This window comes from Cyprinus carpio, chromosome B15 (genome assembly GCF_018340385.1).
Source record: "Cyprinus carpio isolate SPL01 chromosome B15, ASM1834038v1, whole genome shotgun sequence".
NCBI classification, from domain to species: Eukaryota; Metazoa; Chordata; class Actinopteri; order Cypriniformes; family Cyprinidae; genus Cyprinus; species Cyprinus carpio.
The window spans coordinates 11,522,091-11,594,179 of record NC_056611.1 but is presented as its reverse complement, the minus strand read 5'-3'; the positions used below and the strand labels follow the sequence as shown (position 1 = coordinate 11,594,179).

Sequence of the window (72,089 nt, the reverse complement as noted above, 5' to 3'; positions counted from 1 at the left end):
GCCTGAAACCCGACTGAAATTCTTCATAGAGATCATTTTTTTGCAGGTAGGAGCACAATTGAGCAGACACAACTTTTTCTAAAATTTTAGACATAAATGGAAGATTTGAAATGGGTCTGTAATTTGCCAGTTCACTAGGATCTAGTTGTGGTTTCTTAATAAGAGGCTTAATAACCGCCAGCTTGAATGGTTTTGGGACGTGACCTAAAGATAACGGCGAGTTAATAATATTGAGAAGCGGTTTTTCTGCTACAGGTAACAACTCTTTCAGTAATTTAGTGGGTACAGGATCTAATAAACATGTTGTTGGTTTAGATGCAGTGATAAGTTTATTTAGCTCTTCCTGTCCTATAGTTTGTAAAGCACTGCAGTTTATCTTTGGGTGCGATAGATAAACCTAAAGTATTAGATGCTGTAGAATCTACATTTGTTATTGTATTTCTGATGTTATCTATTTTATCAGTGAAGAAATTCATAAAGTCATTACTATTTAACTGTGAGGGAATATTTAGATCGGGTGGCGTCTGGTTATTTGTTAATCTAGCCACTGTGCTAAATAAAAACCTTGGATTGTTTTGGTTGTTTTCTATGAGTTTGTGGATATGCTCGGCCCTGGCAGTTTTTTAGAGCCTGTCTATAGATGGACATACTGTTTTTTTCCACGCAATTCTAAAAACTTCCAAGTTAGTTTTTTCTCCATTTGCGCTCAAGACTACGAGTTTCTTTCTTGAGAGCCGTGGGTATTACTGTTGTACCATGGCACAGTACGTTTTTCTCTAACCTTTTTCAATTTGATGGGGGCAACAGCTTCTAATGTATTAGAGAAGATAGTGCCCATGTTGCCAGTCATTTTGTCTAGTTCATGTGTATTTATGGGTACACAGAGCAGTTGAGATAAATCAGGCAGGTTATTTGTGAATCTGTCTTTGGTGGCTGGAACAATAGTTCTGCCCGGACGATAACGCGAAGCTATATAGTTATTATTATTAATACGCAGAATGCACGATACAAGGAAATGGTCAGTAACATCATCACTTTGAGGTACGATATCTATGTCAGTAATATCGATTCCATGCGATATAATTAAGTCTAGCGTATGATTAAAACGATGAGTGGGCCCGGTGACGTTTTGCTTTACTCCAAAACAGTTTAATAAGTTAGTAAACGCAAGTCCTAATGCATCATTTGTATTATCAATATGAATGTTAAAATCTCCGAAAATTAGCGCTTTATCAGCGGTAACCAACAGGTCTGAGAGGAAATCTCCAAATTCTTTTAGGAATTCTGTATATGGCTCTGGTGGTCTATACACAGTAGCCAGAGAAAGAGATACGATAGATTTCTTTTGCATATCTGACAGTGTAACATTAAGCATAAGTATTTCAAATGATTTAAACCTGTATCCTGTTTTCTGGGTAACACTAAGAATATCACTATATATTGTTGCAACACCTCCCCCACGACCAGTCTGACGGGGCTCATGTTTATAACAGTAGTTTGATGGAGTAGACTCATTTAGACCAATATAATCATTTGGTTTTAGCCAGGTTTCAGTCAAGCAGAGTACATCAAAACTATTATCTGTGATCATTTCATTTACAATAACAGCTTTGGGAGTGAGTGATCTAATGTTTATGAGCCCAAACTTTAAAAATTGTTTTTGTTCATTTATTTTACGTTTTTCTGGTTTAATCACGATAAGATTTTTTCTAGATCCTACATTTAATTTATATTTTGACCTCACTATTCGGGGAACAGACACAGTCTTAATAGATTGGACAGCGCAAGTACTTCTGTTTAAGTTGGTAGAACAAAAGCCATCATAGCAGTTATTTGAGAATTGGCTTACTAGTCAAATGGAGCGTAGAGTCCTGGAGATGTTGTCCGAGAGCAGCTCCGCTCCGACTCTGCTGGGGTGCAGGCCATCAGCGCGAAAAAGCCTAGGTCGCTCCCAGAAAAGATTCCAATTATTAACAAAGAGCAGTTTCTGTTCTTTACACCATGACAATAACCATTCATTTAAAGCAAAAAGTCTACTGAACCTTTCGTGTCCTCGTCGATACGTGGGCAGCGGTCCTGACACGATGATCGTCGCCGCGGGCGTCGTGCTGCGAACCGTCTCGATCAGGCTCCTGAAGTCCCTCTTCAGCGTCTCCGTCTGCCGCTGCGTGGTGTCGTTAACCCCGGCGTGAAGCACGACCGCTCTGGGGCTCTCGTCGGCCTTCAGGATCGCGGGTATCTGCGCAGAAACATCGAGAACACGAGCACCAGGGAAATGAAACAGTGAGTGTGCACTTTACCTTCGGCTAACGTAGCACGGACGTGTCGGACGATGGAGTCTCCGACGATCACAGCGTCGTGTTCCGTCTCGCGGAGGGGAGAGAAGCGGTTCCGTGTGGAGATCTCGAAGACCGGAGGGGGAGAAGTCGTCGCCCGGGGCCTGGCTCGCGTCCTCCGCTGCGGATGCACCCAGGGTCCGTGGTGTCCCGGCGCCGGCGTGAAGGACATCTGGGCAGATCGCGTCCTGGGTGCACCGGGCCTGTGCAGAGAAACACACGGGGTGGAGGTGGTGGGACTGTTAGCAGCGCGCTGTATACTTACCCTGGACTTGTGAGCGTCAGCCCGGGAGGTTTCCAGCGCGGCTCTCCGCTCTCTCAGCTGGGACTGCCTCTGCTCCAGGACCCGAATCTGCTCCGAATGCAGCTCGAACGTGTCGTCACCTGCACTCAAAGGTAGACAAACATCCGCCATTAAAGCAAGTAACAGTGAGTAAAGCAATTGTAATGTGTGTGAATAGAGTATTAGCGATGCACGCGGGTTTAGCGACAACCACGCTGGTGATGCTAATGGGCTATAAGCTACTAGCGGACTCGGGAAATCAAAATAAAACTAGTGATAACAAGGCGCTCTGATTGTTTTTGTTGTAGAATACGATAGAGGATATATTCACACGTTATAGAAACGAAAATGATGGGGTATAAAATAGATTTCAACAATAAAAAAATAGAAGATAGAGAATAACGTGACGGAGCTCAAACTAGAGGCATACGACAGCAACAAACTGGGGATACAGCAGTGGAAAACTTACAGGCTTGTGGGATGTGCTGGCCGGTATTATTGCTTAAACTTGGAATATTCGCAGTAAGATAAGAAAATTATTATGTTTTGACGTCACTACAGGGAAATAACCTGATTTATTAATAAAGTCATGTAAGCACGGTTTACTTGCGTTGTCAGGTTACTGATGTGGATTTTAACGGGGAAAACTGGTTATTTTAATAAGCTGATATCTTTGAGTTATCAGCTTGCTGATGTGCATGCAAATGTGCTGAACTAGAGCACTGGTTGCCCCTGTCCTGTCACTCACTGATTTGGTCATTTAAAATTCAACACATAAACGTTTCTTTTCTTAATTTTTGGCACCCCTGGAATGTAGAGATGCACCGATCGACCGGCCAGGGATCAGAATTAGCCGATGGCCTGAACTGGTGACCGGCTGGTCAATCTGCCGATTCCGACTGGTCCGCACAGTTCTTCAATGTGAGTGAAGAAGACACAAAGTTCGCAATTTGTAATATGTGTAAGGCCAAAGTGAACCATGTGGAAACCAGTCCTCGACACTTGTCTTCCCCACGACTTCCCCACAACATAGACACAACATTTACTGTTTTCGCTCGGTTTCGCTGACGAAAATAGTTCAAATCAAAGTCAAAGCAAAATTGTGTCTCCCAGCAACGCAGCATTGTTTCATTACTGAAAGAAACATAGTTTCTTCTGTTTGAACGAAACGGTTGAACGAATGACTAAATGACTCACTCATTAAAATAGTCCTTTGCTGCCAACTATTGGTGGTTTGGTTTCATATTTTAAAAATATTGTCACATTTTCTCCAACAATTCTTAATAGTATGTTAAAAAATATTTAAAATATTAAACTTTTAAAATTAGTTGTGCATTTGAAAATGCATTTATGCCACCTCAGCTCCATCAGACAGTCTGTGTAAATGCATCTAATGCAACTTCAGATGCAGCTTCTGTGTTTTCTGCAGTGGAAAAAAAGGAGTTGGTTGATACTGATTTAATTTAAATGGTAACTCTCTGTTTCTTATTAATCTGAATTAACTGAAACCATGTAAGATTTTGATGTGAAAGATGACACATTTAATAACGTTAGGGGAAAAATGATTTATAAACATAGTGGAAAATGACATCTGGTTTATATATATATATATATATATATATATATATATATATATATATATATACACAAACCGTATCGGCAGGTCACACTTACAAAAAATAAAATAAATTCAGAAATCGGAATCAACTGAGAAAACTGCAGTCTTTACTGAAACGGTTCACATCATTGGAATTACCATACACTAGAAAACACCAGTCATTCAAGGAAGTGTATTTATTGCATAGCCAGCTCAAGAACATAACATAGGCCTAAGTGTCAAAAACAAATGTACACAGCTCAGTTGAATGCTACAATCTAACTTAATTCTGTTGAACCAACAAGGCAAACTGTCTGATAAAATAAGAGCGTGCAGTTACTCTTTCAATCGGATGCACGTCATATGCTGCATTCTTTACTATCCACCTTATTCTTAATGTAAAAATTGGCACAGCCATTTGTAAATTTTATGGGTCTTGCTTCCGGTCCCATTCACTTCTAGCTAGTTTTAGCTGTACAAAACTGCTCGTTTTGCTGCTTGATGCTGCAAATTGGTGTCTTACCATATTATTTAAGTTTATTATTTATTTAATTATGAACACACTAGTTTGTAATGCAAACAGTTTTACCATTTACTTCACACTGTTATTCTTCTCGCTATTTCCATATAGAGGATAATGAACCGAAGTCTCACCCATATGATTATTTCTGCATTTAGGAATAAGGTGGATAGCAACATTAGTTTCCAGGTGTGTTTTCATTCAGAAGCAGGAGCAAATCCCCGACTCCGGCAACATACCGGCGGGAATAGTAGCTGCCTGGCTAATTTTCTAATACAGTACACGCATGGCGATGAATGCTGATTTTTGAGATAGACTAAGGGTGACTTCTCAGACAGTCAAGAACCATAACCATACCTATTTTAACCAGAGTTTTACAGAAGACGAGCTGCGTGCTTTGGAATAGAACGCATGAGTAGAGTTTGCGATCGCTCAACAGCCGAGGACGTGAGATGGAGATCCAAATGACTGGTGGGTGCATGTGGTGGAATGCCAATTATGCGCGACGGAATAAGTGTCTGTGATGTAAGAGTGGTACATGTTTGTTGCCATTGATGACCAGGCTCAACACGTCCGATCAGATTATGTGCCCGAAGTTGTTGTCACATCTACTAGGATTTTTCCCAGCGCTGTCCATTATGCAGTACTCGATTTTTTTTTTCCGGTGTGACCATGTGACTGGAAAAAACCCCACGCAGATGGACCAAATGGACAGCTGTCACAGAGTGAGTGTTATTTTAATCATGACGCAATGTAGATCTCCCCGTTATACCTGTATTCACATAGTTGATGTTTTCAAAATAGGCAATATAGGTGGTGCTTATCGTGTTTGCTGGAGTGGGCCTTGAAGGGAAGACATTGGGGCAGAGGAAATCGAACACAAATTGAAGACGACACTATCAGTGTTTTCATTTATGAAGAAGGGCTTCGCAGCCTACATTCTCTACAGATAACTAACAGTGCTGATTACTACTCAGTCAACGGATCATCTTCTCTGACAGTACGAGATCTTAATAAATAAAAAATATACTAAAAAATAATATATATATTATATATCTTATAATATATATAATAAATATATAATATATATATATATATATATATATATTATATGTATATTTAATAGTGTGTGTGTTTGTGTGTGTGTTGTGTGTACTAAAACAAGAAGACCGTTCTGCTACCTCCTTTGGTCAAAATGGCGAGTAGCCTTCTCCTCTCTAGTAGTTTTATACTAAACTCCCGAGTCTAACCGTGAGAGAAATATACTCGCTACTACCCCTCATTCATTTCATTTTACAGGTTCGTAGTCTAGATAGTAGTCTAGTCTATCCGTGTCTAGTGCAGCCCTCTATTTTACATCCGAATAAAAAACAAAGATTGAACATAAGGAAAGAAAAGAAAAGACAACTTACTGTGGTCCTTTGTTCTTCCTGTGCTTTGAAATAAGACTGGGACTGCCGTTCTTTCAGACGAGTACGTCCTTCTGACCCTTGTCCATTTTTCAAAGTGTCCTCTGGTGCAAATGTTCTTCGCAAACACTATACTGCTTTATTTTGGTGAGAGGCGTTGAACTACAGATCTCCCAGAGCTGCTAGCCAGTTATTTCTCATTCCACATTAGATGGATTCTGTGAACATTCATTCGTGTATGTCCTTTGCTTGTTCTCACAACCTTTTTGCTATGCAGGTATAATCCATGTTTGCTGTAACTTCTCAAATAAATCAATCCAAAAGCGAAGACACTCGTTCGTCGCGCCGGTATTCTCTCTCTTCTGTTTTTTTGCGCGTTGCACGCCGGTATGTTACGGAAGTCGTGGGATTTCATGTTTTGCTGATATCTCGCGCCGAAAGTAGCAGTGCTTCGCCTAAGCATCAGTGCTTCGCCTGTGCTTACCCCTATATTAGTCCCAAGTCAATATCTGCCTAGGAATGCCTATGTTATCTGGATCGCTATTTGTACGCGTTGTGATATCGCCAGGCCAAACAAGTAATTAGGGGTTTTTAAGTTTTTGTCCCTTTTACTCAGGCCGATGCTTAGCTGGCACAAAAGGATTCATTCATTGTTCTAAGCTAAGCTACGCCGACCCAGTCCAACTAAAACAATGCATGCACTGACACAAAAATGCCATTTGCCCACCTATCTCACTGTAGGCCAATGTGTGAATAAGCCCTAGTTCAAAACGGGGAGGGTTCCTTTACTGAAAACAGGCACATCAAAAGTTAGTATATCACGTGGTATTGAGACAAGGCTGCCGAGGTGTCTCCATTTTTGTTTTCTCTTAGTTGCTCAAACTGGCTACACATAAAAATGTCTCCCTTTTCAGGAATTAATGCTGTTGGTAAAAGTTTAAAATTTGCCAACTTGCGAGGACACAGCTCTTTTTAAGTGCCCGAACCCAATTGGGACTGGCAGTAAATAGTATCAAAACTTTAGTGATGTAGCCGGTTGGTAATGAACATTAATAATCATTTTTGTTCCCCCTGAAATTGCAATCTGGCCATTTGATAATACCCAATTAGTGAAAACGTGACATCTCTTGGGAATTTGTAAATTTGTAAAAATAAGAAAACGTCATCAAGTTAAATTTTTCCATTTTAAAAAATAACATCTAAACTAATTCAAATGGTTATGAGAGACTTGTCCTCTATTTGGCAGGGTCTTAATATCAAGGCAGAAGTATAAATTCACAGCTCTGTATTGTTGCCTTATCGCTGGATCTCCCCAAAATACAATTAAGAATTGGATAAAATCTGTATGATTATAGCTGGAGGAAAAAACCCCATTATCTCAAAAGATGTTATCACAGGATGTAGAGACCAAGGTGGTCTGGAAGTGCTGGTTTTCATACTAAAATAAGCTTTAAAATAAATAGGATTATAAATTCTTGAAAAGTCCTGACAGCATCTGGAATGCTTTGTTTTTTCCCCCTCATATTTGTTCACTACTCTGTTGGCATACAGTTTCTACTGAAATGTACTTTTTCTATTGCTAAATTCCCTTGAAAGGAGCTGACTTCCATAAACACCCGTCTATCTGGGATTATTGATCTATAACATACTTTGTTCCCACATAGATACTATTATCTGGAATAACAAGAAATCCTTTATAAAAGAGTCTCTGTTTTGTCGGCCAGTTTGATAGAGTGAATTCCTGTTGGTAACAGTTACTGAACAGAGAGGGTTTTTCTCAGTCTATTCCGATTTCTTCGGAACTTGACTTCCCAGGACACCAAAAATACACATTGTATTGATGCATACCTACAGGGTCACTTCAAATTCTAAAACACATATCATTCACAGATATTAGTGCTGTTTAATAAATTTTTACATTGAAGAGAAGACAATGACAAGAAAGAGACACCAATAAATATAGTAGAATCAAATTTCGTCTCGGTTCCCCTTCTGCAAGTTTTTTTGGTATCCAACCTGGGTGATTTAAATTGGTAAAAGGCCAATACTACTATTTATAAAATACTTGTATTAGATAAAAATAAAAGACGGATCTTCAATTTAAATTTTACATCAAATTTTATCCTGTTAAAGATACGCTAAGAAGATTAAAATAAACATAAAGATCCTGTGTTTTTGTCCAATCAAATAGGGAACTATTTTTTCTTTTTTTATCAAGTATGTACCAAAAAATTTTTTGTCTGTTTGGAAGATTTATCATCACAAAAATTGAATGTAAACTCGAAGCAATATTTTTGTGTCATGTTTATCTTTGATTTATTGTTTTGTCCCACAAATGTAATTTTTGTTATCATACTGTTTTTATCTTCGGAAAGTACCTTTCCAAATGTCAATGTCTAATTCACATACCGTGCTTATGTATTTTATCTGACGTTAAATCATATACAAACAAGACAACCATGCAAAATATGAAGGCTAAAGAACATTTCATCTCCTGAAGAACTGACTAAATGTTACTTTCCCCGTCATATAGTACCTAATATATTATTCTCCTCTGGTCTGTAACGGTCATTTCTTGTTGTGCATTGCACAGTATTTTAGGGTTCTCTGTACCTATTGTCCTGTGCATTGTTGATAATCAAGTTCGCTAAAAAAAAAAAGAAAAAAAAAAGTCCCTACAGCGTTTGCTGTATCCTTAGAATGGATTATTTTTTAAAAGCAAATAGCTCCCTTTTGCTTTACCTTTGAACGTTGTTACGTTGCAGTTGTTTTTATGTCTCACAACAGAACATTACCACTACTAAAGTATAGAAGTGAAATCGTGTTTTACCCCCCGTTAAAATCTCACCCTGTTATATTAAATGGTATCACTCCTTTGTTTAACCACCATAGGCACAGTAGTGTCAGGGACCTCTTGAATTAGAACTCGAGGTAACTGGAGCCCCTCGAGGTGTGTGTTATTAGTTCACCGGTGTTGTTCACTCTGTATACGGAGTGAGTGCAGAAGGTGCTACCCCTATTATATTATTAATTCTCAATCTACTGCCAGTTTTAGGATTATTAAAAAAGGATGGAGACCTGTCCAATATTTTTCAGAGATTAGAAGATTTGATACTGGTGTGATAAACCACCTAGCTCTAAAGTAGGTAAGACAAAGGAATGTGTTTGAATCCTAGAGGAGTGGTAATCACAGGCCACTGAGCATCCACAATCAAATGTGCACAGGTCTCATCAACTAAAAAATTAAAAAATCTTGGTGTCTTTTTTAATGATTCCCTACCATGGCATATACATGTGGCTTCTCTGTAAAAGAAACAACAAAGATCATTTTTTTACGTCGTCTGAGAGGTTATGGGGTTGATCAAAAATTTTAGGTAATCTTTTACCAGGCAGGACTTGAGAGTTTAATCAGATACGTATCACGTATGGTTTGGGATCTATCTGGTCATTCGGATCAAAGCTTAACGATGATACTCTGCTGGAAAATTTATAGGAGTGAATTAATGGACACCATGCAACTATTTACGAACATGCCCTGAAGAACACTGAGAGGATTGTCTTTGATTTTTCCCATGATTTTAAGAATACAGAGTATGAGTTGGTTGCCTTCTGGCTAGGAGGTTCAGAGTTCCTCCGCTGCAGGTTAAATAGATTTAAACTCTTTTATCCCAGTGTCTGTGAGTTTTTAAATAGAGGAAGTATGAGCTGTATTTGAATGTATCCAAGTTCTGTGTATTTTGTGAATTGTATTTTGTCTATGTGTGTACTGTAGGGTGCAGCTGGTTGATGGCCTAAGACAATTTCCCTACTGGGACATAAAAGTGTACCTTACCTTACCTTACCTCTCACCACTTGATCCCTGAAGGGAGTAAGTGGGATCTTGGCACATAGCCAGCCGGGGCCTCAGGATTAGCTGGAGTTTTAGCTGGCCCAACTCTAGCATGAATCGTTATCCGCAAATGTGTGCAGTCCCCTGTCCGCTTGATGGGGCCAATGCAACAGTAGCGAGTGTTTCATTGACAGAAAGTAGCTCGACGTCTCATAGGCTCAAATTGGCCTGCGTGTGGGCTCTGAGCAAGAAGACGCCGGTAAAAGTAATATATGGGGTCGTGGTTGGCAGCCAATTGCAGCCACGTAGATTTTTAGGGTGGAGGGGCCCATCCCCTCTAACCCTGCTGCGGAAAGACGCAGAACTCTGATCGGACACTTTCCGGGCCTCTTGGTTAGAAGAACACCAATCTCGATGACAGGGTTTCCACTTCAGGCGTAGCGGTCTCGATAGATGGTGCTCTCGCCGAAGTGTGGTGTCAACTACTCTTGGGGTAGTCCACCCGACCTCCGGTCTCCATCCACATTCTGGATCGGGTGCCACATTGTGCCCTGTCTCTGGTCCAGTAGTACCTTCCGCAGAGGAATCTGCCAAGGCGGGGCTGTTCCCAGAAGCATCAGTTTCAAAACCAAGTCCGAGGGGCCATAAAGGCCCCATACAGGACTGCCCTTGTTTCTCCCTGAATCTGCACCGACACTGGCTCACTGGTGAAATGCATATTTGCAAGGCCCCTTGCCCGGCTGTGTGGCCATTGCGTCCATGCGGAGTGTTCCCTCGTCAGGGATTAGAACCTAGGCCGTGGAGGTTTTCTGTGATGCAAACAGGTCTACCAAATTACATGGACCCTCTTGGGTTAGATTCTTCATTCTCCCGGGAGTGCCGCTCAGTTGGCGCCTGTTGTCAGACCAGAATGTAATGGCACAAAGCACTCCAAGGAGGGGTGGCGGGCGAGTTGCAACATGCCGACAGGAGCATATACCACCTTGTCGTTTGATGTACGCACGTCGCAGTTGTTGTCCACGCGGACTAGTACGTACTTGCCTTGTAGCGCACTTTTGCTATGGATCAGACCTGTCCTAGGGGCACTCCTGCCCTGAGAAACCAAGGTTCTCACCACTGGTTGAAGGTTTCACGTCAGCACCGGGGTGACCTGGACCTGGTGAGTGCTGTGTTGCCGCGCCGCATCCTTCGGACTCGGCAATGGAGCCCGGGTTGCTAGAATCTGCCGCTGCAGCTGCACATAGGCCCCAGGAGCCTCTGAAAACTGTTTTCAGTGTGACCGCCATCCGCTCTTGAATGTATTGATGTGTAATATGCCATATTCGTAACTTGTTGATTTCCACATTTTCATTCTCTTAAACTCATTATTTCCTTACTTCTCTCTTCCTGCAACTTGTGTGAATGTGTAAGTGTGGTTCTTATGTTTTAGATTGTTTATTGTCTTAGATTTATCTAATAGCCTATTAATATTGAAAAGAGAATTATCTTTGTGTTTGGTCTTACAGTTAATTGCGTAACGACTGCCGTTTTGTACTGGCTTATTAATAGTTTTGTGTTATAAGGCCGTTTCATGATAGCTGGCCGCCTCGTGATCAGCCATAACAGTGATTCTGTTCAATTCCCTACTAAAATATCTTAAATGATTCCCTTTGAGCTAAACTACCTGTTTTTCCCTTACATATCGCACTCTCAACCACCCACAGCTGCTCACTGATAGAGGAGGAGTGTGGTGTGTTCTGGGAACTGCCCGTCCACACCCTCCGTCCTTCTGTGGACCCAAAGATGTCAGAAGTTGCAAACTTCTAACGATATCTAGCGATATATCATAGCGCATCTATCAGGTATATCTGGTTCCCTGATTAGCGCTAATCTCCATCACCTGCTTTCAAATGGAGCGGCATTTATTATACAGAGCTGTAGATCCGGCAAGCACGCAATATCGCGTTCATTATCGGCAGATGTATCCGCTTCGAGTAATGAACGCGATTTGCTATCTTTTCAGTGATCTCGGCTCGTCTATGTAAATGGCTCCATTTGAACGCAGTGATGGCGATTTAGGGCTAATCAGGAACGCGATTTACTGACTAATGCGCTGTCATATATGGTTAGATATATCGCCCCCCTAGTATGAAGTCCTTTTAGAACTTGTTTTCTTTTGCATATCTTTTACCCTTTATTCTACACTGCTCTGTCCCTTCCTTGTAAAACGTTCTGATGGTTTCCTCCCTTCCGTGTTCTGTGAAGCCAGTCCCGCAAACAATACAAATGGGCTCAGATTGGTTAGCTGGCCCAGTGTGTGTGCATTCTCGTAACCCGCCTATGGCATGTTTTTTCGGAAACGTCAACGCCCCTACTTTTACCACAGTAGTCTTGTGCTTTGGTGGTTTAGCAACAATGGCGTCATAACAACCATACCAATTTTTGCGGCCGCATTCGGACCCAGAAAATTTTAGTGAAGAGATGACGAGCAGTACCCTGTTTCACGAAACGGCTTGTTAAACAACCGTTCAGAATGGTATGTTTTTTTGTTTTGTCTCATACTTTTTAGATACGTTGTTGTTAATTGTACTAATTATACATAGTTGATGTTTAATTTATAACAATACACAAGTGTTTGTCTATTAACAAAAGCGTATTCAAGAACCTTTTTATTTAAAAATATATTATTTATTTATATATACATGTTATTAGGTGTACATGTAATAACTCTTATGCAAAAATGCCAGCTGAAGAGGAAAACATCTGCTGCAAAGAAATACAGAAGGTAGTGTAATAAGCTTTTAGAGTACCAATATTATGAATAATGTGTTAATAGTTTCTGTATAATCTCTTTTTGTCATATTTAAAGGCGAACATGGGTTAATTGATACAGTTATGTACTCATTGTCTTTACATACTGTTTAGGTTGTAAAAACTAATGATGGAGGTTCCAGACCTCCCACATGTATGGTTGAGCGCATCCAGGTTTTGAACCAAACTGCTTAATCCATATACTTGTACAAAATATCAATAATTTTACAGAGCCGCCTATGGACCAAGAGAACGCCGAATGAAGAGGAGTAAGTATTTATTAATTTTATGAAATGTATGTCTTGTGGTAACATTATATAAATAAAAGACAACAGATACAAAAATAGATTTATCACAAGACATGTTATTCAAAGACAAAAACTATCAAAAATCAATTTTTATCAAACATTTAGTTTTCACATTTACATACACATGTTTCCAATACCACCACTGGTTTTATATACAATATTGAGGTTTTCTATTCCTGCTATAGGCGTTTCCGTTATCTGGCCCTATCGCAGCTTTGTCAGCTGGTGCTGGGGCTACCTAGGGACGTAGTGTGAGGGTTGTCATCCCATCATGTGTTGTTAACCGGATCCACCTATAGTTTACTGATCCAGCCGGACAGTATGTTGGGTTCTGGCCACCCCTCGACTGAATCGTGACACACGGTTGGCAATCACCTATTTGGAGGGTTTTTCAAACTGTGATGACAGAGAAGGTGGAATGGGGATTGCGTGCAGCTCTTTCCGCATATGGCTGGGGTCCACGAAGACTTTATGTATCAGAAGGCTCATAAGGTCATCGACATAGTCTGTAACAAACAGAATACTGAGTCCACTCTATGGTTTTACATAATTACTGATAAATTATCTACCTTTGTGTTTTATGAATTAACATTTGTGTAATATTTATAAATATTTTTTGTAAGCTTATATTTATGTTATTATAGTTTTTTTTTATATTATTGTTAAATAAAACATATTTTACAACTTATGTATGTTGGTTCTATTTTCACTGGCTTTGCTGTGCATTCCCCTTTTTTTGGACTTTGGAGAAAAATTAACTTATACACAGCCTGTCCTTCAGTTGTTGTCTGCTCACGGTTAGCATTTTCATTATAGTGCATCGTGTCTGCAAGATACAGCCTGGTAATCATTGCACAATCCATAAAATATAAAATGATTAGTAGACTGTATTGTGACAAATAAACAAACAATTCAGAATAAGAGACAAATGTTCAATCAATTATAATGGTTTCTTTCTTGCAAGAAAGGCTCACAGTCGCACCAGTCAGTCAAAGAGAATGTGAGAGTGCTCGCCAAGATGGGAGGCTTTCTACCTCTTTATATCTCTGCTACTCATAACATAGATAACATAGGGCCACAGGCAAAGCTCCTAACCTATTGAACCTTTTTCTGCCTTATTAGGAAAGAACATTATTTATTATAGGGGAAAGATCATTAATATTAATAAAATAATGAATGCAAAAAAAAACATTTCCAATAACAATTGTTAGAAACAATGTTTATTAAATATCATGAATATGGTCAAAGATTATTACCTGCACAACATTCCAATGAAAGGGAAAATCACATTCTTTGGGGCAAAACGCAAAATCAGACTGTGGAACGCCTCCAGTGATGATGTCTGAAAGTGGTGGCTGAGCTTTTCTATATCCTTGAGAACTCTCTTGTTGAATAAAAGCTTTTCCACTTTATGGAGCGCTATTGATCCTGTAACCAAACAGATAAAAAATAATTGAAGAAAATCTCAATTTTACCAGTTTACTGTCATTTTATTGTCATTTGTCTCTCTATACAGTCATACCTGGTTGGAACCCATTTTTTTGGATCCCTGGAAACTTTGTCTGGGTGTTCACCTTGGGGAAGAAGGTGGTTATCATGAACATGTACATTTTGTATGTGGTTCTGCAGTGAATTCCACTTCGCCACCTTTTCTTGCCCAGACTCAGAGGAAATCGCACTCCAGTAAACATGGTTTTTGATGCTGTGCAACCATTTTTTCAGCACCTCGCAGTCCTTAATTTTTGAAAGTTTGTCAAGTTTTTTAGATAAACCTATACAAAGTAAATGCTTTTGTTGTACAATCATTATTTCAAGATAATCAAATTACCCCAAAAAATAAAAATGTACAAGTTAGGTTGAACAGTTAAACACAATTAATTTAACAAGAATCAACTTGTATTTGATTAATAATACAAAGATAGTTAATTACCTTTCTCAAAGTGCCACACGTCATAGAACTGAGTGATATTGCGGTCCCTCAGCTACTTCTGAATCTGCGGATGGTGATCGGTGACTATGTAGTCAACAGCTAAACCATTAGACTCCAGCTTATCGAGACAACGCTTCAATCCCTCCTTTTCCATATGATAACTGCCACCAACCTCGTTGCTCTGTTGTTGGGTACACAACATTTCAAATGTAAGAGTATAAACAATAACAGATTAAAGAGAAGGTAACAATTTTTTTTTTTTTTTTTTTAAATGCTTAGGAATTACTAACCTGAACTAGTTGAAGATCCAGAATTTTGTTGGTTTCCATGTGCATAATGGTGTAGCTGCCAAATTTGGCTGAGTGTCCTATTGTAAACATCAATCATATATAGAACATCACTGAGAACATCAGGATCATAATATTTTAGGAAAGCTCAAAGACTATAAAATAAACAGCGTGAATTTTTTTTATATACTTTAAATGTACCTGGCGTGTCAGCACGCATATCTCCAGCCACAGCAACATTTGCTCCCTCTTGCAGCTGTCTTATAAGATTCAGTTGATCTTGGTTCCACTTGTGTATTATGGTAGGCTCAATGAAATTCCTGGCATGAATCCTAAAAGTTACAAAATGCATCATCTGGAGCTTCATGGCTGAAAATCTATTAACATAGAAATCAAATAACATTGATACAGTACATACATACTGAAACAACACAATACTTTTTTGTGAATTTTATTGTAATTGTAATACCTTCTCTAGTTGTTTAAAAGATCCACCGGTAAAATACGTTGCAGCAGATAATAGCAGGTTTCCAAGTGGGGTACTGCCTACAATGGGCTGGCTCTGCCACTGTCTGTGGTAGTTACACTTTTCACAAAGCTGGGTGAATGCAACAAAAGTCCCCCTTCGTCTGCTCTGGACAACACACTTTGTCTTACAAACTGGACAGGACACAAACAGCTCTCGAAGACAGCTTTCAAAAACAATGTATTTGTTTTCACTGTGGTCGGGTTGTGGATCTATCCTAAGGCAATATAAAAAGAATAAATATTAGGAAGTTGCTTTCATGTTATATATATTTTTTAAACACAAATTTATTGGTAAAAATGTGTGTAAATATGTATTTTATATCTTACGCCAATTCTGATTCTTCAGTGACAACAGAATCTGGGTTATATGTGGAATCATTGGGTTCGACATTTAATTCTGATTCTTCTTCCTCATCTAACACCAGACGAGGTCTCTTGCTGGGCCTGAAGACTGAGCCCCTTACTGGTGTTGAAGACAGCTGCACATCAGGAAACATGTCAGTTGTTTGGGTGCCCACATCATGACCATAATATGTTGCCTGAATGCCTAAAAGTACAAAAAAGGAAAAAAAATACAATTACTCATAACCATCTGTCATGCTATTACATTTTTTTTACAGTGAGAAACATAAGCCACTTTCTAATACACATAATTTTCAGTAGCCGGTATAACAATTATAATAAAAAAACAATATGTACTAGTACTGCATATGATAAAGTAACACATAAACATTTAATGTCTGTATTTAATACCTTTGCTCCTTAAGTGGAAATTGCTCAGTGTACCCATTGAAAGTTGTGTGCCCACTGATCGCATCTTTGGCTTTATCTCTGTGGCTACAGTTTCAGTCTCTATAGGGTCTGACTGACATCCAGCTTCATGAAGTGTAGATGTGTAGTGGGGAACTCTTGGGAACTCGAACCCTGCTGAGATGTGTCTGTAAGAAATAATGACAATATGTAATCAATGATCAAATTACAGCTTAAACATACATTTGACATGTAAAAGAGTGGGAAAAAAATGAATTACTTGATAATAATCATTAGACCACAAAAAAAAGCTTCATAAGCAAGAATTTCATATAATTGTTCTAACAAATTAAATTACAGTCCGCAAAGAGATTTTTTTTTTTTTTTTTTTTTTTTTTAAGACTGCGGATCTATAGTAATCGCTACTGAATGGAACCGTTACTTTTGGATTTTTTAGAACGATAATTAGCCAAATAGCTGTCGCAAGAACTATTAACCCAAAACGAACACTAAACATTGGCTTTACTACAGTAGACAAATCAAACACAGAACCATGTTTAAGCATGCCTGCAGAAAAACACAACATGTAGATAAACAATACATAAAAGCTCCAATCAAAGAATAATATACACTAATTCCAAGTTCGCTGTTGAGATTAAAAAAAAAGTTTGTAACGTTAGGTGTTTGTCGGATAACGTTAAGAATGAATGAGCATTTAACAAACTGGTTTGCAGAGTCAAACAGCATTGTCATTTGTTCACTTTCTTGCTACAACGTACAATTAACAATACAAACTATCACAGTAAAACACATCGACGAAAAATAAATCATACTTACAGGTTGTGGCCCGTAAACAGCTTCTGTTTTTAAAGTTGGAACTGCTCCATCTTTCAGGACAAGCCGTTGTGCAAATCCTGCATTGAACTCGCAAAGATTGTGGAAGGACAAGCCGTTGTGCAAATCCTGCATGAGAGCGAGATTTGGGTAATAATTATGAGGGACCGAGTTAAAAATAAATTTTAACCATTGATCCCTAACTTCCCCTTTAGGAAGGCTGAACAAAGTGGACCTGCATCCGGATGAAAATAACAGCGTTTCGTCGGCATCGCGGGCAACGACACCCAGCCTACTAACTACACCACAAACAACTCTTCTCCACAGCAATATAAAATGGCCTCGCCCCCCCTTATTTAATATTCTCGGAGGAGGGGTTTATGTAAATACTGGGCTTAGTGACGTCAGCAACCCTGGAGGAATGTCGTGTAGTCCCTACCGGCCGGAATACAGGAGTGGCTATCTTTCAGGACAAGCCGTTGTGCAAATCCTGCATTGAACTCGCAAAGATTGTGGAAGCTTTACTTTTACTTTTTTGAATGTAGTGCATATTTTTCCCCCCAAATATAAAGTGAATAATTTGTGAATTCGTTACAAGAACTGAGAAAGACGATTTGAACATACAAACAGAACTTTATCGCTGTCGTTGAACAATTCTGAAAAGTTAGCTTGCAAAAGGTCTGCTAGCAAAATGTCAATCAGAAAGCAGATGTCTGCGCTGGAAGGGATGGAAGTGGACCACGCTAAAGAAAAGCGAAAAATTGAGGACACTCATTCATACGCCTGTAAAGCTGGAGGAAGATGTGAATCTTCTCCTAGTACACCAAGTAAGACACCTGCACCAAAAAAAAAACAAAGAATGTTGAACCAGCCGCGGCTTCAGAGCCAAGCTTAATGGAAGTCCAGAACAACATTATACAGATTCTTTCAGAAAAAAATCAACAGCCAAGCAGACCACCTGGAAATAATGATAAAGAACAACTCCAAAGAAATTGATAGCATCTGTGAAAGTTTAAACTCAATTCATTCTGATGTTATGGGTCTGAAAAAAGAAAACGAAAGTCTGAAAAAAGAAAAAATGGAACTGAAGAAAAAAGCTGCTGAACTGGAACAGCAGATAAACGACCAGGAACGATACAGCCGCAGGTGGTGCCTGCGACTTCATGGGGTGGCTGAAAACTCCTCGGAAAAGGTGAAAGAGAGAGTGAAGGAGGTCTGCAGAGCCGTGGTCCCAGAGGAGCAGAAGAACGAAGTGACGGCGGCGGTGGACATCGTACACCGACTCGGCCGACTCAGAGCCGGGGAGGATCAGCGGGGGAATCCACGGGCGATCATCATCAGATTTACTTCAAGAACGGTGAGGGATCTCATTTGGAAACATGCCAGGCAGAGTCCCTTTCTGCAAACTCAAGGATTACGCTTCAAGGAAGATCTCACAGCCGCAGACAAGGAAGCAAGGAGTCGACTGTGGCCCGCGGTGGACCAAGCCAGAAAAGAAGGCAAAGCTGCTTATTTCAGCGGGCGAGAGCGTTCATCGATGGCAGAGAAATACGTCCAACTTAGATGTACTGTATAACAGGTAGTTAGTTCTGAAAATGTTTACATTTTGTTCAAAAAGTTTTTCAGCTTTATCCTTTTATCGTGATAAAGGAAAGTTTTATGGGGACTTTAGAGTTTGATAAATAATTCCAAAGTGTAATAGGTTTATTTAACCCAAATGGGAAAAGAGGATGGTTTATGCAAAAGTTCCATTTAGTTATGCAAGAAACCTGTTGCCTATAGAAAACACTAAAGTTAAACTAGTACTTTTGTCTTTTTTTCTTTCTTGATGTCTCTTTATGTTTGTTCTGTCAATGCCAGAGGTTTAAGAGATTTACTTAGAAGGAAAGCTTTTTTTTTGTACTGCAGAGCTAAAAATGCAGACTTTTATTTTACTCAAGAAACTCATGCATGTGCAGAAGATGAATCTTTTTGGAAGAACCAATGGGGGAGTGAAATATGGTTTTCGAATGGAAATAATCGATCAGCAGGCGTGGCTATTTTAAAAGGAAACTTTAAGGGTCAAATTCTATATAGTGAAAAAGACGTTTCAGGAAGATTAATTATTTTAGTATGTGGATTGGAGCAGAAACAATTCATAATGGTTAATATTTATGCCACCAACGACAAAATTAGAAATCAGACTCTCTTTAAAAATGTGGAGGCAAGAATTTGTCAACTTAATTTGAAATTTTCAGAAGCTAAGGTTTTATGGGGAGGGTGATTTTAATACAGTATTTGATGATAACTTGGATAGATGGCCTCCAAAACCTGCAAACATAAATTGTGAACTTAAAAATACATGTTTGCGTCTAGGACTTATGGATATTTGGCATGAAAGGAACAAATCCCAGAGAATGTATACTTGGAGCAATAGAAGTCTGTCTTTGCAGTCACGCATAGATTTTTGGCTCATCTCCAATGACCTTGAAGATAAGGTCAAAGATGTGACGATAGAACCAGCCGTATAAGTTTATGTATTAACTGACCATAAACTTATACTTATTAAAATTTACTTGAGCAATTGTTTTTCTCAGAATAATACTTCCAGTTACTGGAAACTTAATAATTCATTACTTAACAACTTAGTTTTTAAACTAGAAATTAGTAGGATCATTGAAAAATTTTGGAAACAAGCTTGTAATTCTGGTAACTATGGACAAAATTGGGAACTAACAAAATTTGAAATTCGCAAGATGGCTATTAAAAAAGTATTTAGCAAAGCAAAGAAGAGAAAATGAATCACAAGTCATTAAAGCAATATTAAATTTACAAATAAAATCTAACGGTAATCTTAATGAACATGAGAAAGAAAATCTGATTTTATTACAAAGTAAATTAGACGACATATACATAGAAAAAACTAAAGGCGCCTTTGTTAGATCCAGATGTAAATGGATTGAAAAAGGAGAGAAAAATACAAAGTACTTTTTTGGATTAGAAAGGAGAAATGCTGAATATAATACAATAACTAATTTGTCAGTCAATGGAAGTTTTACCAATAATCATAAGGTAATCTCAAAACATGTTGCTAGCTTTTATCAGGCCTTATACTCATCCGCTTCCACAGGTTCTGGCATAGATTCTTTTTTAAATAACATCTCCACAAATGCTAAGAAAATAAATGAAGAATTTAGAGAGATTTGTGATGGAAGAATTTCCTTACCTGAACTGGTGGAATGTGTTAAACTTTTAAAAGACAATAAAACACCCGGGAATGACGGCTTAACAGGAGAATTTTATAAAGTATTTAATGACAAACTCTCTCCTTTCCTGCTATCTGTGTTTGAAGAAGCCATTGAAAAAGGTGAACTTCCTCCGACTATGAAACAGGGTGTGATTACTTTAATTCCCAAACCAAATAAGAATAAATTACACATTGAAAACTGGAGACCCATTAGTTTACTTAACAATGATGCAAAGTTATTTGCTTTAATTTTTGCCAGAAGACTTAAACATAGCCTGAACCAAATTATAGATGAAGAACAATCTGGCTTTATGCCCAAAAGACACATAAGCAATAACATACGTTTAATTTTAGACATGATAGATTACAGTGACCTTCTTCCAAATGATAGCTTCATACTATTCATTGACTTTTATAAAGCCTTCGACACCGTCGAGGCATAACTTTATATTAAAATCTATTTCCTTTTTTGGTTTTGGTAACTATTTTCATAAGGCAATTCAAACCTTATATAATGGGTGTTCTAGTTCTGTTAAAGGAACACTCCACCGTTTTTTGAAATAGGGCTTATTCACATTATTTCCTACATTTAGATAGGTGGGCAAATGCATTTTTGTGTCAGTGCATGCATTGTTTTAGTTTGACTGGGTCGGCGTTAGCTTAGCTTAGCACAATGAATGGAATCCTTTGTTGCCAGCTAGCATGGCCTGAGTAAAAGTGATCAAAAAAGTTTAAAAAAACCCACCTAATTACTTCTTGTGGCCTGCGTATTCACAACGAGTACAAATAGCGATCCAGATTAACACTAGGCGATTTCCTAGGCAGATATTGACTTGGGACTATATTATGGGGAAGCACAGGCGAAGCACTGCTGCTTAGGCGAAGCACTGCTACTTCGGCGCAGAGATATCACGCAACACATGAAATCCCACGACTTCCGTCAACATATCGGCGTGAATAGTAGCTGCCTGGCTATTTTCCTTACAGTACACGAATGGCGATGAACATGGCTGATTTTGAGATAGACGAAGAGGGTGACTTCTCAGACAGTCAAGGACCAGAACCATGCCTATTTGAACCAGAGTTTACAGAAGACGAGCTGCGTGCTTTGGAAATAGAACGACAGGAGGAGGAGTTTGCGATCGCTCAAACAGCCTGAGGACGTGAGGATGAGAGCCAACATGAACTGGTGGTGTGAATGTGGGGGAATATGCCAATCTATGCCGACGGAAATAGAGTGTCTGTGATGTAGAGAGTGGGACATGTTTTTGCCATTGATGACCAGGCTCAACACGACAGATCAAGATGAGCGTGCCCGAAGTTGTGTCACTTCTACAGAGGATTTCACAGCGCTGATCCATTCTGCAGTACTCGATTTTTTTTTCCGGTGTGACAAAGTGAACTGGAAAAAACGCCCCACGCCGAATGGACCAAATGGACAGCTGTCCACAGAGTAAGTGATTATTTTAATCATGACGCATGTATAGATCGACCCATATTATACCTGTATTCACATAGAGTTGATGTTTTCACAGGCAATATAGGTTGGTGGCTTATCGTGTTGTGCTGGAGTGGGCCTTGAAGGGAGAGACATTGGGCAGAGGAAATCGAACACGAAATTAGAGACTGGACACTATCAGTGTTTCATGTAGGAAGAAAAGGGCTCCAGCCTACATTCTCTACAGATACTACCAGTGCTTATGTACTACTCAGTCAACTGACTCATCTTCTCTGACAGTACAGGATCTATAATAGAACTATAAAAATAATATATAAAATATATATATATATATATATATATATATATATATATATATATATATATATATATATATATATATGTATATGTATATGTGTGTGTGTGTGTGTGTGTGTGTGTGTGTTATATAAAACAATGAAGACCGTTCTGCTACCTCCTTTGGTCAAAATGCTAGTAGCCTTCTCCTCTCTAGTAGTTATACTAAAACTCCCGAGTCTAACTCGGTGAGAGAAATATAGCTAGCTAACTTACCCCTCAGTCATTTCATTTTACAGGTTCGTAGTCTAGATAGTAGTCTAGTCTATCCGTAGTCTAGTGCAGCATCTATTTTACATCCGAATAAAAACAAAGATTAACATAAGGAAGAGAAATAAAAGACAACTTACATGTGCACTTTGTTCTTCCTGTGCTTTGAAAATAGATGGGACTGCCGTATCTTTCAGACGTAGTACCGTCTTTCTGGACCCATATTCCATTTTTTCAAAGTAGTCCTCTGGTGCAAAATGTTCTTCGCAAACACGATACTGCTTTATTTTGTTGAGAGGCGTTGAACTACAGATCTCCAGAGCTGCTAGCCATTTATTTCTCAGTTCCACATTAGATGGAATTCTGTGAAACATTACATTCGTGTATGTCCTTTGCTTGTTCTCACAACCTTTTGCTATGCAGGTAATAACCATGTTTGCTGTAACTTCTCAAAATAAATCATCCAAAAGCGAAGACACTCGGTGCAGGTCACGCCGGTATGTTCTTCTTCTTCTGTTTTTTTGACGCGTTGCACGCCGGTATGTTGACGGAAGTCGTGGGATTTCATGTGTTGCGTGATATCTCTGCGCCGAAGTAGCAGTGCTTCGCCTAAGCAGCAGTGCTTCGCCTGTGCTTCCCCATAATATAGTTCCAAGTCAATATCTGCCTAGGAAATCGCCTAGTGTTAATCTGGATCGCTATTTGTACTCGTTGTGAATACGCAGGCCACAAGAAGTAATTAGGTGGGTTTTTTAAATTTTTTTGATCACTTTTACTCAGGCCATGCTAGCTGGCAACAAAGGATTCCATTCATTGTGCTAAGCTAAGCTAACGCCGACCCAGTCAAACTAAAACAATGCATGCACTGACACAAAAATGCATTTGCCCACCTATCTAAATGTAGGAAATAATGTGAATAAGCCCTATTTCAAAAAACGGTGGAGTGTTCCTTTAAACTGAAAACAGGCACATCAGAAAGATTTAGTATATCACGTGGTATTAGACAAGGCTGCCCGGTGTCTCCATTTTTGTTTCTCTTAGTTGCTCAGACAATGGCTACACACATAAAAATGTCTCCCTTTTCAGGAATTAATGCTGTTGGTAAAAAGTTTAAAATTTGCCAACTTGCAGATGACACAGCCATCTTTTTAAGTGACCGAACCCAAATTGGGACTGCAGTAAATAGTATCAAAACATTTAGTGATGTATCAGGGTTGGTAATGAACATTAATAAATCAGTTTTGTTCCCCCTGAAAAATTGCAATCTGGCCAGTATTGATGGAATACCAATTAATGAAAAAGTGACATATCTTGGAATTGTAATTTGTAAAAATAAAGAAGAACGTCATAAGTTAAATTTTGATCCAATTGTTAAAAAAATACAATCTAAACTAAATTCATGGTTAATGAGAGACTTGTCTCTATTTGGCAGGGTCTTAATATCAAAGGCAGAAGGTATATCACGCTCTGTATATGTTGCCTTATCGCTGGATATCCCAAAAAATACAATTAAAGAATTGGATAAAATACTGTATGATTATATCTGGAGGAAAAAACCCCATTATCTCAAAAAAATATGTTATCACAGGATGTAGAGACCAAGGTGGTCTGGAAGTGCTGGATTTTCATACTATAAATAATACTTTTAAAATAAAATGGATTATAGAATTCTTGAAAAGTCCTGACAGCATCTGGAATGCTTTTCCATCATATTTGTTCAATACTCTTGGTGGCATACATTTTCTACTGAAATGTAATTTTTCTATTGATAAAATTCCCTTGAAATTAGCTGAGTTCCATAAACAAGCCCTTCTATCTTGGATATTGATCTATAAACATAACTTTAGTCCACATAGATACTTTATCTGGAATAAGAAAGAAATCCTTTATAAAAAGAAGTCTCTGTTTTGTCGGCCATGGTTTGATAGAGGAATTCTGTTGGTAGGACATTTACTGAACAAAGATGGTTTTCTCATGTCATATTCAGTATTTCTTCAGAACTTTAACTTCCCAGTGACACCAAAAGAATACACAGTTGTATTTGATGCAATACCTACAGGTTCACTTCAAATTCTAAAACACATATCATTCACAGATATTAGTGCTGAATTTAATAGAATTTTTATTGGAGATACAGACATTACAAAGAAAGAATACACCAATAAATATATTAGAAATCAAAATTCGTGCTCGGTTCCACCTGCTGCAAAGTTTTTTTGGTATTCAACCATGGGTGATTTAAATTGGGAAAAGGCTAATACTACTATTTATAAATACTGTATTAATAATAAAATAAGTTTCATTTAAAATTTTACATCAAATTTATCCTGCTAAAGATACGCTAAGAAGATTTAAAATAAACATAGAAGAGTCCTGTGTCTTTTGCCAATCAAATAGGGAGACTATTTTTCATTTATTTTATCACTGTATGTACACAAAAAATTTTTGGTCTGATTTGGAAGAATTTATCATCACAAAATTGAATGTAAACATCAGAATCAATATTTTTGATGTCATGTTATACTTTGATTTATGTGGTTTGTCCAAAAATGTAATTTTTGTTATTCAACTGTTTATTATCTTCGGAAAGTACCATATTCACAAATTCAAATGGTCTAATTCACAACCTTGCTTTAATGTATTTTATCTGGACTTTAAATCATATTACAAAACAATAGAAAACATGCAAAATATGAAGGCTAAAAGAACATTTCATCTCCTGAAGGAACTGAATAAATTTTAATTTTCCCCTTCTATATATTAACTAATATATTATTATCCTCTGGTCTGTACATGTCATTTCTTGTTGTGCAGGTTGCACAGTATTTGTAGTGTTCTCTGTACCTATTGTCCTGTGCATTGTTGATAATAAAGTTCGCTTAAAAAAAAAAAAAAAAAAAAAAAGTCCCTACCGGCCGTTTGCTGTAGTCCTTTGAAATGGATTTTTTAAAAAGCAAATATCTCCCTTTGCTTAAAACTTTGAACGTTGTTACTTTGCAGGTGTTGTTTATGCTCAAACAGGAACATTACACACTAGCTAAAGTTAGAAAAGTGAAATCGTGTTTTACCACCCCTTTAAAATTCACCCTGTTATTATTAAATGGTATCACTCTTTTTTAACCAACCATAGGCAGCAGGTTAGTGTCAATGGAACACTCTCTGAAGTTAGAACTCTGAGTACTGGAGCCCCTCAGGGTTGTGTTAGTTCACCGGTGTTGTTCACTCTGTATACGGATGAGTGCAGAAGGTGCTACCCCAATAATTATATTATTAAATTCTCAGATGATACTGCAGTTTTAGGATTATTAAAAAAGGATGGAGACCTGTCCAAATATTTTTCAGAGATTAGAAGATTTGAGAACTGGTGTGATAACAACCACCTAGCTCTAAATGTAGGTAAGACAAAGGAAATGGTGTTTGATCCTAGAGGAGTGGGTAATCACAGGCCACTGAGCATCCACAATCAAAATGTAGCACAGGTCTCATCATATAAATATCTTGGTGTCTTTTTTGATGATTCACTAACATGGCATATACATGTGGATAATCTCTGTAGAAAGAAACAACAAAGATTGCATTTTTTACGTCGTCTGAGAGTTTATGGGGTTGATCAAAAATTTATGGTAATCTTTTACCAGGCAGTAATTGAGAGTTTAATCAGATACTGTATCACAGTATGGTTTGGGAATCTATCTGTGCAATCAAGATCAAAGCTGATACGAATGATACATACTGCTTGGAAAATTATAGGAATGAATGAATGGACACCATTGCAAACAATGTACGAACATGCCACAGTAAGACATGCTGAGAGGATTGTCTGTGGATTTTTCACATGTTTTGAATACAGAACATGAGTTGTTGCCTTCTGGCAGGAGGTTCAGAGTTCCTCGCTGCAGGTTAAATAGATTTAAAAACTCTTTTATCCCAGTGTCTGTGAAGTTGTTAAATAGAGGAAGTATGGAGCTGTAATTTTATGTATCCAATATTCTGTGTATTTTGTGAATTGTATTTGTCTAATGTGTGTACTGTATGGTTGCAGCATGGGTGATGGCCTAAGACAAATTTCCCTACTGGGGACAATAAAAGTTTACCTTACCTTACCTTACCTTACCACTTGATCCCTGAAGGGAGTAGTGGGAATCTTGGGCACATAGCCAGGCCGGGGCCTCAGGATTAGCTGGGAGTTAGCTGGTCCAAACTCTAGGCATGAATCGTTATCCGAAAATGTGTGCAGGTCCCCTGTCCTCTTGATGGAGGCCAATGCAAGCAGGAGCAGAGTTTTCATTGACAGAAACTTCAGCTCGACTGTCTGCATAGGCTCAAATTGGCCCTGCTGTAGTGCTCTGAGCAATAGAGACAGGCCTTAAAAGAGTATAGACGGGGTCGTGGTTGGCAGCAATTGCAGCCACGTAGATTTTAAGGGTGGAGGGAGACAGCCCCTCCAACCCCTGCTGCAGAAAGACAGCAGAACTCTGATCGGACATTTCCGGGGGCCTTCTTGGTTAGAAGAACACCACTCGATGAACAGGGTTCCACTTCAAGGCGCGTAAGCATGTCTCGTAGATGGTGCTCTCGCTGAAGTGATGGTGTCAACTACCTCTTGGGGTAGGCACCCAGAACCTCCGTGTCCATCCAGAGGTCTGGATGCGGGTGCCACACTGTGCCCTGTCTCTGAGTCAGTAGTACCTTCCTCAGAGGAATCTGCCAAGGAGGGGCTGTCACGAGAAGCATCAGTTTCAGAAACCAAGTCCGAGTGGGCCATAAAGGCACCATGAGCAGGACCTGCTCCTTGTTCTCCCTGATCTTGCACAGACACTGGCTCACTGGTGAAAATGCATATTTGCAAAGGCCCCGTGAACGCATACTTGTGCAGGACCCATGCGGAGTGTTCCCTCGGTCAGGGATTAGAACAACTGGCAGTGAGAGGTTTCTGGAGAGGCAAACAGGTCTACCAAATTAAATGGACCCTCTTGGGTTAGAGTCTTCATTCTCCCGGGAGTGCAGCTCATTGGCTGCCTGGTTGTGCAGACCAGGAATGTGAATGGCACAAAGCGACTCCAGAGGAGGAGGTGGCGGGCGAGTTGCAACATGCGACAGGAGCATAGACCACCTTGTCGTTTGATGTACGCAACGGTCGCAGTGTTGTCCATGCGGACTAGTACGTACTTGCCTTGTAAGCGCACTTTGAGATGGATCAAGACCTGTTCTAGGGGCACTCCTGCCCGGAGAAACGCAAGGTCTCACCACTGGGTGAAGGTTTCGCGTCAGCAAGGTGTGACTTGGACCTGGTGAGTGCTGTGTTGCCACGCCCACCTCGGGACTTGGCCATGGAGCCAGTGCTGAAGCTGCCGCTGCAGCTGCAATATGCCCCAGGAGCCTCTGAAACTGTTTCAGTGTGACCGCCATCCTGCTCTTGAATGTATTGAATGTGTAATTGCACATATTGCTGTAAACTTGGGATTTCACATTTTCATTCTCTTAAACTCATTATTTCCTTACTTTCTCTCTTCCTGCAACTTGTGTGAATGTGTAAGTGTGTGTTCTTATGTGTTAGATTAGTTTATATGTCTTAGATTTATCTAAATAAGCCTTATTAATATTGAAAAGAGAATTATCTTGTGTTTTGTGCTTACAAGTTAATGTCTTAAACTGCCGATTTTGTTACTGTGCTTATTAATAGTTGATGTTATACGGCTCGTTCAATGAATAGCTGGCCGACTCAGTGATCAGCCATAAAACAGTGATTCTGTTCAAATTCCCTATAAAATCTTAAATGATTCCCTTTGAGCTAAACTGACCTGTTTCCCTTACAGATCGCACTCTCAAACCACCCACAGCTGCTCACTGATGAGAGAGGAGGGTGAGTGTGGTCTGGGACTGGCCCGTCCACAACCCCTCCGTCCCTTCTGGGGACCCAAAGATGTCTAGAAGTTGACAAACTTCTAACGATATCTAACGATATAATCATGCGCATCTAGTCAGTAAATCTGGTTCCCTGATTAGCGCTAAATCACCATCACCTGCTTTCAAATGGAGCGGCATTTATTAGACAGAGCTGTAGATCACTGACAAGCTACGCAATATCGCGTTCATTATCGTATATGTTTGGGTTTCGATAATGAACTCGATATTGCGTAGCTTGTCAGTGATCTACGGGCTCTGTCTATTAAATGCCGCTCCGTTTGAAAGCAGGTGATGGCGATTTAGCGCTAATCAGGGAACCAGATTTACTGACTAGATGCGCATGATTATATGGTTAGATATATCGCCCAGCCCTAGTATGAAGTCCTTTGAGAACTTTTGGGTCATGACCACCCTCATGCAGGTCCTTCAGTGACTTGGCCTGATGAACATGCAACAACGCCATGGCGTGTAGGACAGAGGCAGCTTCTCTGCAGGCGGCACAAGCACTGCCAGTCAGGGCCAACGCAGGAGGGGAGCGACGGCTTGCCCCGCCAGGTGGCACTGGTATTTGGACACAATTGCATAACAACCATCCGCTCCACTGGAGGGACTTCTGTAAACCCCTGCACTGCCCTACCGTCAAAGGTGGTGAGGGAGGACAAGCCACTGGGGCAGTTTCTGGCAGTGAAAGGTGCCATCCACAACCCAGTGAGCTCATCATTCACCTCCGGGAAGAAAGGCATCAGAATGGGGCCCTGAGAACCAACGTGAGCCACCCCGAGAAACCAATCATCCAGCCTTGAGGGTTCGGGACACGGTGGAGGTTTCCACTCGAGCCCAACTCCGAGACAGTAATTTTCCCGCAATGGGAGCATGACTCGTCCACGAAAGCTTTAAAAATGCTTTTTTATAAATCACTTTTTTAGTGTGCTGAAGTGCACAGGGGAGAATACAACACAAACAACAACACCCCTGCAACACAAACAGGGGGTAGTGCAGCCTGATGTGTGCAACCCACTCGACACAGGAAGAACCACCACTGCTGAAGCACCGTACTACCAGCACAAGAGCTTCCGAAGAGCGTGCTGTACTCGATCTGTAGATCACATGAAGCAGAAAGTCAGGAGCAGAATGATGAAACCGCTCGGCTCCAAAGCGAAAAGCTCAATATGCGCTGCACCTGCTGCCTACTTATACTCAAGCTGTGATCAGCGGCAGCTGGATGCAATAATTGCATGCCAATATGCATTGGCTCGTTTAGTTTACACTCAAAGTGAATTGGTCTTTCTAAGCGAGATCCCAATTCGTCGGTCATCCGACGTGATGAATACAGTGACAGATTGAAAGGGAACAAGAACATGTTCAGATTTGTGGCTTTACCTGCATTGTGTTTCTAGACAGCAACAAGGCCAATTTCATATTTTTTTCATCAAAGGTATTTCATGCAAATAATTTGTACGTGAAAGGAAAATGTAAGTGTGTTAAGAGTGCAAGAAATAAATGTGGCTTGTATGCCCCCTCATAATAAAATTAATTAATTAATTAATTAATTAATTAATTAATTAATTAATTAATAACTAACTAAATAAATAAATGAATAAATAAATAAATAAATAAAAATAAAAATAAAATAATTGTTTTTTTAATTGTGAACTTATTTTGTTATTGGCATTCACTATCAGTGCAGACATTAAATCTCATTATATAACAATGCTTTTACCATTAACTTTCATTCTAGTACAGTAAAACAAAAAGCAAGTAAGGAATTTTGAGAAAGTATACACTTTATTTTGTCAGTTTTTTTTTTTTTCATAATCTTGCTGTAAACACATCTACATAAAACAATAACTTGAAAGGTGATCGTTAAAGAAAAATAAAGAAAACCATTGTTCAAAGACACACACAACTGCCATTAACACCAATACATAAAAAGGATAACAAAGTAGAAGTACAACAAAATCTCAAAACATGAAATCTTGTAATAGTATCTCAAAAGTCTGAATATATATATATTAGGGCTGTCAAATGATTAATCACGATTAATCACATCCAAAATAAAAGTTTTGTTTACATAATATATGTGTGTATACTGTGTATATTTATTATGTATATATAAATACACACACATGCATGTATATATTTAAGAAGAATATGTTATGTTTATATATTAAATATATTTATATATAATATAAAATATAAGAATATAAATATATAAATGTATATACATGTAAATATTTTCTAAATATATAATTTATGTGTGTGTATTTATATATACATAATAAATATACTCTGTACACATACATATATTATGTAAACAAAACTTTTATTTTGGATGTGATTAATCGTGATTAATCATTTGACAGCCCTAAATATATATATATATATATATATATATATATATATGTGTGTGTGTGTGTGTGTGTGTGTGTGTGTGTGTGTGTGTGTGTGTCATATATGTGTTTGTGTGTGTGTGTGTGTGTGTTTGTGTTATGATGATCCACACTAGATATTACAGGTAACATGGTCACAATGTAATGTTATTCAACCACACACAGGAGCAGAAATCGCATGAGGCAACAATGGTTACTGTTTTCTAATTAGAAACTAGTCTTCTTCCACCAGGGGTGCTTGAAAGCAGAATCAATCATTGAGGCACAGCCAGTTACGGATTTTTGTTTTGTATTACAGTGGACAATTGTACACCAAACTGAATAATTATGAAACTATATTCAGTCCACAGAATCCTATGTGATAGACAAAAACAGAAATCCTTCATAATAATCTGTGCAAGATTACACATGCTACAAAAATATGAAAGAAATAAGAAATTATGTTTGATGGAATTGATTATGTTTTAACGCTGCTGGATGTGCATTTATACCTTTTGTCAAATTAGGCATAAAGATTGTTTTGACCTTCATTTGTGATTATTAATGCCATATCACTCTTAGCAGAGCGTTTTCTGCGTTTCACTGCACACACCACTACAACAACAATAAAGCATAAGACCACAGTTACCACACACAGAGAAATGACAAGAACTGTCAAGTTCATGCCTGGGTTTGATATTCCTTGAGGTTTTGGACCAGGGAGGATCTTTGAAGCTTGAGCAATGTTGGAGGTTTCAGATTTTGCTTTTTGTTTGTCCTCCGACTGAACTGCAAAGAAGAGTGTGGTGCCATTTTGGATTGTGATATTGAGATTGAATGAATGCTGTTCAACTGATCCAGCCTTCTGAGGTGAGACAGCAGTTGTGTTGACTTCGTGACCATTGCTGAAGTTGAATCGAAGCATTTTAAGGTCAAAGCTCCACCTGATCTCATAGGATTTAGCTTTAAGGAAACCAAAAAAAAACAAAAAAAACACGCAATGCAAGACAATGAAAGTCATGATGTAACTTTAAAACAACTTTTATTTTGTCAGCAAAGATGTTAAGACAAATGGAAAACCTTTTAGAGACTGGTAAAATTGTATGATTTACCTGTCCCTTGGTCTAGGTCCTCACCAGGAGCTGTCCAGTTTAGAAGCACAGTGTCCTCCTGGATCTCAGCACTCAGATCGGTGATTCTGTTAGGAGGGAAATTTGATGGAGCTTGTCCAGAAAGTTTCACCATAAAACTCTCTCCGGTGTCTGTTCTGGTAAAGTTTCCAACGTCAAGTGGTTCTTCAAAAATGGGAGGCTTTGGAGGGCTCAGCTGCACTACAATTAAAATTAGAGTAACCACCTGAATTTATTATTATTATTATTATTACAAACCCGATTCCAAAAATGTTGGGACACTGTACAAATTGTGAGTAAAAAGGAATGGAATAATTTACAAATCTCATAAACTTATATTTTATTCATAATAGATTATAGATAACATATCAAATGTTGAAAGTGAGACATTTTGAAATGTCATGCCAAATATTGGCTCATTTTGGATTTCATGAGAGCTACACATTCCAAAAAAGTTGGGACAGGTAGAAATAAGAGGCCAGAAAAGTTAAATGTACATATAAGGAACAGCTGGAGGACCAATTTGCAACTTATTAGGTCAATTGGCAACATGATTGTGTATAAAAAGACCCTCTCAGAGTGGCAGTGTCTCTCAGAATTCAAGATAGGCAGAGGATCACCAATTCTCACAATGCTGTGGTGAAAAATAGTGGAGCAATATCAGAAAGGAGTTTCTCAGAGAAAAATTGCAAAGAGTTTGACGTTATCGTCATCTACAGTGCATAATATCATCCAAAAATTCAGAGAATCTGGAACAATCTCTGTGCGTAAGGGTCAAGGCCGGAAAACCATACTGGATGCCCATGATCTTCGGGCCCTTAGACAGCACTGCATCACATACAGGAATGCTACTGTAATGGAAATCACAACATGGGCTCAGGAATACTTCCAGAAAACATTGTCGGTGAACACAATCCACCGTGCCATTCGCCGTTTCCGGCTAAAGCTCTATAGGTCAAAAAAGAAGCCATATTTAAACATCTGAATCACCCACCACAAGTCCTGTGATGAATGAGTTGATGAATTAATCATTTCTTTATGTACAAACTTAAAACAATCTTAAACTATTGGCTGTATTATGCATCAAACACAAGACAACTTTAAGCAAATCGTGTATAATTAATATCTAAATGAATTCGAATTCTATTTTATACAATAAAAATAAAACGTACTTCAAATAAGAAGCCTTGGACAAACTATGCAAATATTTTTTCCAAAAAAAGAGTTTTCCGTCAAAAAGCACCTGATGGAGTTTGAACTTCACATTAAAACTGCTTCTGTTTCAAACAAACGCCGACACAGACGTGCATGCAAATATTTTTTCCAAAAAAAGAGTTTTCCGACTCCGCCACGTGAATAGTTCGCGCGTATGGAATTACATTTGCTTCTTTAAAAATTAACTAAACTTTATAAAACTGAACGTAACTTTATAAAACTGAACGTAACTTTTTCAGAAACTATCAAAAATATGCCATTGCAAAAGAAGAAAAACACAATGAAAATGAAAAAAATGAACTCAGTTGCACAAATTTAACAGGCTCTTCAAATATGCTTCATTGTTTGTTAATGTTTTTCAAAGATTCGTTTTCGCTAATCGTGGATTCTGAATGCATTGCCACAGATTTTGATTACGTTTTTCGTTTGGTGTTTTGACACAAACCTCTCGTGGGGGCGGGCTTAACAGTGATCTACTCTGATTGGATAGTGAGCTTTTGATGGACAGGTGCTCTCTGACCGGGAAGTACAGACGCCACTCAGTGGTGCGCATATTGGAAAGCTCTCGCGGTGATTTGTATAACTAAATATGTAAATAATATTTTGCCTTCAGTCGTCCCAGTCTGTAAAGATGAGCTTTTGTCCTTCAAGGCAGCTTGAAGTAAGCTTGTGTTACTGAATGACAATAATAACCCGCAATGAACTGCTGCACACTGTAACATGAATAACATGAAGAAGCGAACTTCCAGCAACACCGTGATGACATCATATTTTCCGCGCTCACCCAAGCGAAATTGTGGACACGTCGAGTACAAATCAGCCTTGACACAGAGAAAGGGACCGATGCCCGGCTACCCGGGGTTCATCTTTGGGAGAAAAATTAGCAAATTATTATTATTATAATTAATATTATTATTGTTTTTATTTATTTTATTAAAATTTATGTGTGTGTACTTCTAACATGTTTGGTTGGTAAAATAAATGTTGTAAATTCAAATCAGAGAGTCTTCCGTGTCTGGAATGGATGTATTCTTGAGTCTATAAGGTAACAATAATATAATAAGAAATCGGGCAACCAACTGGACCTCATCTACACGCGCTGTTGCTCAGTGGACAACACTTTAGTTACTCCACTGCACACCTCAGACCACTTCCTCATTACTGCTAATCTAGCACTTACTCCTGAAGCGGCACACGCTCCAACGCGGGTCACCTTTCGACGGAACCTACGCTCACTCTCTCCATCTCGCCTATCCTCTGTGGTTGCATCCTCACTTCCTTCACTCTCGCAGTTTTCAGCTCTGGACACGAACAGTGCTACGGACACTTTTTGTTCCACTCTGACTTCTTGCTTGGACAACTTTTGCCCACTGTCGTCTAGACCAGCACGCACCACCTCATCTGCCCCCTGGCTGTCCGATGTACTCCGTGAACATCGCTCTAAACTCAGGGCTGCAGAGAGGAAATGGCTTAAATCAAGAAACTCTACCGACCTCAGTGTGTATCAGTCTCTCCTCTCCTCCTTCTCTGCAAACGTCTTCACTGCTAAAACATCATATTACCACGACAAGATTAACAACTGTTGTGACGCTCGGACACTCTTCAAAACCTTCTCTTCTCTTCTTAATCCGCCTCGACCTCCTCCTCAGTCGACTCTTACAGCTGATGACTTTGCAGTTTTCTTCACAAATAAGACAAGAACCATCAGTGACCAATTCTCCACACCGCAGACTGAGGATAACTTCACAACGACTAATGCTCACTCGTTCTCCTCCTTCTCTCCACTCTCAGAGACGGACGTTTCTAAACTTATCCTGTCCATTCATCCTACTACTTGCCCACTGGATCCGATCCCCACTCACCTCCTTCAAGCGATTTCTTCTTCAGTCATACCTTCACTTACTCACATTATCAACTCCTCTCTTCACTCTGGAACATTTCCCTCAGCATTTAAGCAGGCTCGGGTAAGCCCACTGCTGAAGAAACCATCTCTAAATCCAGCACTTCTAGAAAACTACAGACCAGTATCCCTTCTTCCATTCATTGCAAAGACACTCGAACGAGCTGTGTTTAACCAGCTCTCTATGTTTCTTGTACAGAACAACCTCCTGGACAGCAATCAATCTGGCTTCAAAAGTGGCCACTCAACTGAGACTGCCCTGCTCTCGGTTACTGAAGCCCTGCGACTGGCAAGAGCAGCTTCAAAATCCTCAGTACTCATTTTGCTGGACCTGTCTGCTGCTTTTGACACTGTTAATCACCAGATTCTCCTATCCACCCTCAGAAAGATGGGCATCTCTGGAACCGCACTCCAGTGGCTTAACTCCTACCTGTCTGATAGATCCTTCATGGTGTCTTGGGGGGGTGAAGTTTCTAAGTCACAACAACTTGCTACTGGGGTTCCTCAAGGCTCAGTACTTGGACCGCTTCTCTTCTCCATCTACATGACGTCGTTAGGATCTGTCATTCAGAAGCATGGCTTTTCCTATCACTGCTATGCTGATGACACTCAACTCTACTTCTCATTCCAACCAGATGACCCGACGGTAGTTGCTCGCATTTCAGCCTGTCTGAGTGACATTTCTAGCTGGATGAATGACCATCACCTTCAGCTCAACCTTACTAAGACTGAACTGCTGGTGGTTCCAGCTAACCCATCGTTTCATCACAACTTCTCTATACAGCTGGGTTCGTCAACCATAACTCCTTCCAGGACAGCCAGAAACCTAGGAGTTGTGATGGATCATCAGTTAAGCTTCACAGACCATATTGCTACAACGACCCGGTCCTGTAGATTTGCCTTATTCAAAATTAGGAAGATTAGACCCTTCCTGTCAGAGCAATCCACCCAACTTCTTGTCCAAGCTCTTGTTCTCTCCAGACTTGGACTATTGCAATGCTCTCCTGGCGGGCCTTCCTGCATGTACTATCAAGCCTCTACAACTGATCCAGAATGCAGCAGCGAGGGTTGTCTTCAATGAGCCGAAAACAGCCCATGTTACTCCTCTCCTCATCAGGTTACACTGGCTACCAGTAGCCGCTCGCATCAAATTCAAGGTACTGATGCCTGCCTACAAAACCGACCACTGGCACGGCGCCAACTTACATAAACTCACTAGTTCAATCTTATGCACCCTCCAGAAGTTTGCGCTCTGCAAGTGAACGACGCCTTGTGTTGCCATCCCAAAGAGGTTCAAAATCACTCTCACGGACTTTTTCCTGGACTGCTCCCAGCTGGTGGAATGACCTCCCGATCTCAATTCGAACAGCTGAGTCTTTACTCATTTTCAAAAAACATCTAAAGACTCATCTTTTTCGCCTGCACTTAACCAACTAATACTAGTACTTACCTTTTTTCTTTTCTATCATATTCCCAAAAAAAAAAAAAAATAATAATAATAAAAAAACTCTGGCTACGTGTTCTGTACTAGACTAACTGAGACTTGTCATAGCACTTGTATACCGTTGTTGTTCTCGTTGATCTGATTGTTTCTACTGTTCTCATTTGTAAGTCGCTTTGGATAAAAGCGTCTGCTAAATGATTAAATGTAAATGTAAATGTAAATGTAAATAACCTTATTTGAAATGGGTTTGGCTAAAAGAAAATTTTGGTTTCATCTATACTTCTAGGTACTTGTACTATATTGACTGGGTTAAATAGAATTGCATTACTAAAAAGAGACTAAGCAAGGCACCGAACCCACAACTGCTCCCCGGGCGTCGCAGCATAAATGGCTGCCCACTGCTCCAGGTGTGTGTTCACGGTGTGTGTGGGTTCACTGCTGTGTGTGTGCACTTTGGATGGGTTAAAAGCAAGGCACGAATTCCGAGTATGGGTCACCATACTTGGCTGTATGTCACGTCACTTTCACTTTCACTAAAATAACATTTTCATTGACTAAAACTAGACTAAAATGTCATCAGTTTTCGTCGACTAAAACTAGACTAGACTAAAAAGAGTATGAACGTGACTAAAACTAATAAAAACTAAAATGATAGCTTCACACAAAGACTAGACTAAGACTAAAATTAAAACAGGCTGCCAAAAACAACACTAGTCCCATTTAGCAACTTGTTAGCAACCGTCTTTTTTAAGAAACGTAACAGTTTAAAAAAAAATTGAGGGGGGTGTAACTGGTGTGTTTAATGTTGTACAATAAAACTTGAAAGTATCTTGAGCCTGTGTGAACCACGGACCTTATGTTAGGGATTTAACCAAAATCCCATTCAAAAAACCCATTGACTCTTGGACGATGGAACCGGAAGTGCTAAAATGCTAACTCGCTTCACCACTCTATAGCCTTTGATTTTGAGATGTGAGGGAGCATGTGATTTGGTGAATATAGTGAACGAATATGCCCTTCACTGAACGAGTTTCATTTGAGTCATTTGAGTGAACGAAATGACCGAACTGCTTTACTTTTTGTGTTTTTGAGGTTGTTACTTTCTTAACACTTTCTTGAACGTTCTATAGTGAAACTTGGGTTGAAAATATTACTTACAAAAAGCTGTGCAGACAAACATTGTGGGATATATATATATATATATATATATATATATATATATATTAATATATATTATATATATATATATATATATATAATATACAGTATATATTATTTGTCATTTTTATTTGAATATCAAAAATATAAAACATGTTCTTAACAAATAAAAAAAAAATGTTTATCCACATAAGGATGTAGTAACTATATACAATACATAAAATTAAATGAATATTAAATTAAATTTATTTGGCCACACCAATATCAACAAATTACGTCATGTGCATGCACACATAGGGGAGTCGAATTCTGGCAGGCAGTCGGAATGCGGCACAGTAGTGATAAGAAGTCCGGCTCTTTTCAAAGATTTGGCTCTTTTGGCTCGGCTCCCTTAGAAGAGCCAGGCTCTTATGGCTCCCAAATGGCTCTTCATTTAGTATCACTTAATGGAGCCTTCTATTTTAGCCCAATTTAGCAACTGTGAATGGTTTGTGTGTTGGTAAGTATTATTATTATTTTTTTTTTTATTCAGTGTTTTTTTCATTTAGTATCACTGAACCACAGTTTCCAAAACCCTTTCACTAGATTGGGATGTTCTCTTTTATTCTGTACGGCAAGGGCAGTGACTGTAACATTGAGCATATTTTGCAATATTAAACACGTATTTATACCGATTTCATCAGGCTCTGAAAATTCTTCAAAAAGAACACAAAGAATGGCCTTCTCAGCTGCCATAGTTGCAACTCTTGCGTCATCAGAACCATTTTGTCGGGGCTGAACGCTGCCCTAATGCGATTTCTCCTCTCTGTGATTATTTGTCCTGTTTTTGAGAAGACTCTCTCTGAGGGGACCAATGTTGCAACAATGCAGTTGTCTTCCTACATTTACCAATGCGCTTGTGTTTAAATCATAGACTGTATAAAAACATGGACGTAGTGTCTGTGACATCACCCGTAGCTTTTTGAAGAGTGTTTTTGAAGCTCAAAGTGGGCGGAGCGGGCCGTCACCATCTTGGCAGCAAGTCACCGTGTGTCACTCCCGGATCATCGAAAATGGGCAAAAAGGCGGGAGCTGGTTGCTGAAGCCATGCCCACCTAGCGCGATGGCAGTGTCAACAGCAGCAAACCACCTGTCACTCAAGTGTCCATGCCCTTAATTATGCAGAACTTTAAGGCTTAATATAATTAAAACGGATGAGTTATAAAAAAATTCACCCCCCCTCACAGCTGTCATGAAGGGCAAAATTAGCTATACAGACCAAAATAATTTTTTTTCTGTAGACATGTTTTTTTCTGCTGTGAAGTTGGGCATTTTAACATGGGGAGTCTATGGGATTGACCTCCCTTTGGAGCCAGCCTCTAGTGGCCAGTCGAAGAATTTTTAGTCGTAGTCGTAGTAGTTTTAGTCATTTCCTTGTTGGCTTCACGAGAGAGAGCGGGAGGTTGACGTTTCACCATTGTTCACAGTTTTAGGTCAGAACTGTATAAACATCTTTCATAAACGTCATACTGTCAACAGCTTACCTATTTAACCATAAGAACTTAATGAGCAACAGAAAATAATATACCCACTTATATGTGTACTCTTGCCGCATTGCAATGCACTTAAGAAGAGGGATCCTTAAATAATTAACCATGGTTTTACTACAAATAAAACCAAAAAGTATGTAGCTATTCAGTTCGCAATTTTTAGCGAATTTAATAGCAGCAGAATGGCATAGCTAATTCAGATGCAATGTTAGAAATAATATTAGCAGCAGTCTGCATAGCAACCAATTATTATTGCTAATACAGCAGAGGCAGCAGAAAGTACTTTAGTTAAATGTAATTTCAGTGATAATGAATGGATGGGCAACAGCAATTCTAGTAGCAGCAGTATCCAGAATTTCAGATTGCGTTAATAGCGAATTATTAATGGCAGTATGCAGAGCAAATCAAATTATGCCTTTAGTTGCGGCAGCAGTAGGTAGACCATAGTTGCTGGAATTTCAGTGACTAAAATGGATCTCTTCAAGCGAATAGGCATCATTTGCGTTTTGTTGATTTAAAAGGGGTTTATAGCAATTCTAAGTACCTTTGTGCAGTTGTAGCAGCAGTATGCATAGTTATTCAGATCGCATGTAGAAAATTTAATAGCAGCAGCATAGCAAATTCACATGCCATGTTAGAAATAATATTATTAGCAGGAAGTCAAATTGTTGTTGCTAATATAGCGGCAGCAGCAGAAAGTGCTTTAGTTGCTTGAAATTTAAGTGACAATGCAAGTAACTCTTAAAGTGAAATAGGCATTTTATTACTTTTGCCTATTAAACAGGACTCACAGTAGATTTTGTGAACTCTTCAGAGTGAATAGGCATTATTTGATTGTGCTATTTAATTAAGAGACAAATAGTAACTGTCAGTACTTTCGTGCAGCTGTAGCAGCAGTATGCATAGCTATATAGTTTAGTGAATTTTAATAGCAGAGGCACGCATAGCAAATTCAGTGCAATGTTAGAAATATTAGCAGCAGTCTGCATGGTGATCCAATTATCATTGTTGCTAATATAGCAGCGGCAGCAGAAAGTACATTTGCATGAAATTTCAGTGATAAGATAATGCTTGGATGGTAGAGATAATGCTTGGATGGTAGCGAACAGTAAATTCCTACTACAACATTGTGAATATCATTAACAGCGACAGCATGTAATTTAACTCGTCATTGAAGTGTTAGTGAACATAATCAATATCAGCAGTAGCAGAAGTTTTGTTGGGTTGGCCGTATCACACTGCATACATTGCGGACAGCATTACCTATTGAACAAGTCTATTGATTTTGTCATGTTGTGCCGCTCGTGTCTGGTGTAGATACCATGTTAGAGCAAATTTTAATTTGGACACAATTAATATAAAAGCAGACAACTGCATTTAAATATAGTCACTGTAGTGTTTTGCTCAAGACCATCTTGGAATGAGCCATGCATTTAACAATGATGTGTTCATACAATGCAAACATGAGCAGTGTACAGTGATTTATTCTTTCCCCAAATATTTTGTTAGCTTATTAATAAGTTAAAGGTAAGTAATTGCATGGCAGTAATGCTGATGAAGGTTAATGAAAATAATAATAACAATAATAATAATACAACTCTTGAATGACAAATTTAAAATGATTTACTCAGGCCGCCCGAGCCTGAGTCAGATGGTTGCTGGGGGTTACTTCATCTATCAGCCTGCAGTGTGATTCCTGTTTGTTAATGACATGCATAGTGTGGGTTTCTACCTAGGTAATTTTGAGCTATTGGCTCAGACAATTAAATAAACCTAAGGGTACAGCACCCAGGTTCACATTGCTAAGCCACTAGTTAATTTATCTGGGTTCCATTAGCCCAGAAATACATTTAACTCAAGTCACTAGTTTAAGCTATCTAGTCAACCGATCAGGTACAAACAGCATAGTTCACTAGCATTAAGCCATTCGGCAAAGCCACCACAGGCTCACATAGATAACAAAAACACGGTCTCAAAGCTCGCTGGAGCAGCAGCAGTACATATGTCTTGGTAATAGATTTGCTTGTTCTGGGGGGTTTTATCTTTTATATTTCTTCTGCCTTATGGGGATGATTTTAAGCATATTATTGTATAGTAGCAGCATACATATTTAGATGTTTTGTTTTCTCCTTCCGGCTTTGTTGGGGGGTTATTTTATATGCTATTTATGCAGCAGCAATATGTCTTAAATTTTCACGGCACCATATCTCCATATGCATTGACAGTAGCATGCAGCAGCAGCATCAATTATCTAAAACTACAGCAATAACATATATAATAAAAGATGTGATGTGATTTACCATTTAACACACATCCAGGGACATATAGGGCAGCAAATTTGGTTTGTCCATCTTGATTCTTCACTCTTACTTTCAAGCTGCTTCTCCCATTTACCATCTTTGTGAAATATCTTGAATAGATTCCATCATTTTGAAAAGCATCAGCTCCTGTAAAATATGGATCTCTGATTTATTTTCCAAAGTTGGGAAAAGTACCTTACACTTTATTTTATTTATATTTTATTGTCGGTAGTTTACCTGCTCCATTGTCCAAGAGTTGTAATATATGTATGGAGCCAGTTTCTGACTCCAGTGTAGCCCACACATCAGCATTTATGACAGGCCTGTAACTCTGACTAACCTCAGCAAACACTATCATGGGTTTAGTGCCATCACTGAACTGCTGGTTCATGTGGGTTTTGACAATGATAGGAGGAACATCAGCTTGTGTCGCTTGACTCGTTACTGTTAGAGTCAGAGCCTGCAGTATTGTAGTTTGGATACTGTACTTCCAGTCCCCATGCTACCAAACATAAGAGTAAAACCAGATCAGTAAGGGTTTGCTGTAAGTGTATCTTCTGAATCATAGGTAATAAACTCCGTCTTAGTATGTAGTTGTTGTTTAATGTTTGTTTAAAAGTCTTGATGCCTTTTGTTGTGTTACGATAATACATTTAGGCCTATATGTTAATGGTTTGAGCTATAAACATAATAAATAAATGGTTGATAAAGGTTATCATACCTCTGCAGTTCCTGGAATTTTTAAAGTGACAGTTTTCTGTGATACATCATGACTCATATTTGTCTGAGTATAGACTGAGCCACTTGGTGACTGTATGTAAACACTAGGAAAACTTGTTTCATAGATTATTACAAAGCTGGTTTTGTTCCCAACAGTCTGATCCACTGATACTGTCCCATTGAACCAATCAGATGTTCTTGCTCCAACACTCTCTAGCTAAAGGAATGATAAAAAGGACTATGATTAATTACACTCCCAGAGTAATAAATATATTGTGGGGGAAACCTTGACAAACCTGAACTGGTTCTTTTATGTAGTCTCCAGTTGATAATGTAAGTGAAGCAAATGCATCCATTAACTGGTTAGATGTGGTCTTATCATTGGGTGATAAAAATTGTCCCCCTGTTTTCAACATGGTAAATTTTGTATTTAATAATAAACTACATTTAATAATAAAATACACTGAGACAGATACAGTAAGTTATTAATCGTGCTGATATCACTTACCAGTTTTGTTTGCCATTTCCGTCAATTCACGAGCTGCACTGTTACTAAAAGCTAGTGTGTGTATAATTGCACCACTTTGTATTGCGGATGGAACACAACCAGCAATGTTGTCCGTTGCCTGACCATCTGTCAGAAAAATGATTTCATCTCCTAATGCATCCCCATTGTCCTCTCGAAGTATCTGAAGAAAAAGGTATCACTGACATAGAACAAACTCTATATATTTCATGCATCACAAACATAAAAGTCCATGATAGTACAATTAACCCTTATGTTGTGTTCGGGTCATTTTGACCCGGGGAGAATATTCTTTCTGCCGAAAATGTTACTTAATGTTATCTAATTGGACCAAGATTTACTGACTTTGTTCACACAGTGTATAACAACTTCTACTGCAAAAATGGTAAATTTACACTAGATATTTTTTATTTTATTCAGCCTTGTTACACTTGTGGTGTTCCTGGTCAAAAATGACCAGCCTACCAAATATATCTTATAAATCTCTTGTTATGCAATATTATAACCTAATATTTGTATCAATCTTTTTGTCAGCTTGTTTTCTTTCATTTAGGACTGGTTTTGTGTTTATTTTTGGAAAAACTTTTTTGTAAGCCTTAATCTGAGTTTACGTACATCAGTTTTTGAGTGAAAAAAGCTTTTTTTTTGTGGATAATTTTGTCAATATTAAATACAATATGAAAATGTTTTTCACACTAACATTTTTTAATGTTTAACCAAGAAATGTGTTTTGAAATTCTCAGATCTTGTTAAAAAAAAAAAGAGAAACTTTTATGGTGTTTCCGGTCAAATTTGACTAGCCTACAAAAAACAGCTTATAAATCGCTTGTATTATCACCAAATATTGGTATCTATCTTTTTGTCAGCTTGTTTCCTTTCAGTTAGGAATGGTTTTGTATTTAATTTTATACTGAATGATTGTAAGCCCTATTGATCTTAGCTTTATTGGTCAAAAATGACCATCCATTGAAAATGAATAGGGGAGATTGAAAATCTGAGACAAATTTAGTGTTCAGAAGCCTGTTGATCATGTTCATGTTCACATATGCATTTTTGCCTGCAAATACACTGCTCAAAAAAATTCAGGGAACACTGAAATCACACATCGGATCTCAATGAATAAAATAATCAATTTAAAAATATTTACTTGTATACATTCTATATGCGACAACCGTCAATGGAAACCAAAATCATCAACACCCAAAGGACTGGATTCAAAATCACACTAAAAAAATCAATGTAAAAATACTAAAGTTACAGGCTAATCCAACTTGCATGAGATGTTCATCACAGCAACATTGGATGCTCCGATACATAATATCCAAGAGGTTCTCAATTGGATTTAAATCTGGGGAACGTGAGGACCAGTCATGGCATCAATGTCATTATCATCTAAAAACTGCACAGTCAAGCCACTGAGGCATGTTAACATGCACCAGGAGGAACACAGGGCCCACTGCACCAGCGGCTGAGGATTTTATCCCGGTACCTTATAGCAGTAAGGGAACCACTGGCTAACATGTGGAGATTTCTGTGACCCTCCACGGATATTCCTTCCCAGACCATTACTTACCCACTGACAGACCGGCCATGCTAGATGATGTTGCATGCAACATAATGTTCCTCACGTTATCTCCAGACTCTTTCACGTCTGTCACATGTGCTCAGTGTGAACCTGCTCTCATCAGTGAAGAGAACAGGATGCCAATGACAAACCTACCAGTTCTGGTGTTCTCTGGCAAATAGCAACTGAGCTGCATGGTGCAAAGCTATGAGCTCAGGACCCACTACAGGACATTGGGCCCTTATGCCACCCTAATAAAGTCTGATTCTGAAAGTTTGGTCCAAAATATGCATACCTATAGCCTGCTGGAGGTCATTCTATTGGACTCTGGCAGTGCTCCTCCTATTCCTCCTCATACAAAGTAGCAGATACCGGTCCTGCTGCTGGGTTGGTGCCCTTCTACATCCCTGTCCAGCTCCTCCTGGCATCTCCTGCATGCTCTTCAAATTGTGCTGGGAGACACAGCAAACTTCCTTGTGATGGCACGTATGGATGTGCCATCCTGGAGGAGCTGGACTACCTTTGCAACCTGACTGGGTTTACTGCCTCATGCTACAGACAGTGAGAAGAACCCTAAACCTAACCCTAGGAGCACGTCAATTAGGTCTACAATCCATCTGTTCCAAAAAGAAATACAAAACCAGTCAGAATCGAAAGAAAACAACCTGACAAAAAGATTTGTACCAGTATTTCATGATAATATTGCATAACAAGAGATTTATAAGCTATTTTTGTTGCCTGGTCTTTTTTGACCGGGAACACAAGAAGTGGTTTTTTTTTTTTTTTTTTTTTTTTTTTGCTTTTATTTTATTTTGTACAAAATAAAAGCTTTTCAAAACAAATTTCTTGGTTTAACATTAAAGCATGCTAGTGTGATAAACAGTGCAATTTGTTTCATATTTTATTTAATATTGACAAAATTATCCATACATATATATATTTTTTCACTTAAAAAACTGAGGTACGTAAGCTCAGATTAATGAGGCCTACAATAAGTTCCAAAAATGAATACAAAACCAGTCCTAATTGAAAAAAAACAAGCTGACAAAAAGATCAATCCTATTTTTGGTGATAATATTTCACAAAAAGAGATTTATAGGCTATTTGTTGTAGGACAGTCATTTTTGACAGGGAACACCTCATTTGTTCTTTTGTGCCATTTTTATTATTATTATTATTATTATTACTAGATATAAGCATTTCAAAACAAATTTATTATTTAAACATTCGATCATGCCAATGTGAAAAACAGTGCAATTTTTTTGTATTTTATTTATTATTGACAAAAATATCCACAAATACTTTTTTCACTTAAAAACTGATGTACATAAACTCAGAATAATGAGGCCTACGATAAAGCAGTTCCAAAAATAAACACAAAACAAGTCCTAATTGAAAGAAAACAAGCTGACAAAAAGACTGATACCAATATTTGGTGCTAATATTGCATAACAAGAGATTAAGAAGCTGTTTTTGTGGGCTGGACATTTTTGTCCAGGAACACCACAAGTGTTATAGGGATTTGATCACAACACAAGGGTTAATATGGCACCTGCAAGCCTTGACTAAGGCCCAAGCACATGTTTGTCCATCCACCTGCTACTTTTGGCAACAATTTGATAAGATTCTCTCTTGTGGTGTCACTGGAGATAGTAGTCAAGGGGCTCAGAGTAGAAGCAAGAGTACTAAAGGCTACAATTCCAACCCTGGCTTGATTCTCAATGATGTTCCGCAGGAAATGTGTGGCAGCCTGTTGCTGTTGAAGAATTCTTGAGCCCTAGAAAATGGGTAAAAACAACAACATACATACAGTTTTTAAATTGGTTATCAAACTGTAATTTCAAAGCATTGGTAACATGAGAAGGTTGTCATGGTAGCATCTTTGTTTTCAGATGAAGTTAATGTCTGTTATCACATACTGCCATGCTTCCTGAGACATCAAGGATGAGGCAAACGACCCGTTGCTTTCGCTGCACAACTTTGAAAGATGGTGGTGGTGGAGGGGACTGCAGTGGTTTCAGAGAACGAAGTGCGTCTTTATCCACAGAATCCTCAAATATTACAGTCCATGTTGCTTTCTCACATTTTTTATTTTGCATGTTTGGCGCTTCATAGTTGTGCTCATTTTCATGACAAAATGTAGTCACCTGAAAATAGGAATTTCTTTATAAATGAAAGTGCATTAAACAGAGTAAGCGTCACAAATCATTTCAAAATTCACATTTCTGTGACTTTCTGCATTTCTGACAAACCTGAGCAGATATTAGGAAAGTGAGAAAGTGAAAGTGACTGCATGCAACCTGAATAAATCATGCAGATTCTGCAGTGTTACTGTTTATTGTTTTACGCTTTGCAGCTGCTTTTATTCGTGCTGGTGCATTTGTTTTCTCTTTAGACCTGTGGTTTTATGGTGAGCACATCTTTTAGTTAATATATTATGATGGCTGTCATTCTGCTGCTTATTTACTGTTACGAATCCTGTCGTCTTCTTCTTTCTTTCTTTCTTTCTTTCTTTCTTTCTTTCTTTCTTTCTTTCTTTCTTTCTTTCTTTTTGGTATTTCTTTCTTTTTTTTTTTTTTTTTTTATTTGTTTTTGACTCGGATCAGAAACATTTTCCTTATGAGGAAAACCGAGTCCCCTCTCCTTCCCGGCCATAATAGAGCCAGAGGCCCAAGCAGTGCTGAGTGTTCAGCTGCTCTGCTTGCACCTCCAGCATCATTCAGCCTTTAGAAAGAGAAGCATCTCTGCTAACATTCATAACTCTGCGCTTTCTCTTATACCATACTTCCATACCTGTCCACATACATACATCTTGCACACTCATACCTTTATATACTTCCTGTATTGCATGTAAATGCCTCCATTTGGTCTCATTATCCCAATACTGCTGTGATCTGTAACACTTTCTCTTTTATTACAGGTTTAATTTCTCTCAAAAAAAAAAAGACCAAATCAGAAATTTAAGCTGGGACTTCTGGTTGAGTTGACATGGAATAACCCAACTGTAATCAAGGTTAAGATGATTACAATTCCATACAGGAACATGGATTAGACATGCTATGAGTGATCCATTTGATCCAGACCACTAACCCTGCATGAGTAAAACTATGACCAGAACTCATGTATGTAGTAGACTCATAGTTTATTGATATTTGTTACTGTAGACATATTCATATGTGATGTGTGCAATCAATACTTACGGCATTCAGACTCGGTAAGAACATAATGGAGCTGTTTGTGATTTGATTTCTGTCCAGAAAAAACATGCACCCCTTGGTAGGTAGTGAAGTTTGTGGATCAATGCTGCACTGTTGAAGAGATCCTCCAGCAGTAACTTCATAAAACTGACCTTTAATGTTTTTGCTACACCTAAAGATAAGCAGGAAACCAATTGTTGAGATAATTTTCAAGGAGATCACATGCTTTTTAATAATATGCTTTCTTTTTGTTATCACCTTGTAGCTTCTATACCGCCATTAGAGTGGTAAAATGGCTTTTCTCCATTGCATTCATCAAACACACCCCATCTCAGATGAGCCCATTCATGCACAAAGATTTTTCCTGCAAACAAACAAGCAAACTGCTTATAAAACAAACATAATACTTAAGTAATAGACCTTTCCAACTTCTCTTATTTCATGATAAATGTTTAAGTGTTGAAGGAATTTAAATAATGTTCACCTCTTGATCCATAAAGTTCAGTTAAAGTGTCATTCAGGAGGTATTCTGGAGTGAAATGAATGTACTCTCCCTCAGCTCCACATTCTCCGTATTGATTAGTGTATGGTTCAAACCCGTAAGAAGGATTAGCATTATCAATTCTTATTTTGGCCTGCATTTCACATAGAATTGGTATGAGAAGCATCATATGCAAGTGAAGTCACTTATTTGTGAACAGTTGACAGGCAAGATACAATAGCATTATTCTCTGTACCTTTCCAAAGGACTCTGTTTTTGCTTTGGTAAAGTTCGTACCGTTCCACTGAGGTGGGACTAGTATTGTAGCTTCTTTGAAATAGACCTTTTCATCCAGTGCATGATAGAGGTACAACGACCCCTCAGTGACCATCTCCTGCCAGAAGAAATGAAAAGATAAAATGAGAAAACATTTAAAAAATGTTAAAACCTCTAAAACCATTGAAGTACATGAAGTTTGTTAAATAGACAAAACAGTACATATTCACCTTGATTTTATCAATAAGTCTGTTATCCTGTGGTACGTTTGAACTGATTGCAATGACAACATCAACATAACCATTTCCATCTAGTTTGATTCCAGTGGAGGTGGATAACAGCAACATCCATAATAAGACAAACACCATACGTGAGTACATAGCTCTGTTGTACAGATGAACAGCAACCCCAGAACCCTGTTTTGAACAATGTCAAGTCAAATGAAAGGAATCTTTACTGGCATTAACTGATGGTATCAATCAAATTTCTGTCAGGAAAAAATGTCATCACAGTGTCAAAATGTTTATGGCACTACTAATTTTATTCCTGTTTTGCATTGCAGTCCTCTCTGTTTGTATACTGCATATTCAATGATGAAGATAACTTATTAAAGGAATAGTTCACTCAAAAATGAAAATTTGCTGAAAATGTACTGATCCTCAGGCCAGCCAAGATGTAGATGAGTTTGTTCCTTTATTGGAATAGATATGGAGAAAGAGGCAAAGTGAAGGTTTCAAGTTAATATGCCTTGTTGTTAATATGATGAATTTGTTTCTTACAAACACACAAGACATGAGTTTATAGACTGGAGTCTTTTCTATTACTTTGGATTATTGTGATGTTTTTATCAGCTGTTTGGATTCTGACGGCACCCACTGCAGAGGATCCATTGGCGAGCAAGTGCTGTAAATGTTTCCAAATCTATCTGACAAGAAAACAAAATAATCTACATTTTGGGTGAACTATTTCCTTAACAGAAATAAGGCTTCATGTAGCTCACTCAGTAGATCATGGCTTTAGCAACATCAAGGTCATAGGTTTGATTCCCAGGGAAAGCAAAATGTGTTCCTTGAATGCAATATAAATCCTTTTGAAAAAAAGTGTCTGCATAAATGTAAATGTTGGTTTTCATCAGTACCGGGGCACAGATCCCTACATTAAAAAGTTTCCTCATATTTTGATACATTTTTTTTTATACTGTTATAAATATGTGGATATAAATTGTACTTCTGCACTAGTCAAGTCAGCTTTATTTATAAAGTGCTTTATACAATACAGACTGTCAAAGCAGCTTTACAGTGTTAAACAAGAAAACATTGTGTCAATAATGCAAGAGGACAATAGGGAACACTCTTTTTTTTTTTTTTTTTTTTTTTAGTTAAGGTAAGTTCATCAGTGATTCAGTGATGTCATCATCCAGCTCAGTTCAATTCAAATAGTCTCTGTGCAATCAAGTCAACAATATTTCCAGAAATCAAGTGTCCTAAACTAAGCAAGTCAAAAGGCAACAGTGGCAAGGAACCAAAACTCCATTGATGACAGAAATGGAGGGGGAAAAAACCTTGGGAGAAACAAAGATTAGGGCTAACCAGGCTAACGCTCTGGTTACTAACATAACATAAGTTATGAATATAACTATGAATCTATGAGACTGAAGGATGACCGTCACAAACGTTCTAAATAGAATAATAACCATCGTTCTGCCTTCTCTCGAGACCTTATGTAAACAAAGTCATGTCCATGACAGCAGAGGTGGAGCTTCCCATACTACAAAATCATGATAACCTTCCTGATTGTCCTCTTACTTTGAACGCCTTAGTATTCTGAGCGACAAGGACAGTGACGGTCATCCTTCTGTCTCACAGATCCATCGTTATATTCATAACTTACGATCTGTTTTGACCTACTGTAAATAGGATGACTCATGTCAAAAGGGTCGTGAAGAACTACTGAATCTGTACCATTCAACCCTCGCTGGGCAATAGACATTAAAACAGCAGTGCTGACTGGTGTTGCACTAGTCACATCAACTCTGAAAAATTTTGTGAATGCACAATGGTGGCCAAAATTATTAGGACACTAGTATTTTCACCAGCTATAAATGGTTTAAAGTCAGTTATTTCTATATTTTGCTGTAGTGTGTCAGTAGGAAATATCAGTTTACATTTCCAAAAAATCATTTTGCCATTAATTGTGATAATTCTGTGAGATTTTTGTTTACACAAGGAGTCTGACAACAGCCATTGCTCCACACAGAGATCTGATCTTATCATCATCCAGTGTGTCTGGAATGACATGAAGAGACAGAACAAACTGAGACAGACTAAATCCAGAAGAACTGTGGTTACGTCTACGACACTCTCCAGCCTTTGTTCATAGCCACTCCTCAAGCCCAGTCTGGCCCGAATGAAGCCCTGATGAGGCACGATCAAGCCCCAGAAGTGACAGCGGAAATGCAGTGGGACTGGCCCTGGCACGCACTAGCATGCCCGCTTTTGGCCGGACAGTGGAAATGCCAGTATTGGGGAAGTAACTCTGAAACTACTTGTAAATTAAAGAAGTTAAGCTACATTCAAGCTACCCTTCTGAAAAAGTAGGTAGCTACATTACAAGTTACTATCAAAAAAGTAGCTAGCTACGTTGAAACTACTTATTTTTATTATTATTATTATTATTATTATTTTTTATTTTTTTTTTTACAATTAACATTACAAATAACTAAATTATTTTCTTAATTAACATGACTAAATAGTTATTAATGAAGAATTATAATGAAGTTATATGTTTGGGGTTTAAAACAACATACTGTAATCCAGTCATGATTTCAAGGAGTAGGGTGAATTCATGTTGATTGGGACACTTTTCCAAGCAGTGGCGTAGCCACGGGTGTGCCAGGGTGTGCCGGTGCCACCCACAGTGGCAGCTGGCACACCTAAAAATAGATGCAGAATTATTTTTTATAGTCTCAATAAAAAATCATGTTTACTAACTATTGTTGTTTACTTAGAAAATATATTTTTTAAAATCAACCCTTTCACGCATAAGTTAGCTACAAATATTTTAACCGACCCATTGTTTCCATGGCGACGCGTCATGATTGTCACGTGACACACCGCGGCCACAATAACTAACAGATGTATCGCTATTCGTTTTATTTCGTTTTTCATTTTTTATTAAAAATATTCACAAACATTGACACGCTTACCATGTCAACTATTTGATATTCCGATTCTTCGTTTAAAAACCTTTATAAATTATCTTGATCTAACGAGATGAGTGCTGCAGTTCAGAGTCCTGTCAGCCGGATTTAACGTACAGCCAAACTGTCTTTGGTACAGCACTTGATTTCCCCAGTTTCTCCCGAAATACATGAAAGTAAGTGGCTGTTGAACTGTGAGAATAGAGTAAACTTTATTGTTCTGCTATGTGTGTCTGATATATGAATAAAACACACAGGCAAATTACATTTGAATATATAGATAGTTTTTACTGCTTCCATAGACATCAATGTGTTTTTACAAACTACCAATGTATTGTTTTACTAGTGATTATGTATATTTTAAATGTATGAAACCTAAAATAAACATTATGTGGTTGAAAACACTGCATATTAGTTATAGGATAATTGTTGATATATGACAAGCGCTGAGCGCGTCCGTCTCTGGCTCAGCGCCAGCCAACGCACGAAAGCAGTTTGAATCTGGCAGTTCTGTGACGCCACTGAACATTCTAAATCATACTCTCAGGGGCACAGAAATAAAAATCCAATATATGGTGTCATAATGCTCAAAATGTTAAAATTTAATTTATTTTTTAAATTATTTTCGTTAAAAAAATATCTGCCGACATTCGGACTACCAACCAATCAGCAAACAGCAGCTGACTGTGACCCCAGCAGCTCCCCAGAGATCTTTGCAGCGCATACAAACATATAATTTTTGATTGCACATTGCTAGCTAGCAATATGTCGCAGAGCTCCCTTCTTAATTTTTAAAAAAAAAAAAACTCTGCTTAATGGACAGCCGGACACAATGCCTAACGTTACACCTGATGGGGATGTTTCTCCGTCCCTGGCAGCCCTATGAGACAATGAGACATAGTACACCTGATTGCTCTCATCATGCTGATCACAAACAATATCATACATTAAGACTCCGCCCATTACAGTAGTAGCCGTTTTGAAAAGTACAGTGTTCCGTTTTTTTTTCGCTCAAATGATCTTCGGGGCGAGCCGCATAAAAGTACTGTCCCCGATTTCTGATGTTTTGTTCTTCAGGCTCTGCACTGCTCTTGGTGCTTAAATGCTTGCTGTGCCTTGCAGAGCTTGGCTCCGTATTGCTGCTTGCAGCTATATTATTTTATATAGTTTTTTGGTTATGTGGGGCATGGTTATGGTTAGGGTTAACCATTTTGCACAGTAATCTGACAATAAATGTGGCACACCCAGATTTTCATATGCACACACCATGTCTCTTTTCTGGCTACACTACTGTTTCCAAGCCATTTCAATGACAAAAAAGTGTCCCAATCATTTGATTTTGTAAACTATCCGATACACACAATAATAAAATAGGCTACTGTATAGTTCTTTATTTATATTATCTTAAACTGACTGTTAAAGTGCAAAATGGTTACTAAAGAAACATCAATGCAAAACCGTGGAGGCAAGGGAGAGGACGAGCAAGAGGAGAGAGTGCCACTTAAGCAGAGATAGACACATGTAGTGATACATAATCATAACCGTAGCCAGCTATGAGATCATCATACGAGTGGCTGCATGTATAATTTAGTTTAGACAGTTTAGACACGCTGGCAGAGTGAACGAATCTTGAGGCCAGGGCACAGCCTCCGTCGTGTTGCCAGATCCAGCGATTATAGGCGTTTTGGACTTGTCTTTTCCATTAAATTGGACACTTTAGAAAGTTAATAGAGTGGGAAGTTGCAATTTAGGGTCAGCGATATCCTTATCTTATTTGCAAAATATTTGAAATAAATTCGGTTTGTTTTGTTTTGTGTTGAGGGTGGTACTTCCTCCCTGAAATGAGTTTTTGCAGAGTGGGATGTCTGCTTCTAATGTTGAACACAATTAAAATGTGCACACATGAGTCACAATTATTACTACAGTACGTGAATCAACACAGGTACTCCGATACACTACGTGGCAGTAACGAGGTCGCAATGTAATGTTATTCAACCACCAGCGGGAGCAGAAACCACCTGGCTTCAAATGTTACTGTTTTCAAAATCGTAGTCTTCCTCCAGGGGGCGCTTGGCGGCTCAGAAAGCAGAATCAGGATCATAGAGCCACAGCCAAATCACACGGCTTGTTTTGTCTCACGGTGGACATTTGTGCTCCTAAATGAATAATTATGACATTATATTCAGCCCACAGATTTCTACATGATAAACAAAACAGAAATCCGCAATAATAGTGCGCTTTTAAAAAAATCCTTATGAAGTTAATACAAACTCCTGTCATTGGTCCAGTCTCATCAGCGCTGTGAAAAGTAACACTCATCACGTGACAACGCCGTCTCTATTCTCAGGTTCAGTAACACTCTGGACAAATAAATTACTCTAGAAAAACGACACTTGTCGTCCTCAAATGATGTTACATTTAAAATACAACGTGGAGAGACATCATAATTTTACACCCATCGTTTCTGGCCAATTGGAAACATCAGTCGGTCCGTTAATCGCTGCCTATGTTAGGTCTCGTGTTGCGAGCTAATGGCCGTTCTATCCGCTCGGTTTATTTCTATGAGAAATCAAGAGGGAAAAGGCTCAGTATGAAGTAAACAGATGTCCTCCGTGTCTAAACACTGATTCAAAACCTTTCACAATTAACAGCTATCTTACATGTTTCTACGCAGTCTGTCATTTGGCGAATTTAGCGTGTTTCGGCCGATGCGGAGGCGATTTCGATGAATCCCTGCTGCACTACAGTATGTGCCCGAGGCCTACAACTTAACAGGTCTGTGTGTGGACTGATCTGTAACTTAATATCTGTGAATGCTTTATGCTTATGGTGTTGTGGTTAATCATTCATGTCACTTGATTTGATGATGACTAGGCCTAATAATGCATATGTACAATAATGATTTGAATTGGGGACCAAATGTCTCAGATTACTAACCAGTAATGCTTCTCTCTGGTATTTCCTTATAGATGTTATGACTGAGAACCATTTTAATGCTAAATTTTATTTTCTAAATTAATTTATTATACTTTAAAGTCACCATGCAATACAAATGGATAACTCTTATTTTCAATGAAATATTAGTGTTTATTATAAATGATTTGTACATGTATTATTTATTATTTTTATTAATGTACGTAATATTTAATCAGAAATCATTACCTCTCAGCAACATCTCTTCTGATGAGGTGTGCTCGGGTGAGGGAGGGACAATAATGAAACAGCTGGGTCCAGAAGTAAAAACTAATTCATTTTCTACTTAGGGAAATTATTATTATTATTATTATTATTATTATTATTATTATTATTATTTTAATGATAACTTATAAACCAAGACCTGTTGTGAGCTCAGTGGTTGTTAATCATTGGTTTTGTTGATGCCATCTGTTCAAATTATTTCAACTTATTTTTAAAATAATAATGTTTAACAGTAGAATTTTTAATTTCCCATAATGCTGTGCAGAAAATTCCACGAATAGGAGAGTCACTGCTGTGAAATTGCACCTAAAGAGGTTACAGGGAACAGCCTCTCCCAAGAATCACCACATATTACATAATTAAGTCCATCATGCTACACTTTTTAAATACCTAAATATTTGTATTTATATGCATATTTTGCAATACACTTAACATATATTGTTATAGATATAATCAACAAATTTAAATGAATAGTTTTTATATTTCACTATTGTTTTCAAATCATGCCGTTCTACATGGGCTTGTAATCCTTTTTTTTTTTTAAATGTGTTTAGAGTGAATGGCCCCTAATAGTGCAAAATCTGAAATATTGTACATCATAAAAATAATTTTACATCATAATGTTTACTTGTTTTGAATTTAAAGAAGTACTTATTTAAAGTTATTTCCAGGTTTAAATTTGATTTTGAATCCCATATTTTCACTGTTGTAATTACAATATATATATATATATATATATATATATATATATATATATATATATATATATATATATATATATATATATATATTTATATTTATATATATTTAAATGCATTTAAATTTTGTAATAAGAGTTAGATTATCTGAATGATTTCTTTAATCTACCTTCTTTCTGAAGTGGGTTGCATGTTTAGGGGTCTCAAACAGGGAGGAGACCATGAACCTCAACGAGAAGAAGCCCAACAAGTGGTGGACTGAACCGGACACGTTTGCCATGCTGGCCCTCATAGAGCAGATGGGTCTGGTACACGAGCTGGATAAGAAGCGGCAACGCAACGAATCCCTCTTCCGACGCCTCAAGCTGTGTCTGGCAAAGCGGGGCATCCACTTCACTGTCACCCAAATCCGAAACCGTTGGAAGAGCCTCAAACACAAGTACCGTAAGATCAAACTAGCCAGCTACAGAAGTCCAGCCGCTCGCCTCTCTGCCGTCGAGTCTTTCCGTTACTTTCATATGCTGGATCACATGTTGGTGCGCAGACCGAAGGTGGGAGGCAGGGAGGACGACCTCACAGATGGTCACGCCCTGCTTGGACGGTCACTCGCAGACCTGGAAGACCATGCAGACAGTACTGCTTCTCATTGCCTTTTTGCATGACTTGAAGTTATTTGTCTGTATGCGCGGTATTAAAGGAGTAGTTCATCCAAAATTTCAAATTTTGCCATTTACTCACCCTCATTCCAAACCTGTCTGACTGACTTTCTCATTCCAAACCTGTCTGACTGACTTTCTTCTGTGGAACAGAAAAGAAAAATCAGATTGGGAAGCTGAATGTGAGGACAGATGTTGTTAGGCTCAGTGAAAACATCACAAAAGTGGTCCATATTGTGCATTCTGTGGAACAGAAAACGAAAGATCAGATTGGGAAGCTGGAACACAGAGAAAACCTGGATTTCTGCAAAAGCCAAGCTTACGGGGGTTCTCCTTATTTTCGGGAACACAGAGGAAAAAAGCCAAATGGGTTTTGAACTGATTGGTTGAATCATTTTTTTGTGATTTTGAATTTTGAGGTGAAATTTTCTTTTTTTATCATTGGACCTCAACTGGTTTTGCTTCAGGATATTTAACATTAGACGTGGTGATGACCCAGTCATACTGGATAAACTGTAGGTGTAAAACAGTATTGGGCTCATTCACTCAACCAGAGGTCCCAGCTCAAATTTTTGATTTTGCTAATATTTTTTATTAAGAAAGATAAACATGTCACCACACAGCGATGCAAGAGGCAATGTGGCAGGGAATCAATAAAATCACAGCCGTTAATAGTGACGACCAAAATATGAAATCCGCAAGGCAGAGGGTCCTGGATGCGATCCCAGCAGTTTTATTAAGAAAGATAAACATGTATAATAGTGACGACCAAAATATGAAAAAAATGGCAATTTTCACCTGAGATTCGGAGCCAAATATTTGGGGGGGGGATTCAAAAATGGGGAATGAGAACTTTTTTTTCTCTGAAGTTTGCATGCCTGTAACTAAAGAAGTATTAATGATATCTTAATGCCTTTGTAGATATTGTGTCTTAACAAACTTTCATTTCATTTCATTTTATCTTTCAGAGAGATAATCAGTTTACATAAATATGATAATTATTTTATATTAAAGCGGAAGGTCTGAAAAACAAACGTAAATATGATAATTATATTATTTTTAAGAGGAAGGTCTGAAAAACAAATATTGTTGAAATAAGACAGGAACTTACCTGTTCTTCTTTTTCCAAAGTTTCCATGATTGTAATTTGGTTTTTGTTTATGGTATCAAAATATTTTTTATTATAGTATTTTTTTTGAGACTTCATTTTCAAGGCCCCACATTGCTCAGTCTCAGAGATATGAGGGTCTCAATGAGGCTCCATGTCCACATTGTTGAATATTACCTGTTTGCAGTGGTCAAAAACCAAATGTTAGTCACTTTGTCACTTTTTTTAATTGTTATAACATGTGAATCATAGTCAAAGAATTAGTATCTACTGCTAAAGGGCTTGTTTGGGAGAATCACTAATAGTACTTCAAACATTTAAGGTCTCTCATACTTGAAATAATTAAAGGGATTGTTCACCCAAAAATGAAAATTCTGTCATTAATTACTCACCCTCATGTCGTTCCAATCCGGCAAGACCTTTGTTCATCTTCAGAACACAAATGAACAAAGGTCTTGCGTGTTTGGAACAACATGAGGGCGAGTAATTAATGACAGAATTTTCATTTTTGGGTGAACTATCCCTTTAATGAACAAAGGTCTTGCGTGTTTGGAACAACATGAGGGCGAGTAATTAATGACAGAATTTTCAGCCAAGACCTTTGTTCATCTTCAGAAAGCAAATGAACAAAGGTTTCGTGCTGGGAACCCCCCAACATGAGGGCGACCCGCCTCACTCATGCACCTGACCATTTTTGGGCCACCCCCATTTACATCCTATACCTGGGTAAGTCTGGAACAACATGAGGGCGAGTAATTAATGACAGAATTTTCATTTTTGGGTGAACAATCATTTTTTAATTGGGGTTAACAATCCGGGTTGTTCATAATCTGACGTGTCACACAGTACATTCCTAAACCCTAAGATTTTTTATTATTTCCATATTTGACAATGACAACAGTTAATGACTAGATAAACACAAAACCACGTTTGGTTTTTGACCATTGAAGATGAGTTGGATACAACCGTTTGGACATGGTGCTTCATTGGGATCTCAATATCTCTAGGATTAAACCATATGGCCTTCCAAAGAAGATTCCAAAAGAAAAGTTTCTTAGGAACCAGAATCTAAAATTATATTAAGATAACTTCTTGAGTTACAAGCATGCAAATTTCGGAAAAAGAACATCTATGACACTTAAACAGATATGTTCTATACAATTGTTGTTATGGAGGGAAATGAGATGCTTTTCTGTTTTCAACATTACTTCTTCAGACATTGTTCTTTAAACAAAATAAGTATCAGATGTAATCAAAGACTAACATCTGGGTTTCAACCACTGAAAACGGGTAATATTCAACAATCTGAACATGGAGCCTCATTGAGACCCCCATATCTCTGGAACTGAACAATGTGTGGCCTTATAAGGGAAGATAACAAAAGAGAGGTTTATTAAAGAACTAGCATCTAAGCTCATATTGTGATATCTTTAATACTTCCTGAGTTATAGACGTGAACACTTTGGAAGAAGAAGATCAGGTAAGTTCCTGTTTGTTGTTTTGAAAGAAGGAAATGAGATACATCCCTAGTTTCAACTTTATTTGTTTTTCAGACCTTCCTCTTTAATAAAATAGAAGTATTTATGCAAAGTGACTTACATTTGTTTTTTGACCACTGAAAATGTGTACAATTTAATGATTTACTCCTGGAGCCGTATTGAAATTCCAGTATCTCTGGAACCGAACCATTTAGGGCCTTGAAAATTAAGACCCATTTTGAATGGATCTTCATTTTTAGAATGATAGAGAGTCTATCAGAATGAGCAGCTTTCATCACTATACATGTTTATCTTTCTTCAGAAAAAATATTAGCAAAATCAAAAATTTGAGCTGGGGTCATCAGGTTGAGTTGACACAGAATGAACATATATAGTCATGAGGTTTTATTCCAGGTTTTTATAGACACAGAATTTTACAGAATTTCTGTGTCTAATTTGCCAAACCTTGACATGTAGCCTTTGACGCCAACCAAAAAAGATATGGGAATCATTTTCTCCTCCTGATTAAATAAGGCTTATGAACTTATAATCTAATTTTGCACAATCATTATTTTTTTCCCTTAATATCTGTGATCCACCACTTGAGAATTACTGGTTTATAAAATATATTAATGTTATCAGCTACTTTGCATTACTGACATCTTTTAAGTGCATATGATAGACTTCCCTTTTACAAAAAATCTGTCATTTACTCACCCTCACATTGCTCCAAACCTGTATGACTTATTCTTTCTCGTGTGGAACATAGATATTTTGAGAAATGCCTAAGAAAAGTGTTTTTGTCCATACAATGGAAGCCAGTGGGCTTCAAAGCTCTCAACATTCCCAAATATCTTCACTAAGAAAAGTCATACAGATTTGGAACCACATGAGCGTGAGCAAATAAGGCCAGAATTTTTATTTTTGGTCGATGTCATCAAGATTTCTCTAGAAGTGTTCCTTATAATTGCGTACATGTCCGTTTATATAAGATTATTGTAATTGTGACCACTGTACAAAGTGATGTTTTGTCCCGATGATCTCCTCTTCCAGGTCCTTGGCCTGAAGGCGTATTCTCTAAATCTGATCCTGAGAGCATGTCTTCTAAACTTGAACCTGATGTTGACGAGAGTCTAAATCCAGATGACGTGGCTGGTTCTGAGCCTCCAAGCTGGGCTGTAGGACCAGATGAAGTTATGACCCTGGGCTTGTCAGGAGAATACCTCTATGCAGTGAAGACCGAACCACCATCCCTATGCACTCCCAACAGTACAGAAAGTACAAGAGATGCCATTGACTGCAGCCACAATGATTTCCCAGGTGACGTACTGGTTCAGTTCTGTCTGGCACAACAAACTAAAGCACCTCACGAGTCACAGATCTTCTTGTTTTGTCCCAGCAGGAACTTCTGAGGAGACCAGTAGCCTCATCCTCCAGCAGCTAACCATCCTGAACCACCGGCTTGGAGAACAGCTGGCTGAGCAGAGAGCCTTCCACTGCAGCATGCTAGGAATGATGGATCGCCAGATCCAGGTCCTGGAGCAGCTCTCCAATTTTACAAGGAACCACCAACCCAAGCTTGAGACCCCGGACACGGACTCTTCAGTTAGTCTGAACGTGCATGAAGCTCAAACACAGACTCTTGAGCCATATCCCATGTTCCTCACGCCCAAAAGCAAACCAGCAGCTGCTCCTTGGAAGGTCTCTCTCTTGGAAGTTCACAAGAGGTCACCTTCTGAGTTGGGCGGTGACACTGAGCCTCCTCAAACCTTGCAGGGTTGCAAAGAAAACACCTCTAGCCCACCTTCTTTAGAGATTTCACCCTCAACCAAGAACGCTATTGTGCAGAATGGATTGTGTAAGCACGATTGAGTGCTGTCTATTTGGGACGTTAAGCATTCAGTAGGAACTACAAAAGTCTTTTGTCCTGTAGATGTTTCAGGAGCTTGTCTGATCTGAAACATCATCAACATGCATTTTTCAGTTTCATAGGAAAGTATTCAGTGCTCTGATGTTTTAATCAGTAACACTTTTGAGAAATAGAACAGTAGACTTGTTATTTATTTACTTTGGTTTGTTTGCGAACTAACACTCGATGTGAATCTTAGATGGTAAGTAACTCAACAGTGACTGTTTCAAAATTGCAGTTCGGACCAAGGTAGCTTTATGTCTGTAATCATCTTGCATTATCTGAGAGAAAAAAGTGGGTTATTGGTAAGTTTAAAGTTGTGTAAAACTATCAGTTTCTTCCAGTCAGGTTTGGGAAACACTTTAAAGGGATACTCCACCCAAAAATAAAAATTTTGTCATTAATCATTTACCCCCATGTCGTTCCAAACCTGTTAAAGCTTTGTTCGTCTTCGGAAAACAATTTAAGATATTTTGGATGAAAACCGGGAGGCTTGAGACTGTCCTGCCAAGTAAATAGCAGTGTCAAGGTCCATAAAAGGTATGAAAGTCATCGTCAGAATACTCCATCTGCCATCAGACGTGCAATCTGGGTTATATGAAGCGATGGAAACACTTTTTGTAAGCGAAGAAAACAAAAATAACGACTTTATTCAACAATTCCTTTATCAACAGTCTCCTCTGTGTCTCTCCATATCACCGTATGCTCTTCTGTATCAGCCGCGCCACAAGGATGAACTGTTTTCTTTCAAATCAAAGCTAAATACATGTAGAAACAGCGCATCCTAGTGGCGTGGCTGATAAAGAAGAGCATACGTAGCATACGGTGATATGGAGAGACACAGAGGAGGCCGTTGACAAAGGAACTGTTGAATAAAGTCATTATTTTTGTTTTCTTCGCTTACAAAAAGTGTTCCCGTCGCTTCATATAACCCAGATTGCACGTCTGATGGCAGATGGAATATTCTGACGATGACTTGCATACCTTTTATGGACCTTGACACTGCTATTTACTTGGCAATGGATGGGACAGTCACAGGCCTCCCGGTTTTCATCCAAAATATCTTAAATTGTGTTCCAAAGACGAACGAAGCTTTTACAAGTTTGGAACGACATGGGGGTAAGTGATTAATGACAAAGTTTTCATTTTGGGGAGGAGTATCCCTTTAAAACTGATTTTAACACATGAAGGTGTATTGTCATGAATTTCATAATCTAATCTGAACTCACATGGTTAAGTATGAATTTATAAATTTGTTAATTTCATCTGCTTGACTCTTAATATAAAGTAAAATTTCACTGGTATGTGTCTATATTTGACATGCAAAATGGATCAGGGTTGGGTTAGTTGTAACGCCACTAATTCCATTAATCTTATAGTGTTCATAAAGGGTACTACGCAATTACTTTTACGTTAAACTATGGTTACTGTGTCAAAAGTGTGTGGGTAAAACACTCAAGTGCAAAGGGAAAAAATCGACAGCAAGTCCTACTTAAGTTGTACTGAAATTATCATGTGAGTTAGACAAGTCTCCATGCTCACCAATGCTGTATTTATTTGATTAATACGGTAAATTAAAAATAAAAATACAGTAAAACGTTAATATTATAAAATTTTATTACAAACTCCAATATGAGGGAGACCAAAGTAACTTTACAGTAGCTTGGGTCAGCGAGGAAATGCGATGAAGTCGTTATTCTCCATAACAGCAGGTGGCAGTATTGGTTGTAAGTAGCAGTGCTACACACAGTAGAACTGAAGGCGGATTTTGTGTATCTGGTTCTTTATAAATGTATTTTTATTAAGTGACCGAAGATACGTGCAAGGAGTAAGTGATTTAAAGGTGTGTTTATGCTAATACCAAACCATATTTCACATCAACAGGCTGAACACGTTAGCAGCTCTATCGCTGAAGGTGCTGTAACATTAGCAGCTGTTTTCACATTATTCAGATGATGTATACTTTTGTGGTTTGTAATCTTACGAATCACATACATAGTTTAAATATAAAGCCCCGATGGCAAGAAGGCGGTTCGCAATACGCTGTCGGTTTTGACATAAACTGATTTAATGCACATCAACAGACATAATATTACAAAGCTTCTGTAAAGTTCTCAAACTAAAACGGTAGGATATTTAAATTTTAATTAATAAAGACCCAGTTCATACTGTGAAAATTGAATATTATAAATATAACATTATTATTTTTAACATTATTATTTCGTTTCTGTTACGTTACATTTACGTTTTTTTTTTCTACTCACTATAAGTACTCTTAGATGTATTTATTTATTTAAATACATGTCAGCGATTTGTCTAATTAATTGAGTCGTCCATTCATTTAGTTTATTTATTCATTAATTTAAGGTAATTTAATTTAATTTTACATAAACCCCACAACACTCACTTGAAAACCCCTGTTTTAGCCAACTCTGTTAAACATCACCACGTGACACATTATCCAACAAGTTGTCAAAATCTCTTTCCCAGGTTGTATATTTATTTTCCAGCTGTTTAATCACTTAAAAATATTCACTAGTGACAAAAGAGGAGTGGAAGAGCCACTTCAGTTTGCATGCAGGCCTAAATGGGTTAAAAAGACGTCAATTTTCCAATGGAGTGTTTCCAGATGTCTGAGGAATTTCCACAGATGTTTTTCTTTCTGTCAGATATGGCAGATGATGTACTGTTTGAATTCCTCCACATGGAGATTGTTGCTCACGTGTACAGGGAGCATGCGACCCGGGAGGACATTGATAAGGTACCATCTACAAGCATCCAGATGGCGTACATCAGATTTTTTTTCTGCTTGAATTATGTTTTTGTTACAGCGTTTTGTCATTTCCAGTTGCATCATGTTCTGATCTGCTTTCTTAAGGAGAGAGTGACGTGTGTCTCTACTCTAGAGGTGATGGGCTTCAGAGTTGGACAAGGACTGATTGAAAGGTATACACAGTTATACGTGTTTTTTTTTTCATACCATAAGTTATCCATAGTTTATAGTTGCCTAACTTTGCATATGTTTCTGGAAAGATTTACAAAAGACTGCCCCACTTTCAAAGATGACTTGGACATAATGAAGTTCCTGTGTAAAGATTTTTGGAGCACGATCTTCAGAAAACAAATCGACAACTTGAGGACCAACCATCAGGTTTGAAAGTTCAATTATGTGTTTAATATGTGACAACACATTGTAGAATTATTATTATTATTATTTCTTCTCTCTGGCTTTGCTGTAGGGCACATACGTCTTACAGGATAATAAATTTGCACTCCTAACTCAGTTTTCCAATGGAAAGCAATACCTTGAAGAAGCACCTAAAGTAAGAATGTCCGTTGTCTGTTTAAGTGCATTCATGTTGAATAATACTCCAAGATTTTATTTTGTCTACATTATCTTATAGCATGATAAATTAAACATTAATATATCTAAATATGCTGGATCTCTGCAGTACTTGGCCTTCTCCTGTGGCTTGATTCGAGGAGCTCTATCTAACCTGGGCTTGGAGAGCGTCGTCACTGCAGAGGTTTCTTTAATGCCATCATGTAAGTTTATGCCAAACTTAAAAGCAGTATTTAACTCATCTTAACTAAATATATGAATGAATTAATATTTTTTTTTTTAAATATGTAGTTAAGTATATAAATAAATTGAATGATAGATAGATAGATAGATAGATAGATAGATAGATAGATAGGTATGCAACATATACCTATTTTTTTTTTTTTTTTTTTTTTGCATCATGATGTTAAAATATTTAAAGCTTTAATAGCAAGCACATACACAGTTAAAGTGTGATTTGACTCTGTTATTAAGATTGTAACTGTCTTCATTGTCTTGTTTTTTCTGTTTAAAGGCAAATTCCAAGTTGTAATTCAGAAACTCTAGGATGGACTAAATGAGCTTTCTTCAATTAAAACTTTGTGAATGTGAATTAGATGCACCTAGATTCTGAATGTTTACAACATTCTATTTTATTTAATACTGTTTGCAGTTTCAGATTCCATACAGATTGCGAAACAGATTCCATACATTTCACTTTTTTTTCTTTCTCCATCCCACATAAATTCAAAATCTTGACCTGTTTGGAAATATTCTGAATGTCGTATTCTACCTCAGCTCCACTTATTACAGACTAAATTGCTGTCACAGATAATCATGGAAACATATTTTCATATGACATTTCGTAAACTTTCGAATATTTCATAAACTCGTAACTTCACATTTTTGTCCACTTTTTTATACTCCTTCGGCTGGGTAAGACATTTAAAATGTTAGATGTTAAAATGTAAGATGCAGTCTTTTCTACAGCTTTTTTGTAAAAGTGAATTATTTATGTATATTTGGGACAGTTGATATCTGTATTTATTTCAACCCAAATAACTAAAGCCATAATTTAGTGTTGACACTTAATTTATTGTTTGGAAAAAACAAACACACACACACAAAAAATAAATAATAGTAATAAAATAAAATATTGATAATCATATGGAGAAAATGTATGGATTCTGGAAAAACAGCTTTTATTGTTGTTGTTGAAAAATATGTTTATGGTTTGGGTTTGTAAATAGAGGCATATGTTATAACTGGTCAAAATTTCAAGGGGGAAAAAAAACAACAACTCTTGATTTCACCAGAAGAGGGCAACCTTTGTCAGTCAGACATATGACATCTAGAGTAAAAGCTCAAAAAATAATATTTTATCATAAAACTTTGATTTGAATGATCTTGTACAAGCTTCTAGCACTTAGGTTAGTCTGAAAACTCTTTACGGCTGGTACTTTAGTTTAGTTAGGTACTCAAGCTTAGTTTTAATAGCTGGTAGAGGTTTTCTGTGAACTGTACTTGTTTGTTGTTGACTGCATAATTCTGGATGAATTTATCATTATTCAGATACATTTATTTGTGTTACCAATGCAATAAATGCAATATAACAATTAAAATACATGCATACATTTTATTTTATTATTATTATTTTTTTTTATTTGAAGCAATCACAGAAACCTTACCAGAACTAATTTTGTATTAGAAAAACATTTCTAATAATCTTGGCACAGTTTAAAATGATTTATGAAATGTTTAAATATCCTATATATTTATTTGAGAGAACACATCTCTATACAGCTATTGGAATTCAAACATGAATGTGAATTCACCGTTAAAACAAAGAATCTAGATGACACACATTTACATTCTTCACATGATGCTGAATCATCAAACAAAAAAAATGCTTTGTTGCGATAATTATGTTGCATAATTATTGCATATGCCAATATGTCAGCAACACAAAACACAGCCAATGCTCTTTTTTTCTGTTTATAAATGGCAGACTGTTATTTTGTAGCTTGTTTGCATTTTTCTCTCGTTTGCTGTCAGATGTAGTGTGTAAGGTCATGCGCTCTTCTCCTCTTGATTATACGTCCCAAAAGCCGGCTTCAAGCCGCTAGCAGAAACAAACAAAAAGTGGCAGGCTTAAATGGAAGGCCCACATAAAGAAGTTAGCAAGGCTTCCCCAGTGAGAGGCCATTCATGAGCTCTCTTTTGTGCAGCAGTTTTCCTTTGCTGCCGGTGGAGGTAAAGAAATGGCCAGCTGTCTCACAGAACATTCGAGAAAACATCCTACATGTACACATTTCTCCTCACTTTCTCCCTGTTTGACTGGCTTCTGGCCCAGCAGGCAGTTTGTTGGTCTTTTAGACCAGACTTGCCTTGTGCAATGCTGCTGCATTATATTTTGTGTTTATTAGGCTACACTGTTTTTCAAAGATTAAAACAAAGATTGTTGGAGTATATTTTACAGGAAAACTTCAGTTTTTCTACTTCAAATTTCATGTTTAATTCAGTGTGCTAATTGTTGATTTTACTAGCAGTTTCTGAGTGAAAATACAGAAATTTCTACACCATTTTGTCAGTGTATTTGTCGTCTCTTTCAGAACTTTAATAAAATATTGCTGATTTTGGCTCAGATAATAAAAAAAAACTATAATTGAACTTGTATTTTGCATTAAGAAAATGAAGCATATTTAAGACCATTAAGATATTTTGCATTGTTTTACATTTTTCATGATAATTAATCCCATTTCCTCCCAAAATACTCATTACTTAAATGTAGACCAAAAATTTTTTATAAAAAATATGTTTAAATCATAAAGTATATTATCATATAAAGTTTAATTCTGTAATGTGGAAACAGTACGTGTTTTTTTTTTTTAATTATTATTACAAAAATAGTTATAAATTTTAGTGCAGGCATAGATATACTTTTTTTCATACACATTACCTAAGTTTGATATATATATGTGTGTGTGTGTGTGTGTGTGTGTGTGTGTGTGTGTGTGTGTGTGTGTAAAACTAATAAAAACCAGGATGACTTTTAAATATTGTATTACAGTGAGGAGAGTGTTGTTTTTTTATTGAACTGCTTGGCTAAAAAAAAAATTAATAAGAAATATGTTTTTTTTTTTTATCTGCAATAAAGAATACTATTTGGGAAAACAAGTGAGTGAATGTATTATTATTAGTATTATTATTATTATTTTAATAAAGGCTATTGGCAAAAAAAAATAGTTTTACAATTTTAAAAAGTAATAGAAAAATTAAATGTTATAAAGCTATATATTGTATACACAATATTATCTCAAATAATACTGTACAAATATGATACATAAAAAATATATAAAACAATTTGTCTTTCTGTTTTATTTCTATCTTTCTTATTTATATATTCATTCATTCGCATGCATGCATGTATGAATGAATGAATGAAATAAAGGGCTTGGTCTTATATTTTAAGGGTGTTTGTATTGTTATTGTCTCATGGAAGAAGGATTCCCCTGCATGTTAGCGATGAACCCATCTGCCAGATGCATGTGAAACTGCTTTGAAATGCCTGCTGAAATAGCTGTTATTCATTTCTTTGGCTAACTTGTATTAATATCTCACAGAGGAGCATATAAATGATAAACTGCACCGGGACAATACAGGCCAGCCTTTTCTCTCTGCATCCCGTGTGTTTGTGTCCCTCCCTCGTTTGTCCTCGTCTGTGCTCCTCGAGTGCTGCGGGGGATTAATGGAACTATGGGAACTCGAGCCGCAGCTGCTCCATCAGTGCAGACGGAGGAACACAAAATCCCAGTATAACACTCGTCTGCTTTAAGTGTGATGCCTTCACAAGGCTGCTCATTAAACCCTGTTTAGTGCACTGTGCTGGAATTGAGGAACAGTGTAAGATCAGCCATAGTGTCAATCAGAAAACACTGATCTTTAAGGATATGTAATGAGATAGTGTATTATCTTATGCAAAGATTTACACAGGTGTACGCAACCAGTTAAACGTTTGGATGGATCTACTCTTTTTTTTATTATTATTATTAATATTACTTGTTGTTGATGGTGATATTTAAAATAATAGTAAATGATCAAAACTATGAAATGACACTTATGGAATTATCTAGCAACCAAAACTCAAATAAAATTTTTAATTTATTCTAAAATTGAAAAAGTTTTCTAAAGTGTGAGGATATTAGAGTTCGAATAAATAAATAAAAATAAACATATTGTACACACTTGCCTGTAAAAAATAATGATAAAAATAATGAATTTAAATATTTACAAAATTTAAATAATGTAAAAAAAAAAAAGATTTTAAATATTTTATAGAACTGAAATAAAATAGTTATTCACATTGAAATACTTATTCATATTCTGGAATTTGAAAAAATCTAATCAAATCAAATAAACATTGTGCACATTGTACAAATTTAGCACTTATTGCATTTTAAAAAAAACAATAATACATAAATATTTAAAACATTTAAATAATGTTAAAAATAACATTTTTAATATGTTATAGAACTAAAATAAAATAGTTATTCACGTTGGAATACTCATATCCATAAAAGTATGTCCACTTACACATTCAAATGTGTCCAAACCTTAGGTAGTATAGATATTAAAAACATTTATTGTGCAGTTCAAAGGCACCTGTATAACTGTATTTATTAACTAGAATGAATGAGCATATAAAAATAAAATAAAATAAAACGTGTTCAAAGTTTTGCCAGAGTACGTTACAAAGCGACACTTTAGACCAACTGAGCATCTTTATATAGAGTCATGAAGTTAGGCCATCAGAGCACTGTTTAACATCTTGATTGACAAGAAAAATGGGTAACAGCCTTCCCCCTTTTGTCTTCTACATAAATTGCCAAGATGTTCAGCAGGACAAATCCCAGACGTGGGCCTGGGGTTGAGGGGTGGGTGGAAAAAATGCTTTTAAAAGTGGCAAACAATAACTTTTAATTTGCCACTCTTATTTCAAAAGCGAACCAGGCAGCAGTCTCTTTGTAAAAGAGAGAGAAAGTGGGCCACAATGCCGGGATATATGTGGAGTCTTTCTTTTTACTATGCTGAAAGGATTACGCTTTTAAAAAGAAAGAGAAAAAAACTAAAGACCTGTACCTAATCACTTCCCCTGGTAATTCCTCGGCTTGATTAAAAGAGGGGGACGGAGAGCGTAGAGGGATATCAAGAGGATTTGAGAGTTACTTTGGGGGCAGGAAAGACGCTGCTACCTGAAGTCTGTGTGTGCTTGAGTTCATTATGTACAAGGTTTGAGGCAGAATTTTTACTGCATTGGTTCAGCATTTAATAGAAGTCATACATCAGTCAAAATTCAATATAATGGACCTCTAAATATTTTGATGCAAATCAAACAGATTTACAGTCTGCTCAGTGTGTTGCACTGTTGTATGCCTTGCATTGTCTACACTGATTTAGCTTCGTTATTAAATGTAACGAACAACTAACATGTTATAAACTGTCTAATATTAAAGGAATAGTTCACCCAAACGTGATATTTTGCTGAATATGTACTCACTGTCAAGCCATCCAAGATGTAGATAAGTTTGTTTCCACATTGAAACAGATTTGGAGAAATTTAGCATTACACTTGCTCACCACTGAATCCTCTGCAGTGAATGGGTGCCGTCAGAATGGGAGTCCAATTTACTGTTCTTATGGCAATTTACTGTTTTTAGAACAATTTTGGACTGTTTTCACTTGTAAACATTGCTTTATCTGTGCATATTTCTCTCCTAATTCAGATTTAATTCAGACTTAATTTTTTTCCCTCTGAAGAAAGCAATATCATGGATAGAAAATATTATATTTTAGCCGAAAGATACAGTTTGAAGTCAAAATTATGGATTTTCTATTACAAACACATTACTTCACAAGACATAAATTGATGGACTGGAGTTGTGTGGGTTTGTGGATTATTGTGATGTTTTTAGCAGATGTTTGGACTCTGATTCTGACGGCACCCATTCACTGCAGAGGATTCATTGGTGAGCAAGTGATGTAATGCTATATTTCTCAGAATTTTGACAATATTCCTTTGCATAATTTTGAATCAATACATAACTTTTTTCAGCGACTTTACAACTTTTTAAGCAGCTGGAGCTGAATTTTAGACATTTCAACAAGTTCTGCTTACACGTGACCTCTAAAAAAAAATTTTTAAAAAAATTTACACTAAAGGGTGTATGTAAAAAAATAAATAAATAAACACCTTATGTAGAGCCGTCAGGATTATGCAGAATTAAAAATCACTAATTATATTCAAGAAAGCAGATCACTGATCATTAGAACAAATATATCTGTCACTGGGAACTTTCTTCATTTCCTTTAAAAGTGATAGTGTTTTGGGTAAACTATCAATTTGAGATACAGTACAAATAAGTCAAATTAGTTAGAATTTTGCCCGTTTAACTTTGCTTTAATTTTTTTTTTTTTTTTTTTTTTTTTTTTTTTTTGCAAGTTGTTGGTTTATATACAAAAATTGTATAAAATGTTATATCCCATCAACACAAGGCCTCATTCTCTACTTTGAAGTGTATACTACATAGACTACATACATTTTACTGCATATGCGAAAGGAGAAAATGATTTGAATAAAATGAACTTTGCTCAGTCTACATACTGTCATCATGTTTCCTGCTAACTACAAAATTTCAAGTATTTTCAGTTACTTTAGCTTATCCTTCACTGTATACCTAATGAAATGCTGTGTCAGCGGTAATCCGTTCATTGACAGTCACTCAACCTTCTCAGCTGATTCACTCTATATCACACTATACTGGGTCCAATAGGATCTCTTCTTGAGAAAAAAATAAAAAAAATATTAATAATAAAATAAAAGAATGTCCCCTTTGTCTATCTCCACCCCATATGCCCCCCACTTCTTCTGCCCCGTCATCCCATTTGGCTTCTCCATGGTGATGGGACATTTGTGCATTTGTGCAGTGATGGACGGTCTGATAGACGTCCTTTTGCCTCGCTGGCTCTTCCATGAACGGTCCACATTGCGCTGAACCTTTTGTCCAAGGTCTCGCTACGTTCCTCTGGTTCTAATTGAATCAACAGGATTGCTGTTACGAAGAGCATCGAGGCAAGGGGGTCTCTCAGAGGGCAAAGGACGGGTCAGGACCTCTGATCCCAGCGCAGTACCTGCTGGGCATGGCCAACTAGTGTCAAACTTTGGGTACTGGGATGAATTAGCACAGTGTTTATAATGAGTCCCAGCTGGAGCTCAGAGCTGGAACATTGTAAAGGAGACTTCTTATTTCATCTGTTATAGGAAACTCTTCTCATAAGCTGTACGCTCACGCATGACAGCTGATAAGAAAGTGGACTGAACTTGGTGCACTGTTGCCAATAAATGTTCAGTCATATACATTTAAAACAGAAAAGGTGTGTTTATATAGCTGAGTTTGATTCACTAAAAAGAACTTAGGCTACTCATAAGAGTCATTTGTTCGAGAAATCAGACTACTTTGGTAGTGCTGTATGATTTTGATTTACTAAAAAGTACCAACTTAGAGTCATAAGTTCGGGAATCGGACTACATTGGTCTCACTGTATGTGTTTGATTCACTAAAAAGAACCAACTCATAATATTAATTAATCTGTGAAAAAGTCATTTGTTAGTCAATCAGACTACATTAGTAGTGCTGTATGTTTGTGATTCACTAAAAATAACAGACTTATAAGAGTCAATGGTTCAGGAATTAGACTACATTGGTTGCACTGTAAGTTTTTAAATCATTAAAAAGCACCGACTTACAATATTCTGGTATCAGAACCAACTCATAAAAGTCATTTGTTTGGGAATCAGACTACATTAGTAGTATGTTTTTTATTCACTAAAAAGAACAGACTTACTGTATAAGTCATTTGGATGGGAATCAGACTGCATTGGTTGCAGTATATGTTTTTGAATCACAAAAAAACAACAAAAAACAATATTCATTCGTCCAGGGAATCAGAACCAACTCATTAGAGTCATTAATTTGAGATTCAGACTACAATGGTGACACTGTGTAATTTTCGATTTACTAAAAAAGAATCAACTCATAAGATTAATTTGTTCAGGAATCAGAACCGAATCACAAGAATCATTCATTCTGGAATCCAACTACATTGGTTGAACTGT

General features: G+C 37.6%; 3 protein-coding genes across 8 annotated transcripts; 2 read left to right on the top strand and 1 right to left on the bottom strand.

The window, feature by feature from the left end:
* Positions 1–31,047: 31,047 nt before the first annotated feature.
* Positions 31,048–55,937, bottom strand: LOC109084006 (calcium-activated chloride channel regulator 1-like). Its single transcript, XM_042739213.1, has 15 exons — positions 55,613–55,937; positions 48,579–48,764; positions 48,329–48,466; positions 48,076–48,226; positions 47,850–47,955; positions 47,595–47,763; positions 46,314–46,541; positions 45,947–46,171; positions 42,813–42,993; positions 42,601–42,707; positions 42,306–42,521; positions 41,822–42,086; positions 41,585–41,731; positions 32,021–32,239; positions 31,048–31,871 (listed from the first exon to the last, which is right to left on the bottom strand). The coding sequence occupies exons 1-15, from the start codon at positions 55,829–55,831 to the stop codon at positions 31,432–31,434; spliced, it is 2,997 nt and encodes a 998-aa protein (XP_042595147.1). The 5' UTR covers positions 55,832–55,937; the 3' UTR covers positions 31,048–31,431.
* LOC109084005 lies at positions 53,660–60,881 on the top strand. The gene is made up of 3 exons (XM_042739215.1): positions 53,660–54,322; positions 59,739–60,005; positions 60,085–60,881. The coding sequence occupies exons 2-3, from the start codon at positions 59,783–59,785 to the stop codon at positions 60,555–60,557; spliced, it is 696 nt and encodes a 231-aa protein (XP_042595149.1). The 5' UTR covers positions 53,660–54,322; positions 59,739–59,782; the 3' UTR covers positions 60,558–60,881.
* An 836-nt stretch (positions 60,882–61,717) lies between these two features.
* Positions 61,718–65,538, top strand: LOC109093050 (trafficking protein particle complex subunit 6b-like). Of its 6 annotated transcripts, none has more exons than XM_042739212.1 (7): positions 61,718–62,422; positions 63,264–63,355; positions 63,476–63,540; positions 63,628–63,745; positions 63,834–63,917; positions 64,047–64,140; positions 64,452–65,538. In XM_042739212.1, the coding sequence occupies exons 2-7, from the start codon at positions 63,266–63,268 to the stop codon at positions 64,481–64,483; spliced, it is 483 nt and encodes a 160-aa protein (XP_042595146.1). In that variant the 5' UTR covers positions 61,718–62,422; positions 63,264–63,265; the 3' UTR covers positions 64,484–65,538. The 6 variants fall into 6 exon arrangements, with proteins under 6 accessions (XP_042595146.1, XP_042595145.1, XP_042595144.1 ...); XM_042739211.1 differs by having other exon boundaries at positions 62,188–62,437; XM_042739210.1 differs by having other exon boundaries at positions 62,231–62,422; positions 63,473–63,540.
* Positions 65,539–72,089: the final 6,551 nt, after the last annotated feature.

Excerpts from the sequence above, each read along its gene's own strand:
- LOC109084006 (XM_042739213.1), bottom strand. The coding sequence starts at position 55,831 with ATGCCCCGCTTTGCCAGACACAGCTTGAGGCGTCGGAAGAGGGATTCG. Across the intron at positions 46,172-46,313 it reads ATGTCTCAGGAAGCATGGCA|GGCTCAAGAATTCTTCAACA; the intron begins GTATGTGATAAC and ends CCCATTTTCTAG. Across the intron at positions 42,708-42,812 it reads GGAAATGGCAAACAAAACTG|GGGGACAATTTTTATCACCC; the intron begins GTAAGTGATATC and ends TGTTGAAAACAG.
- LOC109084005 (XM_042739215.1), top strand. The coding sequence starts at position 59,783 with ATGTCTTCTAAACTTGAACCTGATGTTGACGAGAGTCTAAATCCAGAT. Across the intron at positions 60,006-60,084 it reads CAGCCACAATGATTTCCCAG|CAGGAACTTCTGAGGAGACC; the intron begins GTGACGTACTGG and ends GTTTTGTCCCAG.
- LOC109093050 (XM_019106777.2), top strand. The coding sequence starts at position 62,446 with ATGCTAATACCAAACCATATTTCACATCAACAGGCTGAACACGTTAGC. Across the intron at positions 62,510-63,263 it reads TAGCAGCTCTATCGCTGAAG|ATATGGCAGATGATGTACTG; the intron begins GTGCTGTAACAT and ends TCTTTCTGTCAG. Across the intron at positions 63,918-64,046 it reads ACCTTGAAGAAGCACCTAAA|TACTTGGCCTTCTCCTGTGG; the intron begins GTAAGAATGTCC and ends GGATCTCTGCAG.